Source organism: Schistocerca piceifrons, chromosome 1 (assembly GCF_021461385.2).
Source record: "Schistocerca piceifrons isolate TAMUIC-IGC-003096 chromosome 1, iqSchPice1.1, whole genome shotgun sequence".
Taxonomy (NCBI): Eukaryota; Metazoa; Arthropoda; class Insecta; order Orthoptera; family Acrididae; genus Schistocerca; species Schistocerca piceifrons.
The window spans coordinates 711,541,016-711,613,104 of record NC_060138.1 but is presented as its reverse complement, the minus strand read 5'-3'; the positions used below and the strand labels follow the sequence as shown (position 1 = coordinate 711,613,104).

Genomic DNA, 72,089 nt, shown 5'->3' with positions numbered 1-72,089 from the left:
TACAGAACAGGGAATCAGTGATCATAAGGCCGTTGCAGCATCCCTGAATATGGAAGTTAATAGGAATATAAAAAAAGGGAGGAAGGTTTATCTGTTTAGCAAGAGTAATAGAAGGCAGATTTCAGACTACCTAACAGATCAAAACGAAAATTTCTGTTCCGACACTGACAATGTTGAGTGTTTATGGAAAAAGTTCAAGGCAATCGTAAAATGCGTTTTAGACAGGTACGTGCCGAGTAAAACTGTGAGGGACGGGAAAAACCCACCGTGGTACAACAACAAAGTAAGGAAACTACTGCGAAAGCGAAGAGAGCTCCACTCCAAGTTTAAACGCAGCCAAAACCTCTCAGATAAGCAGAAGCTAAACGATGTCAAAGTTAGCGTAAGGAGGGCTATGCGTGAAGCGTTCAGTGAATTCGAAAGTAAAATTCTATGTACCGACTTGACAGAAAATCCTAGGAAGTTCTGGTCTTACGTTAAATCAGTAAGTGGCTCGAAACAGCATATCCAGACACTACGGGATGATGATGGCATTGAAACAGAGGATGACACGCGTAAAGCTGAAATACTAAACACCTTTTTCCAAAGCTATTTCACAGAGGAAGACCGCACTGCAGTTCCTTCTCTAAATCCTCGCACAAACAAAAAAATGACTGACATCGAAATAAGTGTCCAAGGAATAGAAAAGCAACTGGAATCACTCAATAGAGGAAAGTCCACTGGACCTGACGGGATACCAATTCGATTCTACACAGAGTACGCGAAAGAACTTGCCCCCCCTTCTAACAGCCGTGTACCGCAAGTCTCTAGAGGAACGGAAGGTTCCAAATGATTGGAAAAGAGCACAGATAGTCCCAGTCTTCAAGAAGGGTCGTCGAGCAGATGCGAAAAACTATAGACCTATATCTCTGACGTCGATCTGTTGCAGAATTTTAGAACATGTTTTTTGCTCGAGTATCATGTCGTTTTTGGAAACCCAGAATCTACTATGTAGGAATCAACATGGATTCCGGAAACAGCGATCGTGTGAGACCCAACTCGCTTTATTTGTTCATGAGACCCAGAAAATATTAGATACAGGCTCCCAGGTAGATGCTATTTTTCTTGACTTCCGGAAGGCGTTCGATACAGTTCCGCACTGTCGCCTGATAAACAAAGTAAGAGCCTACGGAATATCAGACCAGCATGTTGTTATCAATGGAGAGACGTCTACAGACGTTAAAGTAACCTCTGGCGTGCGACAGGGGAGTGTTATGGGACCATTGCTTTTCACAATATATATAAATGACCTAGTAGATAGTGTCGGAAGTTCCATGCGGCTTTTCGCGGATGATGCTGTAGTATACAGAGAAGTTGCAGCATTAGAAAATTGTAGCGAAATGCAGGAAGATCTGCAGCGGATACGCACTTGGTGCAGGGAGTGGCAACTGACCCTTAACATAGACAAATGTAATGTATTGCGAATACATAGAAAGAAGGATCCTTTATTGTATGATTGTATGATAGCGGAACAAACACTGGTAGCAGTTACTTCTGTAAAACATCTGGGTGTATGCGTGCGGAACGATTTGAAGTGGAATGATCATATAAAATTAATTGTTGGTAAGGCGGGTACTAGGTTGAGATTCATTGGGAGAGTGCTTAGAAAATGTAGTCCATCAACAAAGGAGGTGGCTTACAAAACACTCGTTCGACCTATACTTGAGTATTGCTCATCAGTGTGGGATCCGTACCAGATCGGTCTGACGGAGGAGTTAGAGAAAATCCAAAGAAGAGCGGCGCGTTTCGTCACAGGTTTATTTGGTAACCGTGATAGCGTTACGGAGATGTTTAATAAACTCAAGTGGCAGACTCTGCAAGAGAGGCGCTCTGCATCGCGGTGTAGCTTGCTCGCCAGGTTTCGAGAGGGTGCGTTTCTGGATGAGGTATCGAATATATTGCTTCCCCATACTTATACCTCCCGAGGAGATCACGAATGTAAAATTAGAGAGATTAGAGCGCGCACGGAGGCTTTCAGACAGTCGTTCTTCCCGCGAACCATACGCTACTGGAACAGGAAAGGGAGGTAATGACAGTGGCACGTAAAGTGCCCTCCGCCACACACCGTTGGGTGGCTTGCGAAGTATAAATGTAGATGTAGGTGTAGATGTAGAATAGCTACTATCAATACTAATAACATCGGCTTCCACGTTAAACTTCAACTGCTCCGTGACACGCTAAGAGCAGCGGACAGCGACATCGCCCTGTTACAAGAACTGAGGACAGCAACTTGGACTGGGTGTTATGGACATGAGACGTACGCCGCCCCTACAGCTATGGAACACACAGGCGCAGCCATCCTCCTACGAGAAGGGATTGCAGTTTCCGATGTCGCATACCTCCCAACGGCGCGAGGGGTGGCCATAACAGTTGAAGGAGTCAAAATCATAAATCTCTACGCCCCATCGGGCATTGATAAACGGAGGGATCGCTCCCAGTTCTACGCAGAAGACATCACGCATTTATTCCTCGGTCGATACGATCATCTCATTGTAGGTGGAGATTTCAACTGTGTTCTCGAGTGCACGGACCAATACCCCCATTCCACCACATGTCCGGAACTTCGCTTCCTCGTCCGCCGCCTTCGTCTCCTCGACACTTGGCGAGTGGTACACGGTGACCGCCCGGGGTATACACACATCACGAGCCACTCCGCCAGCCGACTTGATAGAATATACATCTCTGACGCTCTAAAATCAGTTCTCCTCGACGCGGAACGTTGGCCGTCTGCCTTTTCGGATCATGACATCTACATCTGTACCATGAATCTACGGCGACAACCTATATGGCGCAGTGCAGGACCTTGGAAACTCAATGTCACGCTACTGCGGGACCCTGAATGTCGACAACAGGTCACCGACACGTGGCACACCTGTGTTCAACGCATTATGCGTTACGAGACCACACTGCAGTGGTGGCTGCTGTGCGTCAAACCGGCCATCCGACGCACATTGACACACTATGGCAGAGCCAAAGCCAGGTGGAATCATCACACAACTGATTTTTACTATAGCGCTCTACGTGAACTCATGGATCATCCTCCATCCCCAGATCGTCTAAAAGAAGCTCAACGCATCAAGGCGAAGATTTTAACCTTGACCAGATGCCGTCTAGAGGGAGCCATTGTACGAGCACGCACCCAAGATAGGATTAACGGTGAAGAACCTTCTATGCATCACATTGTTCAAAATGTTCGTCGACGCCGACAGGCTTTAATGACAACTTTAGACCTACCTGATGGACCACGGCTGACTTCGCAAGCTACCATTGCGGATGCATTCACAACGCACTATAGACTTTTCTATCAAGAAGTACCTGCCGGTGCAGAGGCCATTGCTGAGGTTGCCCAGGAGACACTTGGTACTCTAAATGCAGCAGCTGCAACCCTCCTGACTTCTGAACACCGACGACGTCCAAGGCACTGTGGCCAAAGGGTCTCTGAATCGATCTCCCGGGCCGGATGGTTTACCTCTCGAATTTTACAGAACCTTCCAAGATTTGATGTTGCCACGATGGAGGGACATGTACTGGGAACTTTTGTCCGTCGCGGCGAACTCGCCACCAATGTTCATGGAAGGCTTACTTGTACCAGTCCCGAAACCCGCAGGGGGAACACGACTCGACAGTTATCGGCCGATCACGTTACTCAATTCCGACTTCAAGATTTTTACACGCCTTCTAGCAGTGCGACTCAAACATGTCTTACGAGATATTGTTTCCCACGAACAAACATCCTTAGGCGGCGATCGTAATATACAGACAGCCCTCAGTGAATATCGAGATGTGATCGCTGTGGCAACACACTCGCGACTGCCAGGCGCTTTAATCTCCATCGACTTCAAACAAGCGTTTGACCGCGTCAATCATGCATTCCTCAACGCCGTGATGGACCGAATGGCAATTCCCCCGACGTTCACGCAAGTGATTGTGTGGCTCCTTCGTGGAGCAACGTTCAGACTTCTCGTCAACGGCAGACTTGCAGAACCTATACGGATTGAACGCTCAGTACGGTAGGGTTGCCCTTTGTCGACGGTGCTTTATGCACATTGCGATGGAACCACTCATTTGCGGATTACGGCGCCGTTTGACAGGTGTTCCACTCCGGGATCGTATGTTCCGCTGCCGAGCTTACGCGGACGACTTGGCCTTCGTCGTACGTTCAGCGGCCGACGTACAAGCTGCGATGCAGTGGAGTACCCGTTACAGTGCAGGGGCAGGGAGCGCTATGAACGTCGCAAAATCATGCGCCATGAAGATCGGCTGCGGCGTTCCCGCAGACAGCGTAGTCCCGTTTCAACTGGTGGACACCCTTCGTTGTCTCGGATTAGTGTACAAGCGAGACATTCGCCGCACCTCGGCGATCAATTTTCGGGCGCTACTGCAACGCATCCGGGCCAACATACAAAATCACATACTACGCCCGCTGAATATGTGCCAGAGAGTCACCTTCGTCAATACCCATCTGGCAGCCCGGATACCCCATATAGCGCAGATTCTGCCCATCACTGCGACAATGGCGGCCAGATTACAGGTGGCTTTCAGCTATTTTATTTGTTCTGGACACATCTTCAAAGACCAGTATGAAGCTCTCACCTTACCGCAGCGGGAGGTGGCCTCGATCTGGTTAATGTGAGAGCCCGGACTACGGCACTTTACACCAATACTATGCTCCGGTTACGGAAAAGTCAAAATGCTAGTTTTACTGGAATGTTGATCACCGAGCTCGCACCTGTTTCGAGACGCCCACCGACGTCTCTGGCACACATCCCACCTCCGATGTCACAAATCGGCCGTTTCTTTTTGGAGTACAGCTACATATGCACCGAGCTCCCCAGGACCAGGAAGACGACCACCCGCGACATCTATTGCCTTCTCCGAAAGTCTCCACCCCGCAACCCCGTCGAAACACATCACCCCCAGGTTTCATGGCCTACAGTTTGGAAAACGATCCACCAACCATATCACACTACTGACACCACCTCTATGTGGTACCTTCTCGTCAACGGCAAGTATACTACAAGACAGAAACTGCATTGCATCTCACTTGTGGACTCACCCCTCTGCCTCAAGTGCAATGTCGAAGATACAGATTTACATCGTCTTGAGTGTGGGCCAGCAGCAGCTGTCTGGACCCTCGTACAGAAGATTGTGGCTTTCTACCTCCGAGTACCACCACATCACGTTTCTCCTGCCATGATGATATATCCCGATACGACCTATTTTCCATCGGCTAAGTGGCACGCCATCACATGGATCAGTGGCATGGCTGTCAACTACCTCTTCCGGGACGACATCGTCGATCCGGCGGACTTTTGGACACTCCTCCAAGTACATCACCACACCCTTCGCCAACATCGACGCTATCGGGCCACTTTCGCGAACTATTTACAGAGTATTTTCACCAACCCACCTCAAAGCTGGAATCTCAACGACCCGTGCCAGCCAAGACTGGACGATCCCACGTTCCCCTTTAATGGTCAATGATAGAATGCATTTTGTTCTGCTGGCGCGCCAAAGTGGAGCATGGCGCGGAAAGTATTCCTATTTTATTTCACTTCTCTTTTCTCCTCCTCTTCTAAGTTTTTTTTTTCCTTACACATGTTTATCCTTTTCACGCATAGCTCTCTATCTGCAGCCTATTTGTTTTCTTTCTCCGGTGTTCTCCCAAGGAAAAAATAAATAAATAAATGAATAACTTTGGGTTGCTGATGGTGAGACTGTATACTCATATATGTTTAACAAAAACAAAAAAAACAAAAAATAAAAAAAAATAAAAAAGGAAGGCCTTTGCGGAAATATAGCTACCTTTTAAGTTTTACGTTTTCGAAGGATATTGTGTTATTTTATGCAGAACGTTGTCTTTTATTTTCATACAAAAGAGGTTTTTTTTGAGAAAAAAAAGGATAGTAGAGCACTTGCCCGCAAAAGGCAAAGGTCAAAAATAAAAAAAATAAAAAAGACCATAAAAGCGAACGACAGAAGTTCTAGATCAGGCAGACATATGACATTGGTATCAATTAAATTTTTATTTCGCTAGGACGTGCTGTATAGTAACGTAAATCGAGTTTCATCTTGAAGTGAATGACATATTTGTACAGTTACATGTCGGTTAACACAGTTTCCTGGGCAGGATGCCGTCTCACATTGTAAAATAAGTACCCCTGGATGAAATCGATGTTTTCGCTTTCCTTTGGATCTAATTGTGTACTTCGTTGTTCAGTGCACCTCATACAGAGTGTTTCTAAAGGTAGCTGAAACTTTGAAAATTCATACGAACTTTTGCAGACAACATACAGTCGTTGCCTAAGTGCAATTTTGTGGTAAAATAGATCAGGTTTTGATTCACGCAGTACGTTCGTGCTGCCTAGTCTGGTCCCAAGAATTGTAATGTATGTCTTGGTTTGAAGAATTAGAGTCAGCAATTATGTAGTTAGATTTTGTCGCCATCGCATACGCTGACAACAAACGCCGTGCTGCTGCTGCTTTCAGTGTAAACAAGGACGCTAGTCCCAACTTCACATCAGCCACACATAACTATAAGCACATGTACAGAAATCAGTATTGTTCTGTTCCTAAATCACAGTAATACACAGATACTCAATTTGAGGGATCGTTGAATAATATTCCTAGCCTATGACAGTCGAGCTCCGGGGATAGGTAAAATCAGTGTGCAACACAATTCTCTGTCCTGCGCAGGTACTGTCCGAGAACGACGAATCCTCCTCGGACGACTGAGCTGCGAAGACTGGAGCTGTAGCTGTCACTGCAGTGGAACTGGTACACTCTATCAGACAAACTCTCGATGACGCTTTGAGGGAACACACCCGGAAAATATCTCGAAGACATACTCGGAGAAACTTTGCCGCTTGAGTTGAGGGTCGCGACTTACATACTAGAGCGCAGGAATACGACAGTTCCATACTATTTCTTTCGTGTGATGAGCGACGTCGAATATATCAGGTGGTTATAATTAAAGTACAGCTATTCACAGACGTCCAGTGTGAGCTATAATTACTTGGTAGATAAGCTGATGCTGTAATACTCGGTAGATATGCTGATGTGTTAATGCGAAACTGATTTACGCCGGAGGTCAAATTCATTCGAGTTGTTTCCAACAGGTTGCAGTTTGACAAGCTACAATATGAGTGAACAGCGTGGCTATCGAAAAGAGAGGACGTACGTTGTTAGTGAAACTGTTTTATGTGAAGAGCAGCAATTACAGTACTGCTGTGAGAGAGTATCGTCGACTGAAGGTTATGAGGAGAGACCGGATGTCATTAAATGGTTTCAAGAAGATGGTAATGAAATTAGAAAGCACGGGTGAACTTGGTGAGGCACCTGGAAGAGGTAGGCGTCCTACCTCGGTGAGAGTAATTGACGGGGTTGCTGCTGCTGTACCTGAACATGCAGCGCGTGCCCCGGGAGGTGCTAGTGCTCGTGCAGTGTCACGAGAGTTGTCCTTTCCAAGGTCAACAGTACGGAAAGTTTTGGGGTCTCTTTTACACCCGTACGCGTACAAGATCCACGCGGTGCAGCAACTGAAACCTCACGATCCGCAGCAACGGCCCGAATTTGCCTTTCTGTTTCTGGCACGGTTTGAAGTTAGTAAAGTATGGCCGGGCAGTATTTGATGGAATGAAGCGGCAGATTTTACACTACAGTGTGCACTGAATACACAGGACTGCCGAATCTTGGGTACTGTCAAACCGCTTGCTGTGCACGAAGAGTTACTGCTCTCACCGTATGTGGCTGTATATTGTGGATTCACAACCACGTTTATTCTCAATCGGTTCCTCTTTGAAGAGAATACACGCAGAGCGCTTGTCATATGTACTTTGACGTCTGCACGCTATCGAGACCTACTTTGAAAGAATGCAACAGTGTGAAAAATACTGTTTTCATGCATGATGGGGAAACACCTACATTTGCTCCCCCAATGAAAGATCTGCTTCATGCAACGTTCCACGAACGTGTTATCTAGAGACGTTTACCAGATGCATGGCCACAAAAATCACCTAGTCTGAATCTATCTGACTTTTGGCTCTGGGGATATCTAAAAGAATGCGTTCATTAGCTCTCTAACCGATCTGAAGGCCGTTACACAGGAACACGTTGCTTAGATTCCACTGGAACTTCTGCGACAACTGTTGTTCACGTCGTTTTACGGATGCAGCATCTCGTCAACGTCTCCAGCGCTCATACTGAACAAACTCTGTAAGCGGTGGTTAATAGTAAAATCACTGGTTTGACCTTTTTCTGTTTACGTCCCGTTCGTAATCTATTATACGATGAAAAGCCAAAGAAACTAGTACACCTGCCTAACATCGTGTAGGGCCCCCGAAAGCACGCACAAGTGCCGCAACACGACGTGGCATGGACTCGACTAATGTCTGAACTAGTGCTGGAGGGAACTGACACCATGAATCCTGCAGGGCTGCCCATAATTCCGAAAAAAGTGCGACGGAGTGGAGATCTCTTCAGCACAGCACGTTGCAAGGCATCCCAGATATGCTCAATAATGTTCATGTCTGGGGAGTGTGGGGTGTCGCATTGTCCTGCTGGAATTGGCCAAGGTCGTCGGAATGCACAATGGACAGGCATGGATGCAGGTGATCAGACAGGATGCTTACTTAATTGTCATCTGTCACAGCCGTATCTACACGTGTCAGGCGTCCCTTATCACTTCAACTGCATACGCCCACACCATTACAGGGCCTTCAACACCTTGAACAGTCCCCTGCTGACATTCTGGGTCCATGGATTCATGAGGTTCTCTCCATAACCGTATATGCCCATCCGCTCGATAAAATTTGACACGAGACTCGTCCAAACAGGCAACATGTTTCCAGTCATCAACAGTCCAATGTCGGTGTTCACGGATCCAGGCTAGGTGTAAAGCTTTGTGTCGTGCAGTCATCGAGGGTACACGAGTAGGCATTTGGCTCTGAAAGCCCATATCGATGATGTTTCGTTGAATGGTTCGCACGCTGACACTTGTTGGTGGCCCAGTATCAGATGAGTGTTTCTGGAGCCATTCTGTGGCAATTCTGTATGTATAGGGTGGTGCATTATCCTACTGGAAATTGCGGAAGGGTTGCAATTGTGTCACGTTGCTCGATTCTCTTTAGTCGTCGTTGGTCCAGTCCTTGCAGTATCTTTTTCCAGCAGTAGCGATGTCGGAGGTTTGATGTTTTACCGGATTTCTGATATTCACGGTACACTCGTGAAATGGTCGTACGGGAAAATCCCCACTTCATCGCTATCTCAGACGTACTGTGTCCCATCGCCCGTGCGCCGACTATAACACCACGTTCAGACTCACTTAAATCTTGATAGCCGCCATTGTAGGAGTAGTAACCGATCTAACAACTGCGCCAGACTCTTGTCTTATATAGGCGTTGCCGAACGCAGCGCCGTATTCTGGCTATTTACATATCTCGGTGGTTGAATACATATGCCTATACCAGTTTCTTTGGCCCTTCAGTGAATATGGTAGCATTTCTATACGCCTGACCTGCCTTCACAGCGAGTGCTTCACCTGGTAGCCAAAGCTGAAACAGTATTTTTTTCCAGCGTAATTTGGTCCCGCATTAACGCATTAGTATATCTACCAACTGTCACTGTCATATTTTAACTATGTGTTTGAGTGGTTGCACTTTAATTATACCCGCCCTGTGGTTTCAGACAGTTTGTAACCTCATTAGATGGTTGTCACAATGCGTAAGAGAATTAAAGAAACCCCGTAATTGTCTCCCATAAGTTTGCAATTTGGGTCAAAAGTGCTTGCAACCTTTCTTTGTTATGGTGCAAAAGCGTGACCCCTGCGACGGCACCCTCGGTCTCGAGGAGCTTCAAACAGCAAGTTTCAACACATGCGGGGAAAAAAGTCAGATCTCGTAAGTTCGTATGAAGTCCAAATTGGGTTAACGATATAAGCCTGGCACCAAATTTCGCCAAAATTCTCCCCAACGCCCCGGTGGAAGTGTCACACTATAGGAGAGTCCCTCTTACCTACGTTTCACTCCTCCTTTTGACGCCTCTGCGATGAAGGTCAGAATCGTGGCGCCCAGCATTAAAATCCCTCGATTTTCTTATGAATGGCCGATGAAAACATTTCACACACACCGCCGCCCAGAATCGAAACGAAAAGGCCTCAGGGGGCAGCATAAAGGTCGTCAATAAAACCGCCTCTTTCGTTACGTAGTTAATTCCCACCCATTTCGAGGTCGGAGACGACAGTTAGCGGTACGATGAGTGCGTGAACTTACTGGTGCACCTCTGACCATTATGCAATGAATTATTCGTTCTTGACACTCATTGTCAGAGTTGTTGGATGTCGTCCTGAGAGATACCGAAACAAAACCTGGCAACTGATGCGTTAGATCATCAAAACCCCGAGAATGTTCCAAACACTCTTACTTGGGAACAGATACAGCGATTGTTTGCTGGCCAAGTTAGGGTACTGCAAGCACGAAAACAAGCAGTAGAAACTCTAAAGTGTGTGGGCGGGCATTATCTTGCTAAAATATAAGTGCAGCGTGGCTTGCCACGAAGAGCAACAAAACGGGGCATAGAACATCGTCGACATACCGTTTTGCTGTATGGGTGTCTCTTATGACAACCGAAGGGGTCCTGCTATGAAAATGAATGCCAACCCGGACCATCTCTACTAGTTGTGTGGCTGTGTGGCGGAGGGCAGTCAGTTTGCTACCCCACCGCTGTACGGGGCGTCTCCAGACAGGCATCCGGCCTGGAATCTCATTCACTGGAGTACAGTTGTCATCTATGACCTGTTCTGCATTGAACTGAGTCCCCATGATTAACGAACACGTGTCTGGAGACATCCCAGACAACTGTTGCATACCAGCCAGACTATCGCCCGCCATACGATCCGACCACCGGGAGTGACGGTGTGATGTGCCATTTGACGATATTTTGCTTCCCGTTTTGTTGCCCTTCATGGCAGACCATCCTGAGTTCACATTTCAGCAAGATAATGCCCGCCAGCACACCGTGACGTTTCCACCGCTTGTCTTAGTGTTTTACAAACCCTATCTTGGCCAGCAAGGGTGGATCTCTCCCCCAATGGAGAAAGTCTGGAGCGTTAACCGCACTGCCCGTCAATCACCTCGCGATTTTGACTGTCTAACGCTCGACGATATCTTTCAGGAGGACAGATTTTAGCACGACATCCCTTAGGAGGACAAATGGCTCTGAGCACTATGGAACTTAACATCTTTGGTCATCAGTCCCTTAGAACTTAGAACTACTTAAACCTAACTAACGTAAGGACATCACACACATCCATGCCCGAGGCATGATTCGAACCTGCGACCGTAGCAGTCGCGCGGTTCCGGACTGAGCGCCTAGAACCGCTAGACCACCGCGGCCGGCCCCTTAGGAGGACATCCAATAACTCTATGAATCAATGTCAAGCAGAATAATCCTAGCATTAGAGCCAGAGGTGAACCAATATGTTACTGACTTGCTCAATTTGTGGAGCTTTCTTGAATAAATCATCCTACTTTCCTGTAACGCTAGTAATTTGCTTATTAGTACAAGTATAGTACATCTAACAATTTCCGTCCCGTTTGGGTATTTCTTTCATACTGCGTCGTTTTTCTTTTTTTCTGTCTTAGAGTGTACATACCTTAGAAGAAAAGGAGTGGCAGTGCTCACGCTGCTAACACCCTCTTTATCGCAGCCTGTTGATGTGTTTTCCGATGCAGATGGTGCTATATATCTCATCAAGCAGCATCCATCTAATATGAGAATTTCATAGAGCTCTTTGCGAATACAGATATTTAGATTTTCATATGTTCTCCTAATGTCTGAATGCGGATCTTAGAAAATACAGCACACTGTACGGTTGCTTATGAACCATTAGCACGCAGTGCATTTCTTGCCGTAACTAGGTACATCGTTAATACTGGGACAAAAAACTTTCTATGATGTTGCAGGCGGTATTACGGACATTTTGCGGCTCAAACGCGAAACTGCGACGATAAACATGGAGACCGCCGCATAAAGCGACGCCGTTTGCCGCTTGGCGGCGGCCCAGGCGCAGTGCAGGCGCGCGCTGGCCCGTTATGTGACGCCGTTCGTCTGGAAACGCGCGCCGCCGCCGCCGTCGCAGCTGGGACAGCGCGGCCATTGTGAACTCGCATTCGCGAGAGCAGGTAGCATTGCCGAGTGCTCCTGTACCAACTTTAGGGAACTACGTTTCACTCGAATAAAAGCGCCGTTTAAGTACCTTGCATCAGCTGCGAAAGTGATTTGAAATGGGCTGTTAACCTTTTACACCTCTAACGACATACGAGGTCGTGTAACGACCCAGGTGGATGTCCGCATCAGACGTATTTCGTGTTTAAAAGCTGTAAGTTTCGTCTCTGAGCATTGTGTTCCAGCATACGAAGAACCACAGCAGCAGTAATCTGGCAGTATGTAACAGAAACATAAAGTTAGCACTTATACGCTGTTCAAAAGTATCTGGTGCAATGCGTTTGTCAACGCCCAGTATGTTAAACATATTTTGTTACTCGCGGTACCTGTAGCCTTATTGCATTGCTTGCATCTTCACTTTCAGTGTAGGCAACAATTAAAATAATTCATTATCTATTGGATGGTTTATGCATCACAGTGTGAGGTGACCCCTTTTGTTGAAGTGAGTCCCAGTGTCTCAGTGACTTTAGTGAGGTACACAGATGGCTATTGTCATTTGTGGACCTTATATTCAACCAACCACTTGCAGTGCGACATCTTAATGGAGTGCAAGTTGCAAGGGCTGTCTCTCTTATCCAAAAACGACGGACATTCGGTCGTGGTACTGTAACTGGCAAAGCATCTCCATGTGTGATTCACAGTTTGTGGACACGCTACGAGGAGACGGGTCAGCATTACAACCGCATGTGAAGACCGATATCTGGCCATCTCCGCGCTGCGGCGTCATACAGATATCGCCAGAGAACTGCAAGACGATCCGAGGAGGGCTACTGGAACCGCTGCGTTCCATCAAATGTAATTAACAGGTTAAGAAAAAGGACCTGAGGACCCAGACGTCCTGTTCGAGCACCCCGCTTGACACGGCAACATCTTGCAGCACGCCTTCAGTTCTGGTATTCCCGTGCCAACTGGCAACTTCGTCACAGACGATTTCAGATATCCTCTGACACAAGGTGATGACCGTGTTCCTGTGCAGAGACGCGTGATGAGCTGTACCTGCCAAATGTTGTCCACAAAATCAACAAATTTCCATGGGTCTGTGATGTTGTGGTGAGGCTTCAGTCTTGATGCCCATACTGATGCAGTCGTTGTGCATAGCCGCCTTACCACCACGCAGTACAGCGAACGGATCTTACCAAGCCTTGTGGTGGCTGCTAAATACGTGATGGGGGCATCAGCAGGGATGTCCTACGAAGCCTGGACTTCGAAGTAATGGAATGGCCGATGGTGAGTCTCCATCCAAACACTATCGTTCATATATGGGGCCTGCCTGGCAGACGTGTTCCTGGTTGTATCGTTCCATCACAGACTCTCCAAATCTCTGATGGGTTCTCACTGAAAAAAAAAAAAAAAATTCGAGCGACGTGACGCAGTGGTTAGCACACTGGACTCGCATTCGGGATGATGACGGTTCAATCCCGCGTCCGGCCGTCCTGATTTAGGTTTTGAGTGATTTCCCTAAATCACTCCAGGCAAATGCCAGGATGGTTCCTTTGAAAGGGCACGGCCGACTTCCTTCCCTAATCCGATGAGACCGATGACCTCGCTGTTTGCCGGCCGCTGTGACCGAGCGGTTCTAGGCGCTTCAGTCTGGAACCGCGCGACCGCGACGGTCGCAGGTTCGAATCCTGTCTCGGGCATGGATGTGTGTGATGTCCTTAGGTTAGTTAGGTTTAATTAGTCCTAAGTTCTAGGGGACTGATGACCTCACATGTTAAGTCCCATAGTTCTCAGAGCTATTTTTGAACCTCGATGTTTGGTCTCTTCCCCCAAACAATCCAATCCAATCCCATAGAAAAATGGGAAAGGATAAAACAGGAGGAACTCCGTAGACTTACACACAGCATACCACTTAGGTGTCAGGCAATGATGAACGCTCACGGAAGTCATACACGTTACTGAAGCCCTCAAAATCCGATTTATTTATTTAATCGTGTCAGAAGCATCGTACACAAAATCAGAATGATTAACACATACATATCAAGTATATAACAAATACAAAAAGAGTATAAAAGTATACAGATATATAAGCAGGGTCAAGTAGTTTTTTTTATTTTATGAAATCTTGGACCAGAACCTGGCCACGTCCACCGCTTCCGGTGTGGCATTCATCAAATCCTTCATGGTGCAGGTGCTTGGGCACAGCACACACTGCGTGAGGTGGGTGGTGTTTGAGTGTGTCCACAGTCACACAGCGCCGGTTCATTTGAGAGGCCCCATTTGCGCATATTCTCTTTGGATCGTGTGACACCAGAGCGCAGCCTATTAAGAGATTTCCATGTCGTCCATCCTTACGTATGGCCGCGAGGGAGTTCTTCGTTTGGGACTAACCATTCCCCAAGGTGCGCTTTTTCTTCTCGCCACATTGCCAGCCTTACTTGCTGCGGTGTCCCGACGATGTTTTCTGCTGTGTGCAGGAAGCTTTTTCTATATTTTAGTCGACGGCGGGCTGGCTGGTGTTTGTACAGAGGGCGGGCAGGTGAGGTCAACGCCTTTGTCTTTTCCTTCCTGGCCGCTACTTTCCTTCTAATATCTGGTGCGGCCACGCCTGCCAGCCAATACAATTTATCGGTCGGGGTTGGTCTCAGACAGCCTGTGATGATGCGGCAGGATTCATTAAGCGGTATGTCCACTTGCTTGGCGTGGCTAGAGTTGTTCCACACTGGGCACGCGTACTCCGCTGTTGAATAGCACAAAGCAAGACCTGTGGTTCTCACTATTCCAGGCTGTGCCCCCCATGTAGTGCCCGTTAGTTTGCTCACAATGTTGTTTCTCGCGGCTACTTTGTGTTTAGTGTTCATGCAGTGCTTTTTATAGGTGAGTGTTCTATCCGAGGTGACGCCTAAGTATTTTGGTATTTCGCAATGTTCCAGGGGCAATCCTTCCCCGTTAAGTTGTAGTCTTCTTGCAGATTGTCTGTTCTTTAGGTGGAAGCCACAGGTTTGGGTTTTCCCTGGGTTTGATATGGTTCCCCTTATAGTAGGTGGCAAGCTGTTCGAGACCTTCTGACAGATTCTGTTCAACAGTTTCAAAGCTATCTGCTTGAGCGGTAATCTGCATATATGAAGCTTTCGGTGCCTTGGGGGAGGGGCTGGTCATTAGTATATATATTAAAAAGTGTTGGGGCCAGTACGCTTCCTTGGGGGAGGCCATTTTTCTGTATCCTCCACCGGCTTCTCTGTCCCTGAAAATCGACGAAGAATCTTCGATTCTGGAGTAGGTTTCCAATCAGTAGGGTTAGTCTGTAGTCCCTACTCATTGCGTATATTTTCCCCAGGAGCAGTTGGTGGTTGACTGTGTCGTAGGCTGCTGATAGGTCTAGGAAGACAACCCCGGTGATCTTTCTGTTCTCGAACCCATCCTCTATGTGTTGCGTTAATTTTAGCACCTGTAACGTGCAGCATTTGCCCTGTCTGAAGCCTGCTTGTTGTGGGATCAGTGGGAGCTCGATGGCGTCCGTGATTCTGTAGAGTATCATCCTTTCCAAAACCTTGTACATATGGCACAGCAGAGATATCGACTTGTAGTTTTTGGGACTGTCACGTTCTTTGCCTGGTTTTAGGATGACAATGACTCGCGATTTTCTCCAGATTTTTGGAATTTTGCAAGATGTCATGAAGTTGTTCATCATATCGACTAGCCATTTCCTTGTTACAGGTCCAAAATGCTTTATTTGCTCGACGCATATATCATCAAGGCCGGGTGCTCTCCGCATTTTGCACTTAATGATCGCCTTCTCCAGTTCAGCCGAGGTAAATGGCTTGGATAGTTCTTCGGTCTCCTGAGGGGGCTTTTGTTCTATGCCCCTCTTTTTTGTCTTTAGGTTGTCAAAATCCGATGAAAAGCAACCAGGATAACGGGATGAATAACTGTTTACAATTTGTTTTAGATGCCCGTCGGACATTTCAGTTCTTTTACGTAAGGGATCGAGGAGGTAACGTATTGTTGTGCCCTTAATTTTTGAAAGATAAAGGTATAATTTTGTAACATACCCAGTCCTCAATTATTCCTCAATGGTGTATGGCAGGGCAGGGATTGGCAAGCACGAAGACAAGCAGTAGAAGTTCTCGACGTATGCGGACGGCATTATCTCGCTGAAACTTAAGTGCAGGATAGGTTGCCATTAAGGGAAACAAAACAGTGCGTAGAATATAATCGACATACAGCTGCTCTGTGAGGATGCCGCGGTTGACAACCAAAGGGGTCCTGTTATGAAAATGGCACACCAGGCCGTCACTCCTGGCTGTGGAGCCGAATGCAGGGCGACTGTCAGGTTGGCACCCCACTTCTCTCCGGGGCGCCCCCAGGTGCGTCTTCGCTGGTCATTGTGTCTCAGTCCGAAGTGGAACTCATCAGTGAAGACAATTCTGTGCCCGTCAGTGAGATTCCAGCCGAAAGCGACTATCACTGATAAGGTGTGACACACGTCTCTGGTCCATGTCAGTTAATATTTTTTTTATGGTCACTGTTTTTAGCTTGTGTTACATGGCTTCAATTGGACACCACACTCCGCAGAACATTGCTCAGTCCGCACAGGTACACCATCTGCTACGTCCAATGGAACTGGTCTCCCAGCTGCCACAGAGCGTTTTTATAGTATATTTGTTCCTAACAAATTACTCATTATGACAGTAAATATTGTCGGACTATGGCCTCAGTGCGGTGCTCATACATAAGGTGAACTGCGTTGAGCGCCCGATTGCTTTCACATCAAAAGCGCCGTGCGGGGTTAGCCGAGCGGTCAAAGGCGCTGCAAAAATGGGTCAAATGGCTCTGAGCACTATGGGACTTAACATCTGTGGTCATCAGTCCCCTTGAACTTAGAACTACTTAAACCTAACTAACCTATGGACATCACACACATCCATGCCCGAGACAGGATTCGAACCTCCGACCGTAGCGGTCACGCGGTTCCAGACTGAAGCGCCTAGAACCGCACGGCCACACCGGCCGGCTAAGCCGCTGCAGTTGTGCGCTGTGCGGCTGCTCCCGGCGGAGGTTCGAGTCCTCCCTCGGGCATGGGTGTGTGTGTTTGTCCTTAGGATAATTTAGATTACGTAGTGTGTAAGCTGAGGGACTGATGATGCCGGCCGGAGTGGTCGAGCGGTTCTAGATGCTACAGTCTGGAACCGCGCCACCGCTCGGTCGCAGGTTCGAATCCTGCCTCGGGCATGTATGTGTGTGATGTCCTTAGGTTAGTTAGGTTTAAGTAGTTCTAAGTTCTAGGGGACAGATGACCAAAGAAGTTAAGTCCCGTAGTGCTCAGAGCCATTTGAACCATCTGGACTGATGACCCTAGCAGTTAAGTTCCATCAAATTTCACACACATTTCACACACACATCAAAAGCCCACATATCAGCTCAGAGAAACTATAGGCAATTCGAAAAAGTGGTCTTAGACATTATCTTTACTCTAAAAGAGTTTCATGGTTATGTGTATGGGAGACGGTTTCTTCCCAACATCTACTGTTCCTGTTCAGCATCACACCTGGCCTCCCGACTAAAACGGCGAAATAACTTCAACGTTGTGTTTTGTTTTTATCTGAATACACTTCCGACATTTAGTGTCGTTCAACGACGCGGCATGCGAATGCCGATTCACTTTCTCGCCTCGTAGTGGAGACAAGACCCAGAGTTTGACGCTGCACTGGAAACATATTTCCACGCAGACACTGAATCGGACGCTGTCATCGCGTGTTTTGCAGCCGATGGCAAGAGAATTGGTAAAATATTGTTAAGGATCCCGTACTCCCAGATGTCATGCAGTTTCTACAATGTGGTTGGCTGACAGACAAAAAGCTCCTGCTAGATCAAGAAATGCAGGCTTAATGGCACCATCACCACAAACCATCAACGTTAAATGGTGTGCTCCTCCACCACAGCGAAACTAAAATTCCGAGATAATTAACCCAAAAGTCTTGCAACACACATGTTAAACTTACTAATAGTCATACAAATAATAACGGAACCCCCGCCACAATGAGACCATGGAATGGTCCTAATGAAAATTAATCATCACACGAATTAAGACATATATCCCATCGGGAGAAGCGATGATCAATTCCTGTATCGTAGAACGCGATTGGCCGCTGCTACATCCACAATCGCACTCATTCTTGCACCTCCTTGTCCGTCTGAAACCGACTTCCGCGCATGTATTTCTTCCAATCACCAAAGATATGAAAGTCAGATGGTGAAAGACCCGGGCTGTGTGGAGGACGCTGCAGTATTTCCCAATCGAATCGCTGAAGCGATACCTTCGTCCGATTGACAGTGTGGGGTCGGGCGTTATCGTGTAACTCGATGAATCCGTCTGACGTAATTCGGAACAGACCACATCTCTCCAGACAAAGAAATCCAGAGCTGTTCAGACAAGTTCCAGTAAGATCATGATGACTTTCCTCTTCGACTGCAGAGGCTCTTTGCCCGTCGAGTTCCTCAACCAGTGCTGTGAATACACTTTCAAAAAACTTCGACGTGTCGTAAAGTCAAAACGCCAGGGACTGCTGCCGGGCGTAGCATCTTCTTGCACGTTAACGCTCGTCCTCACACAGCCAATCGCGCGAAGTCTACGTGATTTGGTTGGGAAACATGGAAACCTACTCTGTACAGCCCGGATCTTTCTCCGTGACTTTCACATCTTTGGCGACTTGAAGAAAGACATGCGTGGACGTAGGTTTCAGTCGAACGAGGAAGCGCAGGAGTGGGTACGGTTGTGGATCCATCAGGTGCTAACCTCGTTCTACGAAACAGGAATTGACCTTCTCGTCTCCCAGTTGGATAAATATCTTAAATCAGGCGGTGATTACTTTTGAAGGGAACCATTCAGTGGGCCAATTGCGGCGGTTGTTAGATTTTCATTTGTCTGCCCCTTAAACAACAAGGTCATTGACTGACAGCAATCACAAAACAGATGGCTCTCGAGCACATTTTTTGGAAAGGCATTCATAAACATATCAAGCGCATTCTCACGACCTGCCAGTTGTGCCAGCACAATCAAGCAGCCTCACACACAACTATTTCCCTTGGCCTCTAGCGACAACACTTTGGTTCAGACTTCATCTTGACTTTGCTGGTACATTTTCGGTTCATATTGGTTCATACCGGTTGACGCTGTGAGCGAATTTCTTTACATTTTGTTAATGCTCTCCACAACGACTGAAAATACTATCCAAACATTGTCTCTAATTTTCACCATCATGACTGACAATGGACCTAAATTTACATCTGCGAAATGCCGTCACTTTTTCGAAGAAAACAGTATCCATACAGCCCTCTTTCATACAGCATCGCCGGCCGCGGTGGCCGTGCGGTTCTGGCGCTGCAGTCCGGAACCGCGGGACTGCTACGGTCGCAGGTTCGAATCCTGCCTCGGGCATGGGTGTGTGTGATGTCCTTATGTTAGTTAGGTTTAAGTAGTTCTAAGTTCTAGGGGACTTATGACCTAAGCTGTTGAGTCCCATAGTGCTCAGAGCCATTTGAACCATACAGCATCAAATGGGCGAGGAGAAAGATTTGTCAGGACTTTCAAAACCCAAATGTCCAAACGGAAACAGAATCACATTATTGGTGATGCACCTCGTATCGTTCTAGTCCACAGAACTGAGTGAGCCTAGCAGAGGTGCTGCATGGCTAGTCATGGTGATCGTAACTATCGATTCAAAAACTTCACCCCAGAGACTCTTTCCCTGGAGACCTCAGTGTCTTTACTACAGAATCCATAATTTCATGTGGGCAATGATGTGCCGCTGGGGTAAGCAATGATTGGTTCTAGCACGCATCATCTGCCTCCTCAGCAGACCTATGGTCGAGTTCTAGATGATGGACCAGTCACAATCCCGCAAACATCTAAATCAGCTGCACCTTCGCAGTGTTCTGCGTCCCTTGACTGAAGACTTCTCCATTTTTTTTGTTCCATTTCCTCTACAACCGGTGTTTGCGCGCTATCTCAAACAGCTGCCGGTCAGCCCCGACACCTGCTTCCGGGACAGAACGTTGTCCATCGCCAATACCCCCGTTTCCATGGTTGTTGACGGCAAGGACTCCAGGTTAGCCGGCCGCTGTGGTCAAGTGGTTCTAGGCGCTTCAGTCCGGAACCGCGCTGCTGCTACGGTCGCAGATTCGAATCCTGCCTCGGACGTGGATGTGTGTGATGTCCTTAGGTTAGTTAGGTTTAAGTAGTTCTAAGTCGAGGGGACTGATGACCTCAGATGTTGAGTCCCATAGGGCTTAGAGCCATTTGAACCATTTTAACTCCAGGTTGCCGCTCTGTCCTTCTTGATATTGACATCGAGATGATCGACCATCTCTCTTCGGGGAGGGGGAAGAGAAGCTATGTCGTAGGGGCACAGCACGGCAACCAAAACACAAATAGTTCCGGAAGACTGCAGCAACAAGGGCATGTTGTCAAGCGCGACTGGTAACGTCGCCGCTGTGAACAGAGGCTCTTGCTTCGCCGGCACGTGGCAGCCACAATGCCCATAGGACGCGCAGCCTAATTGTTTTCGCCTTATCACCTTTTTGCAAACAGATACTACATAGACTTCAGCCGCTACCGCATTTAAAAAATGGAAATTTGTGGTAAGGTCTTATGGGATCAAACTGCTGAGGTCATCGGTCCCAAAGCTTACGAACTACTTCATCTAACTTAAACTAACTTACGCTAAGGACAACACACACACATCCATGCCCGAGGGAGACCTCGAACCTCCGACGGAGGAAGCCGTGCGGACCGTGAAAAGACGCCCCTAGATCGCGCGGCTACCCCGCGCGGCCGAATTTAAAACACCGCACCGTCAGCGTCCAGCCGTCGAAGCCAACCTGGACACCGCCACCTCACGGAGCTGACCTTGAGCTGCCAGTCGTCATTCGTGAAGCAGTGCTGCCACTTTGGCCTCACGGAGCTATGGCACCTATGCTTTGGTATCCACCAGTCTGTTATTGTGTTAGTGCCATTGGACATCCATTCATAAAGAATGGTCCTTTTCCGGACATAGATATCTGTCCGTGTGATATTCAGTGAACTTCTTCAATTACAGCTAGTCTAAAAGTTTCACAGACTACTTAGAAGTATACAATACAAAAATGAACAGTGCTAGTCTAAACGTTTCACAGACTACTTACAAGGGAACCTCCCCATCGCACCCCCCTCGGATTTGGTTATAAGTTGGCACAGTGGATAGGCCTTGAAAAACTGAACACAGATCAATCGAGAAAACAGGAAGAAGTTGTGTGGAACTATGAAAAAATAAGCAAAATATACAAACTGAGTAGTCCATGCGCAACATAGGCAACATCAAGGACAACGTGAGCTATGGAGTGCTGTGGTCCCGTGGTTAGCGTGAGCAGCTGCAGAACGAGAGGTTTTTGGTTCAACTCTTCCCTAGAGTGAAAATTTTAGTTTTTTATTTTCAGACCTGTCCGTCCGTCCGTCCGATGCGAGGTAACTGCACCGTAGAATGGGGACGCTACACCTAAACAAACATCGAAACACACGACGTCAGTCGACTGCAGCGCTCGGAAGAGAGAGTATTCCTGCTAACGAGGCTCCCTGGCTGACTGGCTGGCAGTTTAGACGAGAGTGCATTAAATACGTGAGATGTATTCCGTGGGTAATCCAGCAAATATAGCTCACGACTTCAATGACAAGGTTCCCATTGGAGAGTCACATCTTTTCGTCTACTAATCGCACGGTTTTGAGGTGCGGTCGCAAAAAAAAAAAAAACAGACACTAAACTTATTACAGTGAACCGAGACGTCTATGAACGAACGGACAGATCATAGCTTTGCGAAAATAAACTTTTCACTCGAGGGAAGATTTGAACCATGAACCTCTCGCTAACCACGGGACCACGGTGCTCCTTGGCTTACATTGTCATTTATGTTGCCTATGTTGCGCATGGACTACTCAGTTTGTATATTTTGCTTATTTTTTCATAGTTCCACACAACTTCTTCCTGTTTTCTCGATTGATCTGTGTTCAGTTTTTCAACGCCTATCCACTGTGCCAACTTATAACTAAATCTGAGGGGGGTGGTTTGGGGAGGTTCCCTTGTTAGAAGTATACAATACAAAAATGAACAGTGCTCGTATCGTAATACAAAAGTGGCGAATATGTCAGGGGCAGAGTAAGGAATTAAAATAAGGGACCTAGCTTTTCGACTTATCTGATAGCTTCAGAGACATTTAAATCAAAACATTTTGAGTATTCGTGTTATTTTACTTATTAATATTAGTACCCGTGTCATGTAATATAACGCACCGTGTCAAGTAAAGCAACATAACACATGATGCTATGTCAAATAACATGACACATGCCATCATGTCTTCTACATTGGCACTTGTAATGTCGTACAGTATGACGCAACGTGTCATCGAAGCTTATGGTGCACGCATCCTCACATTGGGTACTTCCGATTATAGACAAGCCACACACATCCGCGCCACACTCGGATATTTCCTATTTTAGAAACATCCCACGTTCTAGAAGCACATAAATTTGTGTTTATTTGTTCTTACACACCTCACCATAACAGGCGGTAGGTCTAAGAGAATTCACATCGCAGGCAGGGCAGGTAAGGTTAATTCGTAAAAAAGCACAAGTGCGTCAAGATGTATTGATCTCAATGGTTTTCAAGCTGCCAGATAAGTCCCAACTGCCCAGGACACATTCGCCTTTTTGTACTATGATAGGAGCATTTTTCATTCTGGTTCCCAACATTTACTCTAACATAATTATGAGACTGGACCGACATAGTTTGGCATCCAATGTAGATTTTTGTTGACTCTGGCGACGACTGATCCAGTATAGGTTTTTTTATTGTCATTCGAACCATGTTGCTCATATCGTGGCAAGGGCCAAGGGCAAAACTTTCACAAAACAACGGGACAACCGTGAATTACACGTATTTGTCTACGTTCTTACAAAATTTTGAACCGATTCATACAAGTTTGAATCACAGAGGTGGTGCACGTAAAAAACTCACAAAAAACGTATTATTCGTACGTAAAATCCGAAAGATGATGGATTTTTGAAAACGAGGTTTCAGTTTTATCGTAAGAATGCATTATTTATTTATTTTACTTTAAACCGTATCCACGCCTTCACTTCACGTAAGAACGGATTTTACATGCTACATTTAGCTCTTCTTTTTTAACCATCATAGCTGGAGAATGAATAAAGATTATTCGACAAAAAAAAATCGTTTTTACTTTTCCCATTTATCTGCCTTCGTGCAAACTTCACACCGACTCGTACTAGTTTACAATATACAAGTGGCGTGCTTCACAAATCTCCCAGAATAGCGTGAAGTAAGATTATTTCTAACGGTTAAACTTTATCTTAGAGCAAGGTCCCATACCCTGGTGGATCAAATTTGAACTATCAGTCTCGCTCCAGTCCGGAGTCGTTTAGTGGATGATTGTTTTTGCATGTAAATCTGAACGGTGGACATGCAAAAGGTGCCGCTGGCTGAGCACTAATTTCAGCTCAATTAAAATCTTTTGCAAAAGGATTAAATCAATTCGCGCAATTTGCCTGGGCCCCAGCTCCGGTTCGTCATTCAAACGTTACTTAATACACTGTGACACAGCTTCAGTAATACAGACGTTAGAATGGCTGTACAAATGGCCGCTTGTTCTGGCTGAACCAAAAACATTTTACTCCGCTTTCTTGGCACAAATAGGAACCAAGCACCAAGACAACCCTTCCCCCAACCCCCCCCCCTCCCCCCTCTTGCAACTGTGGGTCTGCGCACGGCTTTTTCATTCATACAGTATTTGTTAGTGCGCTTCTGCACTGTAACGATACAGTTTATTGTGGAAATAAGCGTTGTAGTTTTTCCAGGTGACTGCATTATTTCCAACTGACAACAGATTGTGAAGCTTTATTTTATGTTATTTACAAATAATATTTCCTTGATCCTTACATGTCCGCCTCCGCAGCCGAGTGGTCAATGCGACAGGCCCTTATCCCTCATGTGTGTGTGTAGGGGGGGGTGGGGGGTGGGGGGTGGGGGCTGGATTCGAATCCTGGTACGGCTAGGGATTCTTCCTTAGTCCCAGCACTGGACCGAGGTGCACTCAGCCTGGTGATGCCAACTGAGGAGTTACGTGAGTGAGTGATGGCGGCTTTAAGGTTGCAATATCGACAACGTTCGGGAGTATGGTGTGCTGACCCCATAACGCATAGGGTCATGAGTGTGTGAGGGTGACACGGCGGTCTTAAAGGCCTGATCTCGGGATTTTGTGTTTCGTTTGGGCCTTATACAGGGTGATTCAATAGTAATTGTACACACATCTTGGGTGCAATGTATGCGACAAAGTAAGAGTAAAATGTTGTCTGAAGTTGCTGTATTTCAGAATTATGATTCATACCTCACTCGTGGTACGCATTATATTACGGGCCTGTACAGGCTTTTGGCATGTCGTGTTTGCCTGCATATCGACTGATGTTGCTTGGTACACCGCGCTGCACTGCTCGGTTGATTCTGGCACGAAATGCCTTTGTCTACTTGACTGTTCGGTACAGTGGCGTACTCTAAAAGTGAACACGCGGATATGCACCTCCTTTATGGTGCAGCAGAAGGCAATGCACGAGCAGCAAGGCGACGGTACATGGAAATGTTTCTAAACAAAAGGTTTAGGAAACCATCAGACTTCCACAGCGGTGGCTTGGCGTTTAAAGGAATATGAAGCTCATGGTGCGCCGTGGTTAGGTCGAACTCAATTGGGTGGAGTGAGTGCTGAGAACATTGGGAAACGGTAGGTGAAAATGCTACTAAAGGCCATGTAAGTGCCACTGTAGGGTTTTCCTCAATGAATTGTCGTAGGTCTGCTTCGGAGCCAGAAATTCCACCCTTTCATCTCCAGAGGGTACAAAGTCTGACACCTGTAAAATACCCTGGACGTCAGAATCTTTGTCATTGGTTATTCGAACGCAAGCTGCTGCTCCACTGTTCGGTCGTCAGGTACTGTTTACCGATGTGAGCCTCTTTACCCTTGTTGATATTGTAAAGACTCAGGAAATGCAACTTGTGGGCGTGAGATAATCCTCGCGTAACTACAATACAAGAACATTAACATCGTTTTGCAGTGAACATTTAGTGTGGTGCAGTGGACAATCATGCACTCGGACCGCTTTTCATTCCTCAGCGTCTGACTGGCCGTATGTGTCGACAGTTTTTTCTACAAGAATTGGATGGTCTGCTTCATGATGTCTTACTCGTTGCACGAACCAACTTATTTATGCACAACGGAGCCCCTGCACATTTCAGTCGGGAATCAGGAGAGCGTCTCAGTGTTACTACACTACTGGCCATAAAAATTGCTGCACCACGAAGATGACGTGCTACAGACGCGAAATTAACCCGACAGGAAGAAGATGCTGTGATATGCAAATCATCAACTTTTCAGAGCATTCACACAACGTTGGCACCGGTGGCGACACCTACAACGTGCTGACATGAGGAAAGTTGCCAACCGATTTCTCATGCACAACTAGCAGCTGACCGGCGTTGCATGGCGAAACGTTGTTGTGACGCGTCGTCTAAGGAGGAGAAATGAGTACCATCACGTTTCCGACTTTAATAAAGGTCGGATTGTAGCCTATTGCGATTGCGGTTTATCGTATCGCGACATTGCTGCTCGCGTTGGTCGAGATCCAATGACTGTTAGCAGAATATGGAATGGGTGGGTTCAGGAGGGTAATACGGATGGCCGTGCTGGATCCCAACGGCCCCGTACCACTAGCAATCGGGATGACAGGCATCTTATCCGGATGGCTGTAACAGATCGTGCAGCCACGTCTCGATTCTTGAGTCAACAGATGGGGACGTTTGCAAGACAACAACCATCTGCACGAACAGTTCGACGACGTTTGGAGCAGCATGTACTATCAGCTAGGAGACCATGGTTGCGGTTATCCTTGACGCTGAATCACAGACAGCAGCGCCTGCGATGGTGTGCTCAACGACGAACCTGGCTGCACGAATGGCAAAACGTCATTTTTTCGGATGAATCCAAGTTCTGTTTACAGCGCCTTGATCGTCGCATCCGTGTTTGGCGACATCGCGGTGAACGCACATTAGAAGCGTGTATTCGTCATCGAAATACTGGCGTATCACCCGGCGTGATGGTATGGGATGCCACTGGTTACACGTCTCGGTCACCTCTTGTTCGCATTGATGGCACTTTGAAGAGTGGATGTAACATTTCAGCTGGATAATGCACGACCGAATGTTGCAGGTCCTGTACGGGCCTTTCTGGATACAGAAAATGTTCGACTGCTGCCCTGGCCAGCACATTCTCCAGGTCTCTCATCAACTGAAAACGTCTGGTCAATTGTGGCCGAGCAACTGGCTCGTCACAATACGCCAGTCACTACTCTTGATGAACTGTGGTAATGTGTTGAAGCTGCATGGGCAGCTGTACCTGTACACGCCATCCAAGCTCTGTTTGACTCAATGCCCAGGCGTATCAAGGCCGTTATTATTGCCAGAGGTGGTTGTTCTGGGTACTGATTTCTCAGGATCTATGCACCGAAATTGCGTGAAAATGTAATCACATGTCAGTTCTACTATAATACACTCCTGGAAATGGAAAAAAGAACACATTGACACCGGTGTGTCAGACCCACCATACTTGCTCCGGACACTGCGAGAGGGCTGTACAAGCAATGATCACACGCACGGCACAGCGGACACACCAGGAACCGCGGTGTTGGCCGTCGAATGGCGCTAGCTGCGCAGCATTTGTGCACCGCCGCCGTCAGTGTCAGCCAGTTTGCCGTGGCATACGGAGCTCCATCGCAGTCTTTAACACTGGTAGCATGCCGCGACAGCGTGGACGTGAACCGTGTGTGCAGCTGACGGACTTTGAGCGAGGGCGTGTAGTGGGCATGCAGGAGGCCGGGTGGACGTACCGCCGAATTGCTCAACACGTGGGGCGTGAGGTCTCCACAGTACATCGATGTTGTCGCCAGTGGTCGGCGGGAGGTGCACGTGCCCGTCGACCTGGGACCGGACCGCAGCGACGCACGGATGCACGCCAAGACCGTAGGATCCTACGCAGTGCCGTAGGGGACCGCACCGCCACTTCCCAGAAAATTAGGGACACTGTTGCTCCTGGGGTATCGGCGAGGACCATTCGCAACCGTCTCCATGAAGCTGGGCTACGGTCCCGCACACCGTTAGGCCGTCTTCTGCTCACGCCCCAACATCGTGCAGCCCGCCTCCAGTGGTGTCGCGACAGGCGTGAATGGAGGGACGAATGGAGACGTGTCGTCTTCAGCGATGAGAGTCGCTTCTGCCTTGGTGCCAATGATGGTCGTATGCGTGTTTGGCGCCGTGCAGGTGAGCGCCACAATCAGGACTGCATACGACCGAGGCACACAGGGCCAACACCCGGCAGCATGGTGTGGGGAGCGATCTCCTACACTGGCCGTACACCACTGATGATCGTCGAGGGGACACTGAATAGTGCACGGTACATCCAAACCGTCATCGAACCCATCGTTCTACCATTCCTAGACCGGCAAGGGAACTTGCTGTTCCAACAGGACAATGCACGTCCGCATGTATCCCGTGCCACCCAACGTGCTCTAGAAGGTGTAAGTCAACTACCCTGGCCAGCAAGATCTCCGGATCTGTCCCCCATTGAGCATGTTTGGGACTGGATGAAGCGTCGTCTCACGCGGTCTGCACGTCCAGCACGATCGCTGGTCCAACTGAGGCGCCAGGTGTAAATGGCATGGCAAGCCGTTCCACAGGACTACATCCAGCATCTCTACGATCGTCTCCATGGGAGAATAGCAGCCTGCATTGCTGCGAAAGGTGGATACACACTGTACTAGTGCCGACATTGTGCATGCTCTGTTGCCTGTGTCTATGTGCCTGTGGTTCTGTCAGTGTGATCACGTGATGTATCTGACCCCAGGAATGTGTCAATAAAGTTTCCCCTTCCTGGGACAATGAATTCACGGTGTTCTTATTTCAATTTCCAGGAGTGTATATTTGTCCAATGAATACCCGTTTATCATCTGCATCTCTTCTTGGTGTAGCAATTTTAATGGCCAGTAGTGTAATTCCGATAAGTGAATAGGTCGAACAGGACGTGTTGCTTGGCTTGCCATATCTCACAATTCCCCGGATTTCTACGTCTGGGGCCACCTCAGGAAGCTCGTGTATGGTGTTTCAATTGAGGATGTAGCACAACTACAGCAGCGAAATGATAATGGCTGAGCTACTGTGCATAATGAGACGAACGGAGGCGATAAGACGTCGAGCACGGTACAGTCTTCGTCTACATGGACATCATTTTACATGTTCTGGTGTAAATGTACACTGCGTAGTTGTGCTGAATTTCGAATCTTTTCGTGTCGTTGTCTTCTAAGCGGAATTAGTTTTAAGTTGTTAGTGTTTCGCTTGTGATCCCTGTTGTATTGTATAACTCTGGAATAAAGCAATTCCAGACAAAATTTTATTCAACATCTTGCGCTTACTTTAATGCGTACATTGCACCCACAATGCGTGTACAGTTACCTTTTAATCATTCTATATACCTGGGAGAGAGTTCTTGGTTACTGAGCCCAAGTCCGGACACTTCATAATTGTTCTCGTGTAAACTGTACAACAAAAATGACCGTTTAACTACCGTGTTCCTCGCTACCCCGTTTGCCACCATAGCGAGAGTGCGTTCCACGCTGGTAAGCGCTCCTGCAGCAGCGCCGGTTAACCGGCTTTACAGTGTACCAAGGAGAGTGATGGCCGACGGCGGCAAACAGCCGTAGCGTGTCAGTGTGAGGGCGGTGGGCTCACTGTTGATCCGCGGCCGCGGCCGCGCCCGCCTTTACGAGACTTCCGGCCCGTCGCGCCGGGACTGTTATGCAAAGACCGTAAATTCGGCCCGCGTTACATCTTTACGGCGACGCGACCAGCCCGGGCGCGCGTTATGATGTCGGGGCAGTCGTAACCGGTGCTAACCAGCGGCCCAACAGCCGGCCACGAGCAAAGCCGTCTCCTGGTCGCTTCACTTTGTACTAGCCGAGGTGACCACCTGAAGAATTGTTACACTCGTACCGGATCCACGGCAACAGATCTGCGACTCATTGATATTGATATCTGATGTAAATAGTGAAATGTACGAGAGGCGTCCAATAAGTAATGCAACACTTTTATTATCGGCAAATTTCGGATGAAAAAATATGGAATTTTTTGTGGGACATCTTGGGACATTCACTCTTCGGTCCCTATATAATTACATGAAGCACCTATAGATGGCGGCGCTATACGTAGCCTTCAAAATGGCGCCGGTAATGGACGTGCGTTCCAAGCAGAGAGGTGTTGATGAGTTTCTTCTCACGGGAAACTAGAGCATCACGGATGGTCAAAGGGGATTTCAGAATGTCTACGGAGACACGGCAGTGAACAAAAGAACGACGAATCGTTGGGCTAGGCGGGTGCTATCACCGCAACAAGAACGTGCAAACCTGTCCGATCTCCCGCGCACTGGCCGGCCGCACACAGTTGTGACTCCAACAGTGTTGGAACGTGCGGATACTCTCATTAGATACGATAATGCAGTATCCGTGTTGTTCCGAATTACGATGCCGTCTACCTTTGGATATTCATGCACGTCCGAAGGACTACTGCATCGTCATTCAGAATAACACAGGCACTGCAATATCATATTTATTCGCCGACAGCGGGCGAGCGACTTTCAAGCCAAATGTCTCCCCTCTACAGGAATATACGTAATGGACGTACGAGTACAGGTAGTAGACCCATGGCTGACGACGTATGGAAGTTTAAGTCTGGCTGTGAGTTGTGAGCGGAGAGCCAAAGGGTAGGGCGAACACTTGCGATAAGAGGGAAATCCGGGTTCGACTCCCAGTCCAACACAAATTTTTACTGTCGTGAATCCATTATACAGCTGCTGTTTGTCCACATTCGCAACTTCGAATACATTTCATGTACTCGCCTTCGAAGTTATCGAAGGATCACAATCAGATACCTCGCTGCACAATCTGTATGTAGTAGGTAGTGCTGACACACTCGTCCATAAGGTGTGCGCCGGCTGGTTTCCTCGTCGCCTAACAGAAGACAACAAACAGCAACGAATCTGTGCATAATTGCTTGCGCGTTACGAGGATGATGGTGACAAAGTTACTGAGGTTACTGATGCAGCAAGACGTTGGTTCCTAGGTCGACCAGTAGGTGGTACAATGCAGGCATAGAGGCTCTCCCAGTACAGTGGTGTCAGGTCGTCGCACTGAAAGGAGATTATGTTGAAAAATAAAGTTTTGTAGCCAAAAGAAATTGAAATAGTATGCTGTATTGAAATCCTGAATACAAGCCACCTGCTTTCAGAAATAAGAACCAAGTATCATTATTTATTGAACGCCTCTCGTAGTTTAGAACTGCAATATTCAACATACAGCATCTCTTTCTGAAAAAAGTAATGTAAATCAACTTATCGATATGTAACTAGAATGGAACCGCTATACGAGCTCACAGAACTGTAAAAACTGTTATCTCTGTATCGTAGTATATAAGAAAAAGATTTCCGTGTTTCACGCTCTTGTCTTCTTTTTTGTCTTCTGTGTCTGGTTGGTTCTGGTGTCCTCTCTAATGGTCGCTTATAGATCACGGTCTGTAAATAATTATTTCAGTTACATGTAGTGTCATAATAATTTTTGTTAAATACATATGCAAATAGCTTGGTAGTATGTGATTTTTGTTAGTAGCAAAAATACCTTCTCTGACCCGTAAGTCTCATTTACGTAATAATTAAATGTTGCCTGGCCATTTTGTGTAAGTCCATTGTTGCAGTGACCCCCATTGGTGTTGAAAATGATAAACTATTTTAATAATCATTTAACTGCAAAAAGTATTGAAGACAATAATCTAAATAAATGCAGAACGGCGTCTTGTAATATTTCTCATTTCTTTTTGTAGGCCAGAGGTACAGTTTTATTAAAAACAATTATTTCAATTGTACACGCTGCCATTGCACATAGGCAGCTATACTGGAGCATCAAGCCTCACAGAGGAAAATAAATAATTAATTGAGTATTATATTTAATTTGCTTATCGCGCAACATTAAAGAAAGATATTTTTTATTAATCGTAAGTAAGACGGATGTATTTGCGTTGGAATACGTATGATGGTTCTGGCGATAGCGCCGTGAGAAAATTTAGCTGTGGCTTTTAACGAACATAAGAGAGATTTTTTTAATAAAATATTTCATTGCAAATTTAACAGGATATTTTATTTCATTCACTTTTTCAAAAGGTACGCGATAAACAGAGCAACCTCTTATGATTTGTCTACAATACAAGTCTTATATTTGACTTCAAGTACAGAAAGTACCAGAAGTAGACACAATTTCGAGAAAAAAGACACTATCTGACATAGAAAGTGAATCACATAAAATCCGAATGTCAACGTAACTTCGTATACATACACAACATTGGCGGATGTGTAAATGATTAGAGTTAGACTTCTCTATGAATGGCCAACAGGATGAATTAGAGTTGTTCGTGATGTGTTGTTACCAAGCCTGTTGTATATAAGCAACGTGAACAGCGTCAGATATTCAATGATTACTGTGAAAGGCTTGGAGATGCTATAATACTAATGTGTGTCAGTCTAACGATATTCCGTAATAACTGAACCTTCAGTCCAGGTACGGGAAAGGCACGTATAATACTCTAACGTGCCGTGAAACACGCTAATGTTACCCTCTGAGGGGATTTCGAAGTTCGTCCGCGCATGTGTCTAATGAACAAGGGTATCGGACTATAATTTCGAATTTGGTGAAATAACAGAAAAACCAAACGGGCTTTAATCTTGGGAGTTAATGAAAGTGATAAAATCATAAATGAATAAAAAAAATGAACGGACTCCAGCCCAATTAGTCACATTAATTTGGAAATACATATTTAAGAAAATTTAATATTAGTTATTGAAGTTAATTTTGTTGAGATTTCACTTTGAATAGCAAACAGGATACAAATTGACACAGTGCACTCTGTACAGTGTGTAGCAGCAGTTACCAATAAAGCACACACCAGTAAATTATGGGGAGTAACTTTGCACCAAGCTCATACTAATGACAGCATCACTCAAGAGCATTATTTAATCGAATACTGAAATATCACTGTATGCACTGCAGAACTAAATTTGGACATGAGGGACTTCTATCTTGACTGACATGAAAAACACAAATAAAGATGAACAACATCATAAATACACTGTTTAATCTCCTCTACATACAGCAGTTTTCCTTAGTAACAGTAATAGTTCAATTTTTTTCTAATAGGTGAAGTATATGATGGGGACCAATATACTAGTATAGTTTCTCTAGTCAAAGCTCTTTGATTATTACAATAGTAAAGACTAACTCTAAAAGCTAATGATTCACTTCACTTGGAGTAGTTCATAAATTACTTTGCAAGACAATATAACACTGGGTTTAATTAACTTCAAAAAAGGAACCTTTCATGATGGGTACCAAAAATACACCTTCTTTAAAATTGTGCACAATTTTTCTTCTAATAATGCTATCGTAAATCTGTTCATTAAAGATTTATATGTACTTGAACATTAATTATCTGTGACGTAGATATTCTTTGCAATAATATTTAGACAATCTTGCACTGTACTCCGACAAAACTATATTTCATAATAAACTAATAATAATTTAGCAAAAGCCTGCCCAGCTTCACTTTCTGGGTTTTAGCTTTGACTTTTACTACTTCTTTTACTTTAGACAAAAAATAACTTTTGAACACATCAGGCAATGAAGCGCCGAAACTAGTAGCCACATAATAAATAAGATGAATGTAGGCGTTTCATTTTCTTACAATAGTGAACAGCCGTGGTCCCGAAGACCTCTTGTCGAAAATATGGACATGCAAAAACTTTAGTCGGCATGGTTATAGTGAAATACAGATCACATGTGCGTTGCCCCATCGACCAACTGTGCATCAGGTGAGTGATGATAACACCGAGGTGACACCAAAGCCTACGGCCTTCTTGGATTACGCAGGGAACTTTTCAAACAGGATTTGTCATATTTTGCGGAAATAAGATGAGAAGGATATTTTTCGACCACCATCTAAGATGAGGGTCCTTTTAGGTTCCGCAAAGCATGATCTTGGATTGCGTAAGACGGATGCCTACCGCATGCCTTGCATCTGAGGCACACCTTATATTGGTCGGACTGTCAGGACTCCGGAGGACCGGTGTACTGAGAAGAAGCTTACAACAGCCGAGCAAATCCACCATTTAAGAACTTTCTCTAGGCACCGGCAACCTGTGGAGTTTCTGACATGCACACAAAGCTATTGGGATAGCCTGTTGATATTAAATTAGCAAGTAACCTTATAAATAGAGACCGTGGTTTTTATTTAAATTCTGCTTCGAATCCTGCTCTCCCCCTTGTCAAAAAAACCGAATAACAGACTTTATGCTACCTCACACGCTGATTATTAACTTCACTATTGATAAATTCTTACGTCTGTCACCTTTGGTTTTTGATGGCGCAAGTGTTTACTGTGTGTGTTTATGTATGTGTGAGTGTGTGTGTGTGTGTGTGTGTGTGTGTGTGTGTGTGTGTGTATTATCTTTCAGGAGTTCCCAATTCACTTATTTGCTGCAGTTTGCCTTGAAAATGGCAGGGTGTTTTCCTGTCGACACGTCGGCGGTTGTCGACGACGTCACCCAACTGAAGTCCCGTAATTTATGTGAACAGGAGTAAAGATGATCATTTGCTACTCAACCATGATATTATTCCACTTGGCCGATAACGGAAACACTCGGTGACGTAAGAGTAAACAACTACAGCGCTCACCAAGGAAAAGGCATGTCTCTATTAATACCTATCGCAATTACGCGCTGAGTCACTATTTTCCGAGCAAAGCGCCCTCGCTCGCATCAGCAATATAATGTGGTTGACTAATAAGAGTTAACAGTGTTATCAATGCAAACAATAATTAACACGCAGACTAGCAGGAAGCAAAAACTTTCCAGTTGTTTCGCGAAATAGTTGTGGCTTTTGTGGTGTCACCGCCAGGCACCACACTTGCTAGGTGGTAGCGTTTAAATCGGCCGCGGTCCGTTAGTATACGTCGGACCCGCGTGTCACCACTATCAGTGATTGCAGACCGAGCGCCGCCACACGGCAGGTCTAGAGAGACTTACTAGCACTCGCCCCAGTTGTACAGCCGACTTTTCTAGCGAAGGTTCACTGACAAAATACGCTCTCATTTGCCGAGACGATGGTTAGCATAGCCTTCAGCCATGTCATTTGCTACGACCTAGCAAGGCGCCATTACCAGTTACTATTGATGCTGTAAAACATGTACCGTCAAGAGCGATGTTCACCAATTATGGATTAAAGTTAAGTATTCCAGCAGCTACGTACGTTTTTTGTTAGTCTCATTTCCTTGACCTGTTCCAGACCTCACGCCAGCCTGCGTGAGCTAAAACGCGTGCCTTTCGGCTTCCTCTCATAGTGGGTTGGCTGTCTTGCCAATCCACAACAGCTTTCTATAATTAAATGAGAGATGGCGTGGGGTGGACATGACTGTAACTCTAAAATTTAGTGTATAGCAGTCATTTTTCGTTCTAAATGCAATAAACTCTGGATCAATCTACTCAGGATAGATTTGGTTTTCCGTCACCCCGTTTTTTTAAGAATTCTTGCTGTGTTCCATTTGTTACGAAATCTTCAATCCACTCTCGAAGTTGATCATTTCCTCCTTTCGATCATCTCTTATTCATCTGATAACAATGAAGAACTCTATCTGACATCTTGCGGAGGTCAATGGAAGTGGCATCAATACGGATACTGTTAGCTGGTGCTGCCATGGTTTCGCGTACGATCAGAACGAGCTGGTTTTGACGAGATGACTTCTTGCAAGATCCATGTTGATAACTACAGAAGATATTTTCAGTCTTCAGCGTTATGTGGTGTCAGGTCGTGGTCTCATTTTCTTATAATTCAGAAAAGACCGTACTTTTTCCACATACCGTCCACTCACCTGCCTACACGCACCAGCCACCTACAATTCATCCTCAGTACATAACCACGGTTAAGGTGAAATCTCCAGTTTCGGTATTGCTTCTGACGTACTCACACGACAGACGTGTGTCATACGTATACTCTGATTGTTTTAACATAACAGCGTCTTCTACACCATGGCACTCTAACGGCGATTATGTTTCCTCCTTTTAAAACAGTTCTCCAAAAGTGGATGTAGCAAGGATTTCTGAGGAGCTGGTGGTTTCCTCACGAGTGTTACAATTAATTCTACCATTTTCTTCCCAATTATTTTTTCTTTAAAACTGGTACGGAGCTGAGTGGAGGTCTGAATCAGAGGCTCAGACGGTTCTGCGACCATGTAGTCTGCAGATTCCTCGACTTGCGCCATACAGTGGTTTTCTTTCGGGTTCCGCTAAATTGGTCACGAGTCCACTACACGCAGGAGGCGCCTATACGGGTAACAGCGGCTGTGTGGCATGGACTGGACGATTCTGTTTTAGGTTAGAGGATTTCGGGGATACACAAAACAGATTCAGGGTGCAGGTCGAACATAGGAAGAAAGAAAATACAGGAACCATCGGTACTACCGTTGTAAATTGTCGTAACTGTCTTGGAAAAATACCGGAGCTCCAAGCGCTAATAGAAAGCACTGATGTTCAAATCGTTGTAGGCACTGAAAGGTGGCTAAAGCCGAAATTTTTGCCAAGGACCTAATGGCACTCAGAATGGATAGGCCAAACACAGTTGGCGTCTTTATTGCTGTTAGAAGTAGTTTATCTTGTTTGTGATACTGGAGTAGTCAGTTCCTTTGAGTTAGTATGGGTAGAGATCATTCTTGGCAATCAGAATAAAATAATAACTGTATCCTTTTACCGACCTCCCAACTCAGATGATACAATTTCTGAAAAGTTCAAAGAAAACATCAGTCCAATTTCAAATACATACCCGACTCATATAATTATGGTTGGTGGTGACGTCAATTTACCCTCGATATGTTGACGAAAATGCATGTTTAAATCTGTGGGTACGCATAAAACATCATCCTAAATTGTCCTGAATACATTCTCTTGTTTCAAGCAGTTAGTTCATGAGCCCGCTCAAATACTAAACAGTTGTGAAAACACACTTGATCTCTTGGCAAAAAACATTCCTGAGCTAGTAACTAGCATCAAAACGGATACAGGGCTTAGTGAACGCAGGGTTGTCGTAGCGAGAATGAATATCGTCCCTGTCGTGTGACAGGATTCGTGATTTCCTGTCAGAGGGGTCAGAGTTCGTAATAACTAATGGGAAGACATCGAGTAAAACAGAAGTGCTTCCTGCCGTTTGCCAAGGTAGAGTTATAGACCTTCTGTTGTTACTTATCTATATAAACGACTCAGGTGACAATCTAACCAGCCATCTTAGGTTGTTTGCAGATGATGCTGTCGTTTATCGGGTAGTAAAGTCATCAAAAGACCAAAACAAATTGCAAAACGATTTAGAAAATATATCTGTATGGTGCAAAAATTGGCAGTTGTCCCTAAATAATGAAAAGTATGACGTCATCCACATGACGGCTAAAAGGAATCTGTTAATGTTACACGATAAATCAATCAAATCTAAAAGCTGTAAATTTAGCTAATTACGTAGGAGTTCCGATTTCGAACAACTGAAATTGGAAAGAGCACATAGAAAATGTTGAGGCGAAGACGGACCAAGATTGCGATTTATTGGCAGAACACTTCGAAGAAGTAACAGGTTTACTAAGACCTTGCCTACACTACGCTTTTCCGTCCTGTTTTGGACTACTGCTGCGTGGCGTTTGATCCTTATCAGATAGGATTAACTGAGTACATCGAGAAAGATAAAAAAAAGCAGCACGTTTTGTATTATCGAGAAATAGGAGAGAGAGTGTCATTGACATGATACGGGATTTGGAGTGGAGATATTTACAACAAAGGCGTTTTTCGTTGCGGCCGAATCTTCTCACGAAATTTCAATCACCAGCTTTCTCCTTCCAGCGAGAAAATATTTTTTTGGCTTCGATCGACATAGAGAGAAACGATCATAATAATAAGATGAGGGAAATAAGCACCCGCACAGAATGATTTAGCTGTTCGTTTTTTCCGTTTGCTGTTCGCGACTGGAATAATAGAAAATTATTGTGAAGATGGCTCGATGAAGCCACAGCCAGGCACTTAAGTATGATTTTCAGAGTATCCATGCAGATGTAGAAGTAGATGAAAACTTTCTCCCGTTTCCATCTTCTTTATGAATCATGAGAAATAACTAACCGAGAAAAAAATTGAAATGTTTGAGCTCAGGCGTGCCATATAATGAAGAAAGGTGTGGCACAGTATTTCATCAAGTTGAAAGAAGGGAAAGATGGAAAATAATGTGAATACATTTGAGCACCCTAAACATGACAGAAATGTTTTCATATGCTATTACGTGTCTGCGACCATGTTCAAACATTTTGACTTCTAGCTGAAGGGCCAGCGAAATGCGGCAGTGGTTCAGCCAATCGGATCTCATTCGGGACACAGAGTTCATATCGGTGTCCCAAGATCTCGTGTTAGGATTGCCGTTGTTTGTGTAAATTGACGAATAATCTAATGTAAAACGTTTCATTCGCTAAACATAAAATTATAACGTACAGTGACACCAAGTAAATAAACATAATGTCGCTACAATCTGCAACAGCTCGAAGAAGAATGTATGTATTTATTGCCCGAGAATGCTTTAAAGTTGTTGTTGTGACAGTAAATGATTTTCACAATAGAAGTTGTGAAGCTTCTCTTGCGTAATAATAATAAAGGTTTTGCACCATCTTCCCGACGAATAATGCTAAAAGTGCGCAGAGTTCCGGTATCATCAGACGCTGCGGAATCGTTTCCGGAGAAAAACGGGTACAAATTACAATGTCCAAGTAACTTACGCTGAGCATAGTAATACCATCGACATAGCATAGTGCAATAAGATCCCGATGGGTGGTGGGATCCCGTTGAAATTGCAGCTGCTGTGAGGTCATAAACATGAAGTTACTGTATTCCGCTTCATCTTTCGCTCAGAATCGTTAGATATACATGTTTCAACAAGCTGACCTCTGTCGCTTCTTTAACCATCGAGTCCTACAGGGTCTGCGACGTTAATAACTTGTCGCTGTAAACTGTTTTCTCAAGCATCTAAATACCACTGACATAACCGTCCGTCCAAAATATTCCGAGACTGAATTTATTCCTGACGTGCAAGTGACGTCAGCGCAGTAACTGCGATGGTGACTTGTAACGACAAGTGTAAACAACAGATGTCCGTTCGGCCAGTCAGTCGTGAGCAGGCAGTAATGAGCAGTGGTCGTGCGACGTAGTGTGGCAGAACTGTTGCGTCACAAACCGCAGTGGAGCGACATCACTAAATCAAGTGTTCAAGATATTCTGCAGAATTTTTTTTAAAAATGACGAAAGAGTGTGCAAAGTTTGAACCACACTGCGGACTGCAGCGTCTTGATTTAAATAAAAAGGAGACATTTCTTTCCCGAAAAAAATAATCACGGTTGACGAGATGTGGTGTTATCAGTACAAACGTACCACAAAACGACAAAGTGCAATAATTCGTATGAATGGTGAACGCTTGGAAGCCATAACCGACATACAAGCCAGTGTGATGCGTGACTTGAACAACTTCCCACAGATCGATTTTTCTGACAGTTTCAGAGGTTTGTACGAACGTTCTGCGCGTATTAGTCAAGAGGGCGAGACAGTGTAGAAAACCTGAAGCATTAAAACCAGCATCAATACTTTTCTCTGTTTTTTATTAGTCCAGCCTGTAAGCTTTTTCTACTAACGAGGTATTCCGTATTACGTTCCGGTCTTCTATTTCATGGTTCTTGATCAGTAAAGAAGCTACTGAAATACGGTGAGCTGAAGTTACCAAGTGAACATTTGACGGTATCACATAATCAAGCTTCGTTTATATCGACATATCTGCTTATATTGTAACACCAAGAGTATTTCCCTTTTATCTGTTGCCTAGAACAGGAAGTCGCCTAACAACAGCTTCTTTCTGGTCCATAGAAAAGAATTCTTTCGTTTCCAGAGAGTTTTTCTCTGCTCAACACAAAAAACCAAACTTAGTAATAACGTCTACTTCATTTGAATTTATGTCAAATAATAAATTGAGACGCAGTGATATAACAAGAAAATGATAATAAAACAACTTTCTTATGTATTACAGCAACAATAAAATGTTAATTTTACTAATATATTGTTACATTTATTATACACTCAGGCGCATTGAAAACAGCGCCCCAACAGGGGAGCATCGGATCGAAATGACATTTATTAGACATAATGATACAGATGAGAGACTCATTTGATTCCAAAATCTAGACATGTAAATAAATACAGTGAGTAGAAGTAGACAAATATAGTGCAAAAAAATGGCTCTGAGCACTATGGGACTTAACTTCTGAGGTCATCAGTCCCCTAGAACTCGGAACTACTTAAACCTAACTAACCTAAGGACATCACACACATCCATGCCCGAGGCAGGATTCGAACCTGCTGCCTTAGCGGTCGCGCGGTTCCAGACTGTAGCGGCTAGAACCGCTCGGTCACTCCGGCCGGCCAAATAGAGTGCACCGCAATAACGCGTTGTACCAACATTTACTCCAATATGTACCACAACACGGTCCGGCATCGAGCTGATCAGACGTCTGATTTTGCGCCAAGGCAGATTGGCCCACGAACCTTCAACAGCCACCTCCAAATCATGTAGAGAATGACATGGCGGCATCTCACGTTTCAGACGGTCGCATACATGCTCTATAGGGGACGAGTGCGGGGAGAAAACCGGCGTTGAAGAATCGGTACATGACGTAGGAAGCCTTGAGCAACTGGAGCTGTATGCGGACGAGCATTGTCTTCCTGGACAAATGGCCGTGGTCGACCATATAGGAAAAGTCACACATGGGGCTGAAGAATGTCATCAACATAACGCTGGCCCGTTACGGTGCCTCGTACCAGAATTAGAGGGGACCGGCTATTGAAGACTGTGGCCCCCTAAACCATTACACTAGCGGTGCAGGACGTGGCACGCGACAGCATGAGTGGAACTGTATCTTTGACCAAGTTGCCTCCACACCCCTGTGTGGTTATTGTACAGCCCAAAAACGAATCCGAATTGAACATTAGGCACCATGTTTTGCCAGTGTGTGGCAGTTCAAATCGTACTAGCTGGGTCCACTGTAGACAGAGTAGCCGATGTCTCAACGTTAATGGCAGTACACGAGAAGGGTGTCTGGACTGCAAATCTGCATCTACAACATTTCTGGGAAGGGTTGCGAAACAACAGGTATCCGCAAATCTGCTTGTATCGTTGGTCCCCGATCGCTTACAGGACAATCCTCCGATCCTCTCGCCTGGTAGTCTTCCTGGTCGATCCAAACCCGGTCGTCGTATATAGGTGCCATGTTGTGCCCACTGCTCCAAACATTGTCTCGCAGTACATTTCGAGAAATCGACTTGGCGAGCCAGACGACGTGTCGACCAGCTTGCGGTTTCAAACTGCCTTAACTGTGAGAAATGTCTAAAACGTCCAACCGGCACTCTGCGCCTCGAGTCAGGATGTGACCATCAATTGTATGACTAATAAGCGTCGTTTAAGTAGGGTCCATGCCCGGTTACAGTGCCACTGCAGGGTCTGTGGGCATGGACATTGGTACCAAGCTTGCATCACTTACTTATTTCCAAAGCATCGCATTTGTGCCTTTCTTCCCTCTGGGTGCGAAATTTTCAGTGTTACTTAGTGTAAATCTCCGTCCTAGACTGGTTTCCGAAACAACAGTGTTGCACGCGTATTGCGCGTTTTGATCATCTCTAATAAACGGAAGTAGTGCTGTGCTCCAAGTAAACAAGTCGTAGAGTTCATTAGTTTCAGTGCTACGGGTGTAACTTGCAGTTACGGCTAGTCTACTCAGTAAGTCGCTGTTGCGGTGCTCCATGCTTGTAAACAAACACCCGCCGAGCGAATGCAATCAATCCTATGTTCCGAGTGTTTCCCTGTGGCTCCATTTGCAGGTTGCACGAGACGCTGGGAGGCGGCTAACGCAGGCGCGCTCTTGGTTTTGTAGGGTTCCTCTGCGGCGGCGGCGGCGGCGGCGGCAGCAACATGGTGTGGGTGCCGGGCCTTTACCCGTTCAACCGCTACTTCTACAGCCACGCCGCCCGCAACAGGGGTAGACTCGTCGGCGATATCGCGCTGAGCTCCTCCTCGTCCAGAGAAGAGTTCCCGTGTCGGTACCGGGTGCGTCAACTCACTTCACTTCCATCTGCTGTCTCTCAACGCTTCTGCTTGTAGCTACGTCGCGCACTACTATGCTTTTGCCTTTGCACTTGCCGTATATTTATAGCGTCACCTTCACGTGCGCAAACAAGTATTAAACTGGTTAATGTGAAACTATCTCTGATCCTCTTAGAACTTTTTCTAACTCGCATCGGGGATGGGACAGCAAGCAGTAATATAAGATGAAGAAGCAGTCTTGCTTACGGGTTTGTAATTATTATTTATTTACCAATGATTCTGGCGTCTTCAGGTTGACCGATATTAGATGGTTTTAGGCATAAAGTATGCCAAACATAAAAATTTTCCAGCAAATAATTTTCTATTCGCTGGACTACGTTGTTGCATGTCCCAACAAGGACGCCACGCTATATTTCCAAATATTTGACGACGGCAATTATTTGCTCGGAAGTTTTTTATGCTCGGTATCTTAAGTGCCTGACACCGTCTAATATCAGGCAGTCTGAAGATGCGTGAATCAGGCGAAACTCTTCTGTGGTAAACAAATAATAATTACTTCTCTGGAAGCAAGACTGTTTGTTTCTTCATCTGATCATCTTAGTTGAATGGACGTGTCCTCGGATCCTGCTCCATATTGACGGATCATCTGAGGGCCCTAATTTAAATTTAAGCTGCAGTTTTGGTACCTGGAACGAAAATTACGCTGCTCTTAGCTTGAGAAGTGTACGACAATTAAGCCGTATGTTCGTGGAAATGCTGAGAACTGTACTTCAGCTTGATTAGCTGACTTGCTGAAACGCGTAGCAGCAATACATTAAGCTTTCAGTATATTCCGTAAGTCGACATGTGCGCATCACTATTTTCACCATCACTCTTTACGCACAGACGACACACCTGTTTGTTATATCACTGTAATCTTTTCACTTAACAGCGAACAAACTAAGATCAATTTCGCTTTCAACTTCGGTTTGTGCAATACACGCCACAACTTTTGCACACAATGAGCTGTTCTACGTTGCTAAAGCAACGTTCATTTCTGAAGCGTCTTCTTATTTTATTTACTGTCATTTAGTGCAATGCGATTTCTAAAATTGATCTTGTGTACATAAGCATAATAATTAAGTGTCATATAAAGTATTTAATGATGGCAAATTAGGACACAAATTTTCTTCGATGTATCATTTTAACATACTTACAGTTCGATAATGCTAGGTTCGCAGTTGTTACTCGCACTCTTCGATATACAGGGTGTCTCCTAAGGGCCATCAGGCACATTTTTCTGGTATTTCAGCAGATTATCGCAATTTTGTTTTTGCAATTAGCAGCTGCCCAGACAACTGCTCCTCATCACGTCTTTCATGCGTGACGCCCGGCGTGGACGGAACGCGTCAGTTTGTTTCTCGCTACAACCAAAATGATTTTTAGAGCGAAAAATTTAAATGCCCATTCGAAGTGCGGTCCCACACTATTTTAATCCGATGTTCTTTTTGCCGTTGTGTATTAAGAGGACAGTGAAGTACGAAGAGTAACAAGTGCTTAGCAGTGACAGCACTGCCCTGACTGACACCGCCAAACATTTGGACTGCTGTTTATTGGCTCTGAGCACTATGGGACTTAACATCTATGGTCATCAGTCCCCTAGAACCTAGAACTACTTAAACCTAACTAACCTAAGGACAGCACACAACACCCAGTCATCACGAGGCAGAGAAAATCCCTGACCCCGCCGGGAATCGAACGCGGGAACCCGGGCGCGGGAAGCGAGGACGCTACCGCAAGACCACGAGCTGCGGACTGCTGTTTATTCTTCGTGTTTTACTGTCCCTGTGAAAACAAACTGGTAAAACGAGTATCGGTCCAGACTAATCTGCGAGCGCTCTATCGAATAGTCATCGTAAATTTCCGATTTAAAAATGTTTGTTTGTAATGGGAAACAAACGGACCCTTTCTGTTATCACTAATCGGCTTATGACAGACGTGACGAGCAGTAATTGTTTGGGCTGACTCCAACTACGCAATGCAAAAACTAAATTGCTAATATCTGCCGAAACACGAGAGAAAGTACTCCTTGGGAAAGATATCCGGTACAGGTATCACTCGCCAGTATGAACGACTTCATTACTTAAAGAATTTTCGGATTGCTCAGGCTGACGACTGATCCGTTCTCCTGAAGAAACTGGAATCGTACTTCTCTCAAAATCTACAAGAATTCGCATCTCATAGCTCTATACCCGTTGGAAGAGAACAACGAGTAGTCTGTACCTACCAATGACTCGGTATCGCAGTCACAAAATGGAGTCTCACTGATGTTTATTTTGCGATGATGAGACGGGAAACCCACGTAGCCAAATATCAATCTACACATCATGAAGATGATTCGGTCTGGTGCCTTAATTGAAGGAAATAAGGCATTACTGGAACTTCCGTAATTAGTATATGTGTGTTTGGCATAAAAAAGGGCATGAAAAGAACGGGAACGCGTACACCATATGTCCCGTGCGTAATGTGTCTCTGCCTGTCGTTAAAAACTCTTTTTCTCGTTATCGGATTCACTGTAGTCCACAAAATTAATGGGCATGTTTGCTTGTGGCTAATGCGTAGATATTCACAGACGAAAAAAGGTGAAGACTTTGAAACAGATAGAAGTTAGTTAAAGCTATGCGATAAAGTAAGGAGGGTAGCGTATATTATTTTGCTGATGCCTCTTTTAATAGTCTACATTTGTCTTGTTTGTAATGAGTGATGCATGCTTCCAAAAGAAAGGACATGGCAAGACTCATTTCATGCGCAATTAACACTTGCAACAGAAATTTTGTGTTTTTACAGAACACACATATACTTGCAACGGAAGTTGCAGTAATCTCTGTTTCCCTTGAATTAAATTCATTTTTGAATCACACAGCTATTTTCAAAATGACGGACTTCACTATGTAAATTTTATACCTGTAGAGTATTGAATACGTGACTACAGTACTGGTTAAAATATTTCTGCTTTTCGATTTGTTTTGAAAAATTAGATTTAGCGATATTTATACAAAGAAAAATTTATACAAATTTATGTAAATTTCATAGGTCCTTACGATTTCTCCGTAAGAATAGTTTAGAGCCTGTGGATGTGCGCTCAGTTGAGGCTTTGAAGGCTTTTAGCTTCATTTTTATTCTGTTTTGGGAAAAGTACGTAATTTATTATTGCGAACACAGTCCCGACGTCATACTGCTAACAGAAGTGAACTTGTGTCTGATCACTAGCGAGCTGATGTTTTCGCTACCAAAGCCGTATCACCCCACAGATGGCGGGCGACGATAGCCTTGACGGCGTCTCCAACCGCCTGGAAGAGCTATTGACAATAGCTGTGACGTCAGTCAATTAAACCGTGTCTAGCTCCATTGTCTGACGATGCCGCTGTCGCAGCAATTCCCATTCACCGTAATTGAGGTCTGCGGGAGATAGCACGAGCTGCTTAGGTAGCTCTAAACAAGCCTCGCACTGTCTCTGGCCCCGTTCAAGGTGGTTTTATCATCGAATTCTCCGACTACACTGCGCTATCGACTCTATAGCGCGGCTATAGGTTCTCGTAGCGGTCGCACTGACCAATATCATTATATTAATATTTAACTGACAAAAAACCATAAACGGTTAACAAACAAATGCAACTAATGAAACTCGTTGGTTGAGCGTCCGAATAGTAACTATCCAAGTTTACAGCACTGATTTGCGTTTGGTACTTGAACGTTTTAGAGCAATAAAGACGAGTTTTTCCTGTATCGGAATATCGTGTAACGGATTATAAATTTTTTTTGGAAAGAAAAGGTCAAATATTTTTGAAGTGATTTGTCTGAAATCAAGAGAGAGCAGAGAATTATCAATTTATGTTGTTAGTTGATGTTTACTTTATTTTTTCAGAGTGAAAGAAAGAATTTGACAAATTCTACACCAGTAACTTTTAATACGAAAAATAACTGCGTGTTGAAGAGATGAAATTTTGGACAATTCAGTTACGTAAATAGCTCCAATTGTTCACGAAATATCTCGGTCTTCTCTAAAAATCACTAATGAAGTTTTTCTTAACTACTCAAATCACTTTCAAGCAATTACATCTTTTCTTACAAAAAGATTTGATACCCTATTTATCCATTTCCGACACTACATTTCGCTACGAAAATTTGGACAAAATTACATTGCGCAACTTCTATAATCCGCTCAAACACTTAACCTAAAATGCCAAACGGGTTCGGATTTCGAATTTTTTTAGAGTGTAGAAAAATTTCCGCCACTAGTCACAATAAATGGTTATTTTTATTGTAACTGGTAGCAAAAATTTTTCTACACTCCAAAAACATTCGAAATCCGAACCCGTTTGGCATTTTAGGTTAGGTGTTTGAGCGGATTATAGAAGTTGCGTAATGTAATTTTGTCCAAATTTTCGTAGCGAAATGTAGTATCGAAAATGGATAAATTATTTTTTATAAATTATTTTTTATTGTGACTGGTAGTGAAAATTTTTCTACACCCTATAAAGGAACAGTCACGGAGTTCAGCAGCATCCACTATGGATAAATTTCATTCGGATATTTTTTTCAGCTCACACACATTCTACATTTATCACTTGTCAGTAGAAGAGACAGGTGTAACAGCATCGACAGGATTACAAGGAGAGTTCCGCAGGCATGGGGTCGACTTTTGGAAACTATATATACGTTGTTGTACGTTAGGGTCCCAGGCATCACGCCCTGGAGCCATTCACCCTGGCTAGTAATAGACGAATTTCGCGTGACGGTCTAGAGCGTTAAAAACAGGAGCATTAAGTAGACTAACGGCACAGCGTACTGCTTAGGGAAAGTTCTTGATATAGAGAAGGTTCTGGGCTCGAATCCTGTTGGGTGCTTTGAAAATTTTCGTTTTCAGATGTTTATCCCAAGAGACCCAAATGGTTTATTTTTGCGTTTGTGTCACCTTGTACGAAGGACGGCTGTTTGATAGTTGCCCCGACGTATCTCCAGCACTAATGGTTTACCTTCTCAAAGGTTTAATCATCAATTATTCCGAACCAACTATAACTTTGTCAGTTTCTCATATGGTTGAAAAGAATAAGATATCTGTGAAAGAAGACTTCGTCTACTGACAGCACACAAAAAGAGTTCACAGAAGGTCCATCTGCTGTGTAAATACCCTTCTTTGGAAACAAAAATGCCAACCTATCCCAAACTTCGCACCGTTATCTCTGTAATGTGGCGAGGAGAGACAAATCATTGCTGCATACGACTGCCAGAACTATTCTAAGGACTGAAATCACAAATTTCACTTCTGGCCATTAAAATTGCTACATCACGAAGATGACGTGCTACAGACGCGAAATTTAACCGACAGGAAGAAGATGCTGTGGTATGCAAATGATTATTTTTTCAAAACATTCACACAACGTTGGCGCCGGTGGCGACACCAACAACGTGCCCACATGATAAAAGTTTCCAACCGATTTTTCATACACAAACAGCAGTTGACCGGCGTTGCCTGGTGAAATGTTGTTGTGATGCCTCGTGTAAGGAGGAGAAATGCGTACCATCACGTTTCCGGCTTTGATAGAGGTCGGATTGTAGCCTATAACGATTGCGGTTTATCGTTTCGCGACATTGCTGTTTGCGTTGGTCGAAATCCAATGACTGTTAGCAGAATATGGAAGCGGTGGGTTCAGGAGGGTAATACGGATGGCCGTGCTGGATCCCAACGGCCCCGTATCACTAGATATCGGGATGACAGGCATCTTATCCGGATGGCTGTAACAGATCGTGCAGCCACGTCTCGATTCTTGAGTCAACAGATGGGGACGTTTGCAAGACAACAACCATCTGCACGAACAGTTCGACGACGTTTGGAGCAGCATCTACTATCAGCTAGGAGACCATGGTTGCGGTTATCCTTGACGCTGAATCACAGACAGCAGCGCCTGCGATGGTGTGCTCAACGACGAACCTGGCTGCACGAATGGCAAAACGTTGTTTTTTCGGATGAATCCAGGTTATGTTTACAGCATCATGATGGTCGCATCTGTGTTTGGCGCCCTCGAGGCGAAGGCACATTAGAAGCGTGTATTCGTCATCGCCATACTGGCATATCACCCGGCGTAATGGTATGGGGTGCCATTGGTTACACGTCTCGGTCACGTCTTGTTCGCATAGACGGCACTTTGAACAGTGAACGTTACATTTCAGATGTGCTACGACCCGTGGCTCTACCCTTCATTCGATCCCTGCGAAATCCTACGTTTCAGCAGGATAATGCACGACCGCATGTTGCAGGTCCTGTACGGGCCTTTCTGGATACAGAAAATGTTCGACTGCTGCCCCGGCCAGCACATTCTCCAGATCTCTCACTAATTGAAAACGTCTGGTCAATGGTGGCCGAGCAACTGGCTCGTCACAATACGCCAGTCACTACTCTTGATGAACTGTGCTATCGTGTTGAAGCTGCATGGGCAGCTGTAGCTGTACGCGCCATCCAAGCTCTGTTTGACTCAATGCCCAGGCGTATCAAGGCCGTTATTACGGCCAGAGGTGGTTGTTCTGGGTACTGATTTCTCAGGATCTAAGCACCCAAATTGAGTGAAAATGTAATCACATGTCAGTTCTAGCATAATATATTTGTCCAATGAATACCCGTTTATCAGCTGCATTTCTTCTTGGTGTAGCAATTTTAATGGCCAGTAGTGTATGTAAATTGGAGGTAAAAGGGGGGGGGGGAGAGAAAGGGAAAGGAAGGAACTAATGATATCAGCCGCATCGGGACTTTATGCGGAATCAGCGGAGTAGTGTGAAAATGAGTTTCGAAACGGGAGTCGAACTCGGGATCTCCCGCTTACTAGGCAATTACATTAATAACTAGGCAACCTGGACGCAGTGCTTATGGCAAATGCGCTGACTACCTCGGCACGCTCACCGGCCTATTCACACTCTCAATCAGCGCCACCAATCCTCAGTCCCCATCCTTGTCCTCCATGCTCTCTAATTTTAGATTCCCACTGCCGGGCAAACGTAAATGTGTATTCGCACTGAAGGTGGTAGATTAATTGCCTATCGAGGCCAACGACTTGTATGAATGCGTGGTGTCGGTTGCTTCGGACGTGTCCGTAAGAACAAACGCCACACATTCAAATAAATGAAATCACAAAAACGATAGTTCTCAATCGAGTACAGACCTCAAAAAAAAAATTTGCATCATCTCTAGATGTCGAGCAGGTGTTTTGCTATTGTGACCACTTCTGTAGCAATCGGAAGGTCAGCCCTGAGGTTGTTTGTAAACATACACACAGTTAACGGATAGAGTACCGCACTCGAATGGACAGTAGTATCTCAGCTAAAAGTAAAGCCCCGGGAGGGACGCATTACAGACGTCTGTGGAACAACAGAGTGAACATATATCACGCCAAGAAGGACAATGCCGATCAACGATAGGGTCCGCATTGTCATGTCACGCGAAAAAGGCTTGTCAACCAGAGAAGTTGCTCGACGTGCGCGCAGGAGTCAAAGTGACGTGGTGTGGGCATGGAATGGGTTCCAGTTGACAGGCAGAACTTAGCACTTACACCTCACAAACCGTCCCTGTATGACAGGTTCATAGGTTTGTCGATATCTGCGACTTTTGCGTGAAATGAACAGTGAACTGATTTCGACGTTCGAAGAGGCTACAAAACGTCATGTATCACATCAGATTGTTGGGAGACGATTGCGTGATGCGAATCTCCATCCCGAGGACCATGTCGAGCCTCACGTCGTACACCACAATACCATGGACAAGAAATCCTGCAGGATAGGCGACGGGTCTGTATGTACCTGATGACAACATGTTTGGAGGCAAGCAGCTAATATCGAATGCACTCCGTCTTCATGCCACAAGTGGCCCATCGGGACCATCCGACCGCCGTGTCATCCTCAGATGAGGATGCGGATAGGAGGGGCGTGTGGTCAGCACACCGCTCTCCCCGTCGTTATGATGGTTTTCTTTGACCGGAGCCGCTACTATTCGGTCGAGTAGCTCCTCAATTCGCATCACGAGGCTGAGTGCACCCCGAAAAATGGCAACAGCGCATGGCGGTCTGGATGGTCACCCATCCAAGTGCCGGCCACGCCCGACAGCGCTTAACTTCGGTGTTCTCACGGGAACCGGTGTACCCACTGCGGCAAGGCCGTTGCCAGCTAATATCGAATGCCTCCAACATAATGTTCCGCAAGTGCAAGGAGGTGGTGGTGGTGTGAAGTTCTGCGGTGGAATTACATGGGGCCATCACACCCCACCCGTGGTTCTCGACGACTGTCTCACTGCTCTGTGGCACAAGGACTAGGTTCTGAAAGCAATTGTGAGACCGTATTGTAAAAATTTTGTTGACAGTTTCATCTTGATGGGTGATAACTCCAGTGTTCATCGTGCTTTCCTCATAAACACGTTTTTAAGCATGCTAGGATCACCATAATAGCGTGGCCTACCTGTTCTTTGGGCATTCGCCCAATCGTAAATGTTTCGGAGTGATTAAAACGAGTTGTTTTTGGATGTGGACGATGACCGCGTACTCTGCCACTTACGCTGAATCGCCATTGAAGTGTGGGACAATTTGGAAATGGACTGGCTTGATGACGGTCTCCCAAGACTGATTCAAGCTTGCATCCGAGAAAGGGGCTATGGCCACAAATTAACGATGCTCAGTAGTTTTAAATATATAATATTTTTAATTAATAATTAAGTCCTACATATTGCAAAAAAGGCAGTATACTAAATATTTTGGAAGAAACAGAAATTTTCATGTACATCCTAACATTAATTTAAACGAACAGACCAATCTAAAAATTAAAAAAATTCATCGAAAGTTTCTCTAATATACTTCAATGAAAACACATTTTCCTTGCTCTGCTAATAAAGACAATACACATTAGAAGTAGCAATATGTATATATACATAAGATATATATATATATATATATATATATATATATATATATATACACTCCTGGAAATTGAAATAAGAACACCGTGAATTCATTGTCCCAGGAAGGGAAAACTTTATTGACACATTCCTGGGGTCAGATACATCACATGATCACACTGACAGAACCACAGGCACATAGACACAGGCAACAGAGCATGCACAATGTCGGCACTAGTACAGTGTATATCCACCTTTCGCAGCAATGCAGGCTGCTATTCTCCCATGGAGACGATCGTAGAGATGCTGGATGTAGTCCTGTGGAACGGCTTGCCATGCCATTTCCACTTGGCGCCTCAGTTGGACCAGCGTTCGTGCTGGACGTGCAGACCGCGTGAGACGACGCTTCATCCAGTCCCAAACATGCTCAATGGGGGACAGATCCGGAGATCTTGCTGGCCAGGGTAGTTGACTTACACCTTCTAGAGCACGTTGGGTGGCACGGGATACATGCGGACGTGCATTGTCCTGTTGGAACAGCAAGTTCCCTTGCCTGTCTAGGAATGGTAGAACGATGGGTTCGATGACGGTTTGGATGTACCGTGCACTATTCAGTGTCCCCTCGACGATCACCAGTGGTGTACGGCCAGTGTAGGAGATCGCTCCCCACACCATGATGCCGGGTATTGGCCCTGTGTGCCTCGGTCGTATGCAGTCCTGATTGTGGCGCTCACCTGCACGGCGCCAAACACGCATACGACCATCATTGGCACCAAGGCAGAAGCGACTCTCATCGCTGAAGACGACACGTCTCCATTCGTCCCTCCATTCACGCCTGTCGCGACACCACTGGAGGCGGGCTGCACGATGTTGGGGCGTGAGCGGAAGACGGCCTAACGGTGTGCGGGACCGTAGCCCAGCTTCATGGAGACGGTTGCGAATGGTCCTCGCCGATACCCCAGGAGCAACAGTGTCCCTAATTTGCTGGGAAGTGGCGGTGCGGTCCCCTACGGCACTGCGTAGGATCCTACGGTCTTGGCGTGCATCCGTGCGTCGCTGCGGTCCGGTCCCAGGTCGACGGGCACGTGCACCTTCCGCCGACCACTGGCGACAACATCGATGTACTGTGGAGACCTCACGCCCCACGTGTTGAGCAATTCGGCGGTACGTCCACCCGGCCTCCCGCATGCCCACTATACGCCCTCGCTCAAAGTCCGTCAACTGCACATACGGTTCACGTCCACGCTGTCGCGGCATGCTGCCAGTGTTAAAGACTGCGATGGAGCTCCGTATGCCACGGCAAACTGGCTGACGCTGACGGCGGCGGTGCACAAATGCTGCGCAGCTAGCGCCATTCGACGGCCAACACCGCGGTTCCTGGTGTGTCCGCTGTGCCGTGCGTGTGATCATTGCTTGTACAGCCCTCTCGCAGTGTCCGGAGCAAGTATGGTGGGTCTGACACACCGGTGTCGATGTGTTCTTTTTTCCATTTCCAGGAGTGTATATATATATATATTTTTCAAACATTACCTCTCACCACGGACAACGCAATGGCCGATATCCTTCACTTAACGACCGAGAGCAGCGGCGTTTGCGTGGAGCTGTCAGAGCTACTATTCAAGCAACACTGCGTCAAATAACCGCAGACATCAATGTGGGACGTACGACGAGTGTATCCACTAGGAAAGGCCGGCGAAATTTGGCGTTAACGGGCTTGGAGGCAGCACACGATCGACGCGAGTGGCTTTGCTAATAGCACGACATTCCTGCAGCGCCTCTCCTGGACTCTTGACCGTATCGGTGGAACCCTAGACGACTGGAAAACTGTGGACACGTCAGATGAGTCTCGATTTCAGTTGTTAAGAACTGATGGTAGAGTCTGAATGTGGCGCAGACCCTACGAAGCAATGGACGCTCGTTGTCAATAAGGCACCGTGCAAGCTCGTGGTGGCTCCAAAGTGGTGTGGGCCGTGTTTACATGGAATAGATTGGAACCTCTGGTACAACTGACCTAACCATTGACTGGAAATGGTTATGTTCAACTACTTGGAGACCATTTTTATGGCTGACAATGGGCCATATCACTGGACTACAGTTGTTTGTTGAAGACCATTCTGGACGATTCGAGATAGCGATTTGGCCTCCCAGAGCGCCCGACGTGGGACATAATCGAGACGTCAGTTCGTGCACAAAATCCTGCATTGGCAATACTTTCGCAATTATGGACGGCTGTAGAAAAATCATGGTTCGATATTTCTGCGGGGGACTCCCAACGACTTGCTGAGTCCATGCTACACCAATTTGCTGCTCTACGCCGTCAAAAGGAGATCCGACACGATATTTGGAAGTATCCTATGATTTTTAAAACATCAGATGTGAAAAAAGTTTAACTTGACACGGCCATAAGCAGCTACAATCTCGAAACGAGTAACATGTAATGATTTTTGAAATGTAGTTGTTAGATTGGCTGGTAGTGATTCCATAACGGTGTGGGCTGTGTTTGCATGGAACTGACTGGCTCCCCTGGTCAGTTAGTGCACAAAATCCTGCACCAGCAATACTTCCGTAATTATGGCATGGTTCAATACTCCTGAAGGTGCTTTCAACGACTTGTTGAGTCCATGTCACGTCTAGCTGCTCCACTTCGGCATGCAAGAGGAGGATCAACATGACATTAGGAGATATCCCATGAATTTTGTCAACTCATTGTATATACACTGACGGAAAAATCACAAAACAAAGGAATAAATGTGGAGTAATGAAATTTCGAGAATACATTTCTGTAGGTAACACATGTAAGTGATTAACATTGAAACATCGCAGGTTAATATAATCTCGAGATAAGCCACTGCAAACGTGAAATGCTGATATACTAATAACCGGTGGAACCGTCAGAATCTTGAATGCAAGTACGCAAACGTCCATGCATTGTGTTTTACAGGTACTGGATGTCAGTTTGTGGTGTTGAGTTCCATGCCTGTTATACTCGGTCGGTTAATAGAGGGCTGGTTAATGCTGTTGGTGGATGATGCTGGAGTTTTCATCCGATGAAGTCCCATATGAGCTCGACTGCAGACAGATATGGTGCTCGAACAGGCCAAGGCAATATGTCGTCACTCTGTAGAGCACGTTACCTTACAACGGCGGCATGTTGGCGAGCGTTATCCTGTTAGAAAACACCCCTCCCGTCCTCTGGAATGCTGTTTATGAATGGCAACAAACAGCTCGAATCATCGGAATGAAGTACAGAGTGCTCCTGCTGTCATGCGATAACTCCAGGTGTGGAACTAGTATCTAGCACGCAGACAGATTGGTTACAGGTCCTCAGTTGGTCTCCTCGTAACCAACAGTCGTCCATCACTGGCGCCGAGGCAACTTTCATCAGACAATATGAGAGACCTCCACAGTGCCCTCCAATGAGCTCTCGCTTGACAACACTGAAATGGTAAAGGTTTGGGGTCAGTGTATTGCACGCTACAAGGCGTCTGGCTCTGAACTGTCCTTAAAATAACAGACTTGTAACAGTTCGTTGTGTCACTGTTGTGTCAACTGCTGCTCAAATCGCTGCTGCAGATGCGACAAAGCCATACGTCGAACATGACGGCCTTTCCTCTCGGTGGAGCCATGTGGCCTCCTGGAACAGATGCTCTTGCGACTGCACGTTCTCGTGACCATCTCTGCCAGCAGTCATGTACAGTGGCTGGATTCCTGCCAAATCTTGCTGAGATATGACAGAAGGAAATCTGGCTACTCGTAGCGCTATTACACAACCTCGTTGACACTCAGCGAGGTGTTCATAACAGCGTCTTTGTCGTCTTAAAGGCGTTCTTGACTGACATTAACTCACCAAGTCCAATCTCAAAGGTAACTACGGCTCATGACTGTTAGAGCGTATATTTAAATCATCCTCATAGTTACGCTACTAGTGCCTCTCTGATGCGACTGGCGCGAAATTTGAATAGTCATCATCCTTCTGATGCAGAAACGTGCCCACCAACTTTCTGTTTATGTCGCATAATTCCTTCTCGGTGAAGTGATTTTTCCCGTCAGTTTATAAATCACATAACTGTGTTATTACATGAACATTACGAAATACTGTCATTGGGATAAGCTAGACAACATCATTTACAAGGCAAGTCGATTTGTATTGAACTGAAAGATCATGTGCACATAAAATAATATAACATACAGTGTAAGTAATGTATTATAATAAATGTCTGTCTTTTGTATAATGTAGATACTGCTAATGATGTACAGTAGCCGAAACTAGTGCAATTAAATGAAATACTGCCACAAGCAGCTTTTGTCGTACAGTTAATTAATAAGATGACATATTTGCAATTCATACAAGCTGTAGGGCACCAGAGGTACAAGACATTTTTATTGATGAGGAATGCTGTACAAACTACATGGGACACAGGCGATTTTATCGTCACACAAAACCTTTTTTTTATTTAATTATCTGGCCACGTTGAAAATGAATATACATGCATGCCTCAGAGACAGTTTTTGTTTTCTGTGCCATGAATTTCGAAATAAAGGGGCGAAGCAAGACTTTTGTAGACGTGTGTATCTTTCAGGTTTGAGTGGGCGCAATGGAAAATGAATTTCCATTAAGCTGAAACTAAAACTTTTAAATGCCTTAAGGTAGCCTTAAGAAGAATTCCACAGTAGAACACAATTACAAAAGAATAAAGATAATTAGATAAAACTAATTTCGTACAAGGTTCTGTCCAACTGCGTATTGGAGAAAAGGTGAAACAGATGACTGCTCAAAATGCCTGTCTTTTATAATATGGCTTTGGAATTTACAGGAAATAGTGTTTTAAGGACAAGGGTATAGTAGCCCCCTGAGAAAGGTGGCGTAAGGCAGTTGCATTGAAAGGAGAGTATGTTGAAAAACAGGATTATGTAGGTAAAAGAGTGGGACATAACATTGTGTATCGGAATCCTGAATAAAACGAATCTGCTTTCAGAAAAAAAAAATGTGTTGCGTTACTTACTGAGTGGCCCTCATATATAAATTATCTTTAGCAAATTCTCGGGAACAAAAAGATTTACACCCAGATAAATTAGAGGTTAATAAACAGCGTACGATATGAAGTCAGGAGATAAATGATTCTTTGAATATACAAACTGAATAAGCATGAACAGACAGTTGTTGGGAAACACTTCCACTTGAGATAAAATCAAACATTCAGTTTGTACAGCATGTACTTAGGAAACTGTGAAGGCAAACCAAGGTCCACAAGACAAAGAAATGATAACAGATGACGTTCTGCAACTCATAAAACGCAAAAATGAGGAAATATGAGTAATTTTTATCCCATTGATAAGATTGTTAAGAGGCAACGGAAATAACATTGAAACAGATATATATATAATGTACACAGGAAGATAAAAGAAGCACCATGTCTATGTAGCAAGAAATAAATATCTTAGATGAAAACGACACGTTCTTGGCAGAAGAAAAAAAAGTAATGTGGCAGTCGAAAGCATTACTCCATATTACTCCATGAGCATCGGAAGTTCTTTAATGATATCTCAACCACTTTTGTTAGGACAGCAAAATATGAAAACTAAATTGGTATGATTAAATACTTCTGTAACAAATGTTTGCAATTTAGACTTACTCTGTTCACCAATTACAGTGTCTTATTCCATTTCACACTGTCGAGCTCTTTAACCTCTTTCCCGTTCTCTGTCTTATCTGATCATTGTCCAGTAATTCTCAAAATTCTCCTTCCGTCCGTCTGAATACTATATTAGTCGGCAGTTAACAAGTGTGAGTTATCAGGCCGAGTTTTTGTTAGTTTTGAGCGCTGAAGCGAAATTAGGCTGAAAGTACGTGTACTGCATGCTGTCATTCAGCTCGCTAGCGGCGGTGTCCAGGGGCCCACTGCACTAGGAGCAGTTACTCATCGACGTTAGGGACTGAAATGTTTGGATAAAGCTAGCAGCAGAAACTACAGGAATGTTACACTCTCCAGGATACAGTAACGTGACCACTGCGTTTGATCGACGTCAGCGTGCAATTACCACTCACAGATAGAGGGTGGCAACACTAGCAGTAGAGGGTGTATAAAGCGTGTCGCTGGGGAATGGAAGACAGTGCGGCCGTTGTAATGCGAAAGCGGAGAGATTTATCTGACGTCCGAGAGGCCATGATCATTGCACTTAGGACTAAGGATAGAACCATTTCCGACACGGGTAAGTTTCTAAAACGTTCGCTTATCTCTGTGGTTAAAATATGCAGTGCATGGCAAAGTGGCGCTGTCCAAACCTGGCGCCGAGACAACTCTGATGCACCACGATTCATAGATGAGAGGGGTGAATGACGGCTGCGGAGATGTGTGCGGGCGAATAGCAGTGCAACTGAAACTTCCTGGCAGATTAAAAGTGTGTGCCGGAGCGAGACTCGAACTTGGGACCTTTCCCTCTCGCGGGCCAGTGCTTCTGAGAACGGGTCGTGAGTCGTGCTTGGGTAGCTGAATTGGTAGAACATTTGCCCGCGACAGGTAAAGGTCCCGTGTTCGAGTCTCGGTCCGGCACAGAGTTTTAATCTTCCAGGAAGTTTAAAAAACAGCACACACTCCGCTGCAGAGTGAGAATTTCATTATGGAAGCAGTGCAACTGTTGAGCAACTGACCATCTAGATGAACCAGGGAGTTATCAACATTGTTGCGTATGGGCCTCCACAGAAGGGGCTTGTTTCATGCACCCATGCTGACTGCCGTTCATGGCCGACGAAGGGTGGAACTTACACGTCAGTACCGCAACTGGATGTCCATTGAGTCGCGACATTTGACCTTTTCAGATGGCTCGCTTTTATGCCCCATAGGACTGATGGCCGTTGGGGTGTACGGCGTGAAACGTGTGAAAGCAAACACCCTGCATACCGTATGCTCTGTGGAATGTTTTAGTTGCATTCCCTAGGTGATGTCGTCATTCTGGAAGGCACAGTAGATTAAATGGGGACCATGTCCAACCCAGTATGCAGCTTGTTTTACCTCGCCACGTGGTCATGTACCAGCAGGACAATACAATGCGTCACAAAGCCCGCAGAGTGCGCGTATGATTCGAAGAGAACCACGATGAATCTACACAGGGAATGGAAGCAATGTTTGTACGCTTGTTTGGCTGTTTTTTTGGCCGTTAACCAATGATGGAAGCTTCTCTTTTTACGTGTAATTTCACTCCTCCACATTACGTTCGATACGATGACAAACCTACGGTTTTTTTTTCAAAGTTCATATGGAATTTTGACCTTCACTTCCATATTTTGTGGCCTATCTACAGTCATTAAGAATGTATGAAGACGAGAATCTGATAATGGATCTTTCATGTCTAAACTGGTTATGTCTATATGCAGGGTGACAATTATTTAACTATATGAAAAATAGCGTAAATTAGTTACGAATTACGGCCTGCACAAACTTTACTCAACATTTAAACGCCACTACATATATTCGGATTTAGGTTATGACATGTTCGAGATACCAGCCACCATTAGTGATGATGTGGCGCAGACGAATAGCGAAATTCTGCATGGCCCCCTGAAGTGTCGGAACATTGATGTTGTCGATGACATCCTGAATTGCTGTTTTCAGCTCTGCAGTGGTTTTGGTGTAACTGCTGTACACCTTGCCATTAATATAGCCCCACAAAAAGGAATCGCATGTGTTCAGATCCGGAGAATATGGTGGTCAATCGAAGCCCTTGCCAGTGACGTCTGGGTACCACAGAGCCACAAAGCGGTCCCCAAAGTATTCCTCCGATACATCAAACACTCTCATGCTTCGATGGAGGCGAGCTCTGACTTGAATGAACCACATCTAGTCGAAGTCAGAGTAACTTTGGATAATGGGGACGAAATCATCTTCCAAAATCTTCTCGTACCGTTTGGTAGTAACCGTGCCATCAAGGAATATCGTACCGATCATTCCGCGACTGGACATTGCACACCACACAGTCACACGTTGAGGGCACTGAGACTTCTCGATCGCGAAATGCGGATTCTCAGTCACCGCGCCAAATTTTGCTTATTGATGAACTCATCCAAATGAAAATTGACTTCGTCGCTATATCATGTATGCATGCGCATACTAATTCCCACCATGCCCCGCGGTCAACCATGCAGTTTGAAATCCCTAATGCAAACCGTTCGGAAGTTATGATGATTTTATTTTATGTAGTTCAATAATTGGCACCCTATAAATAAAGTAAACGGCAGCTGTGGAAGATTTATTCGCTGAAACACACAACTCCAAGGTGCAAGCAAGCCGCTTGGAACTGCGTCGGTGATTTTATGCCTCGTAGTTGAACAAGGCGTCTGCCGACGTGATACATCGTCGTCGGCGTGGCTGCACGTGACGCGCTGTCCGTGCGACACTTAGTCTGGAGTGCTCTCGCTGGCAGTCCGATTCTGTGTTCGGTCAGAAGGCATGAGAATGTTTCATCATTGGCGGCTGCCTCGGGCCTTGAAAATAATTCTATTGACTCAACGGTCTTTTCGTAAATTCAAGAACGACTGCGAACACTCGATGTATTCCGAACTGGTTGCTTCAAATGAAAACTGTTTTGTTCGTCGTAACCAAAATAAATGTTGGTTCTGGTGTGTAACGTCTCAGACACTTTCGATGAGCTTCATAAATATGCTTGAAATTATCCGTCCTTTCTCATATCCATATTCTTATTTTTATTTATTTTATCAGATTACTTCGAGTGGTTCAGGTTATCGTATTCCGTCTTTTTGAAGTTGTTCGTAGTGAAACTTCCCCTTTGTATGTAAAGAATGGCAGTGCTGGAAAAACTCTTATGTTATTTGATTTTCAAACAGCTGAGCAAAACCAAACGTACTCAGACAGTTCTCTCTTTACTTGTTCTGATCTTTACTAAACTGACACACAATATTTTTTAGCGCAACGCAATCTGACTTTCAATAATCCCTACAAAAGAATGGCCCTGACTACAGCGAGCGCCAATACTGCCAGCTAAATAAAAGATTTTAACTACTGGAGGCACTAACTACTGATAAGCATACTTAGCAAATGATAGATTTTGATAGAGAACAAACAATGTATTTACGTCAATAGTGTTCAAAAGTCATAATATTCATATCAGTTCATGACATCCAGTCTTACAAATTCCCTTTTTCTGACAGACACACGTCCAGGTCGTCCACTCATAGTAATCTCTCAAAACTCTGGCATCTCTCTCCCCACATCCACCATTGCTGGCGGTTCACCTCCCATTGCCCAACGCAGTGTTGCCAACTCTAAAAAACCCGAGTCGCTAAATTCAATATCAAAAGTCGCTAAAACTGATTTTACTAGGTATGTACTGAAAATCTCGTGCTGTGAATGGTGCAATTAGCCAGTGGGGGGGAGGGGGGAGGTAATAAAATATTAATAAAAATTGTCTCATACGTAATTGCTATATTGTCTTAATTAAATGACGCATCACTTGCAACAACATACATATAAAATACGCTAACGTTTAATTAAACATGTTATCATAATCGACGCAACACATTAACTGTTGTTTCAATCACAGTAGTCAAATATCCTAGAAATATACTACTATATTTGTAACAAAAGAAAGCAAGAACTCAAATTAGGTTACAAAATATATACATACCGGTATGTGAGCTATTCATCGTCGTCACTCAGAAGATCGAATAACTCTTCTGTTTCATGCTCTGACAGAACTGTAATTGATGTAGAGGGTTGAACGTCGCTCAAAAGATGATGTTGCAGTTCGACTGGTTTTGTCGCAAAAGAGTAACTTTTGTTCGTTCCAATAAGCTCCAATACGTCTGACGGTATGTCAAAAGATGCACAATCTTTATTTCGTTTCTTCAGCTGGTCTCTAAATATGATCAAAGCATTAGTCTTTTATCCATTGTGGATGTGGAACACTGCGACTGTGGTGTGAAAAGGTTTTCAGAAATTACTGCAACCAGTCGCCTTTTATGTAGATGTATTTTATTTAACCATGACCGGTTTCGAGCTGCCTAGCAACTCATCATCAGATGGTATATACATTTAGTGCTTTTTTGTACCCATTGTGTGGGTGGTTGAGTATCTGTGGCTAGACAGAAACGAGAACAAATAATCGCTACATGTGGTACAGTAACACGAAATATTTACTGTTACTGTACCACATGTAGCGATTATTTGTTCTCGTTTCTGTCTAGCCACAGATACTCAACCACCCACACAATGGGTACAAAAAAGCACTAAATGTATATACCATCTGATGATGAGTTGCTAGGCAGCTCGAAACCGGTCATGGTTAAATAAAATACATCTACATAAAAGGCGACTGGTTGCAGTAATTTCTGAAAACCAAAGCATTAGTCGTCTTTAACGATAATCTGTTACGCTGTTTAGTTTTTACAATGTTCATAGAACTGAATATTCTTTCCACTTCTGCATTTGAATGCGGTAGGCATAGAACAGTCATTGCTAGCTGTGAAATCAAAGAAAAAGGATTCTCCCCTGCAGCATTTTTATACTGCAAAACCTCACTCCAAAATCGAACAGTGTTAGTAGTGTTATTCCACCAAATGAAGTTGATATTATGCCATTCTTGCAGCATACCGCCTATGAAATCGCCACTAAAACCGAATTCTTTGTCTACATCCGCTACAGCATTATTTTTATTCACTTTTAGTGTTACTTCAACATTCAGCATTGACTTTTTTTTCTGGATCGTGACGTTACTTGGCAGTCTTTGTTGAATTTCTTTTAAGGGTTTCAGACTGAACTGAATGCATCTCTTCTTCAAATAAACTTTATTTTCTTCAGACAAACTTGACTCAGACAATTTCTGTTCAAACGTAAAGCCAAGGTTCGGATTTGCGTAAATACATTCGCTTGGAACTGGTGTTGTCAACAAATCAACAGCTGGAAAAACTATGTTTTGTCCGAGTGACTGCATGAGAAGTACAAGTGTATCTAGTAATTTAGTGGGGTCATTGTCTTCTCCTTCAAAAGCTTTTATTGCTATTTGTATGTCTTTTAAAGCATGTTTAAGGTAAAACATGTAAAGATGATTTGAGTCGTCACAATACATCTTGTACAAAAGATCGGCAGTGTAACAATTGTCTTGAACCATGGCAAGTTCTTCCCACTGCTCCAGAATTCTTCGTATTGCTGGTTCAATTGAAAGCGAACGTGTTGAACAGACCTTCAAAATTTTCAATGGCTGTTTTCCACAATTTATTGTCTCATAAACCTTTTTATTTTCTCTTGTCTTTTGGGTGAAATGGAGAACCAATTCTAGGTTTCCCGTAAAAGAAACACTCTGTTTCTCGGTATGGTATTCACTGAGGCGTGCGAAACTGCAAGCTGAAGAGAGTGACAAATGCAACGGATCAGTACCAAATCCTTCAAACCATATTCTCTCTTGAGTTGTTCGAAAATGCCCATTGTTTATTCCAACCATTGCAGAAGCGTTATCTGTGCCAATGGCTACCATATTAGCGATTGGAAGTTTGAGATCCTTCAAAGAATTCGCAAGAACAGCAGCCAGATTTCTTGCATCTGCAGTTTCTACTACAGCGAGTTTGAGAAATGCTGATCTAATGGTTTGGTTGTTTACACTATAGTACCGTATAACGATACCTAGCATTTTAGATATTGATATATCTGTGGATTCATCTATTAGCACAATGTATTTTTGTTTACCTATATCTTCAACCAATGATTGTGTAAAATATGGAGCCAAAACTTCAGTTATAATGTTAGTGCACTTTGTACGATGTAATTGCATCTTTTTAGCGCCCACATCACCGGAAAACACCTTCTTGCACAGTATTCCTAAATGATGTACAGCTAAAATAGAACAATGTTCAGCAATAAATAAAGAAAGGGCCCTGCCACTCTGCTTGCTATTCTAACTGTAGTTTTCGGAACAATTTTCACAGGTAAGGTGGTTTGTATTTTTTTTTAAATCAATTTTTTGTTTATGCTTAATAGTTTTCGAATGCTTTCTAATATCACACAATTTAGCATAAAACTCTGTTGCACACACTTGAAATCTTGCCTTGGATAAGTCTCCAACGACTGGTTTCAGTCACCCATTGAATTCAGGTTCTGCTTCCCACGCATCCCAATATTTTTGAGCGTACTGCTTTTTCTTCTGCGGTAGATCCATTATGTAAGCCACCACAACATAAGTTTCACCAGTTTATAATCAATGAAAATACATTAAAACTCAGGCGAACTAGAGGTCATGAAACAATCTACTCACTCGGTAACTCGATATCAGTCCTATTGTTCATTGTTTAAAACGTAATAGTATCTGAGATACCCCCGCCGAATTGTTCTTGCGTTACCACTGTGCATGTGGTAATAATTTGACTGCGAGTTAACATTTCGAAAAATTAGAGGTTGCTGGACAGAAATGTATTTTATTATACTTAATATTACGTATGTTTTTTGTCAATTCGAAAAATAAAGGGAGTTCAAAAGTTGAAGAATTACAGATCGATACGCTATCGACGATGACAGGCTAGTGGGTAATGAATAATGAATTGTTCTATAGTCAAGGTTTTCTTACTCTGTAGGCAATTCCCACATTCAGGTTTACTAAATGCTAAACAATGCTACATGATCTGCTAAGAACTTAATTTAACGTAGTAAATTTAGAACCAAGTCAGTGTAGTACCCATTCTATAGTTAAAATCTTAGTTTTGTTAATGAAAATAGTTTTTATTTGTATTCCAAAAGTCGTCAGTACTCCAAAAGTCGCCAGATAAGTCGCTAAGTAATTTTTGTTGCTAAAAATTTTGTTTTTGTCGCTAAGACGAAGGCAAAAGTCGCCATTTCTAGCGACAAAGTCGCTTAATTGGCAACACTGGCGCAACGCTACACGCTATTAACATCCAACTGCCCAACACTAGACAAGCGAATATTCCAACAATGAGTCCAACCGGCCACCGACTGCATACAGCGCAGTCATCAATTTTCATACAGAGCACTATGTGGCGTTACCAATATAAAGACCTAAACAGCCTACTTACAATAGCTTTACTAATATGTATTCCAGAACAGAAAGACATCTTAATCGCATGTAGAAAACCTTTTTCAATCAGTTGATCTATTTCGATCGAAGTAGGAGGTCAAAATACCTCGATTCTCATAAGTGTTAATTAATTAAGACGCCGATAACTTTCGTAATACCTTCCCTAAACAAAAGTTCAGTTCCATTTTCGCAATATGTTAACCAAACGGAATAGTTTGATGTACATCACGAGAATCTCTTTGATTTTGATTTTGAAATTTTTCTACAGATTTTTTTTGTGATATTAACTCTTCCACCCTCTTTCAACACCATTCAACAAACACACAACAAACATGGAAGGGTAGAGCTTAACTTCGCATCAGGTCCTTCTAACTGCTCCGGATCTGGAAAAGTGTCAGACTCGCAGTCTGGTTTCAAGATCTCGATCAGGTATCTCAGCCACTGTGTCACACATATGGACTAAGACAATAAAATAGCATTGTACGCAAAAAGCACAAGTTCGTTTGCGTAATGAGGAAGCTATTGCCGGGTGAACTGTGTGACGCAGCGGTCACAAATACGCCCAGCAGCGTGTCGCTGCGGAAGCGGGCGCCGCATTCCCTGGACGCGCGGTGGCTGGCTGTGTGAGGCGCAGGAGAATGAGCCGAATGGGCGGCGAGTCGCATGCAAACCAGTCTCCAGGCCAGGCGCCGCGGTGACAGGGCCCCGGGGAACGGCGGGGGAGGCGGCGCGGAGCCGCGCTGTTCTAGGCGGGCGTTTGTTTGCGTCAGAGCTGAACACCTGCGGGTGGAGAAATCACACGGCAGGGAGGATCGAGGGCTGTCTCTTATTGTACGGTTGTGGAATATCGGTCATGCACACACCGCCCTGGGAGTGATGACTGGTGGTTTGATACACTGACCTTCGTTCATACAGAATACCCCTCCCACGTGACAATTCCTACTGCACCGACTGATATAGATTTACGACTTCGACTTCAATCGATCTTTCTGACATTGACGTCATTGTTAATGTAATCGTGAACAGATCATCTTAAGTCTGTATAAAATCCTTCATGGCAGTTTCGTATTGCAAATAGCTGCTGCTACGTCCCTCACATACAGACCAGAAGGAATAAGACACACTTTGTAGTAGAGACATCATGCCATCTTCATTATCTTCTTCTATTCGTCCTCTTCCTCCTGTCGTCACGTGTAGGTTGTTTACAACTTCTAAGAATCAGTAACCCACCACCCTCTGTTCTTTAAAGACTCTAATTCCCAAATATAAAAGACCTTCAAACGTCAATTTACTTTACAGATGAGTTAAATGTGATAAATACACTGTTGTGTAAAAAGTTGAGGACATGAATAACTTTCGCATGATGTGTCACTGCCAAGTAAAAATGGTTCAAATGGCTCTGAGCACTATGGGACTTAACTTCTGAGGTCATCAGCCCGCTAGAACTTAGAACTACTTAATCCTAACTGACCTAAGGACATCACACAAACCCATGCACAAGGCAGGATTCGAACCTGCGACCGCAGCGGTCGTGCGGTTCCAGACTGTAGCGCCTAGAACCGCTCGGCCACTCCAGCCGGCACTGCCAAGTAAAACAGTTCGATGAAACTTGGACCATACATAGAAAGAACTGCCTCACTACAGCACAGAAGGTAACAGAAAGAAATACTCGGTGAGACGGACAGAAATGACATTTTATTCCAAGACTATAATTACACTGAAGTCAAGGCAATTGATGATCGTCCCCTGGATATTACAAAAAGCGGGACTTCTTAATAGGGTGTATGATCACCGTGGACGACAATTCATTCTCTGCAACGTGCTTCCACGCTGGCCACAAGGTTACTAAGTCGGTCTTGTCGTGGGGCTGACAACTGTAGGATGGTCGTTGGTGCACGTGGACGTGGACGGCTGCTATATGTCTCCTCAACGCATCACACATCTGCTCGATGGGATTTACTTCGGGAGGGGGGAGCGGAGGGGGTAAGGGCAGGCCAGTTCACTCGCCGAATATCCTCTCGTTCCCAGAGCTCCTCTACCTTCTCTTGTCGATGTGGGCACGTATTCTCATCCATAAAAATGAAGTCAGGATGAGTACACTCCTGAAAAGAAACACTTGCAGAAGGAGTACAGTGTCAGAATAACGCTGACCAGTGGCTGCACCACTCCTCGTTGGTCCTCGTCTGTGCTCTTGGCACGGCCGCAAACTGTGCCGCCGACGTGCGGGAGTCAACGGAACTCAACCTACTGGACTTCGGGCAATGACACCAACCTCATGAATTCGTCATGACACTATAGACCACGAAATTGCTTGGCTTTCAGGCTGTCAAAAATGTGGTTGCAACCGCAACCGTTCTTTTACGTGGGTTCCTTCTTACCTTTTGTACAGTGTAGCGCTTATCTTCCGTTGTAGTTGACGGTGGTCGGCCACCTTCTCTCCTTCGGGGAGCAGTGTCTGTGGTTCGAAACGCTCCCCATGCACTTCAAGAAATACTGTGAAAAATACGGAACTCCTGGGCTACACGCGTCACACTTCGTCCTTCCTCCAGTTTCTCGATCATCCTTCCCCATGTGAGTCATCTAGATGTTTACTCCGGGCCATGCTGTAATGAAGAACACCACCACAGTGCGTGGTAATTGCTTCCTGATTGACACACGCTGTGTTACCCCGTTCTTTCACCGCCACATGTTGCGGTGCCGGCCACATTTCGTGCTGTAGTTACACTCACCTCACGCCAAGTGACGTCCGACTTCCTGTGTACCGCTCAGAGATGTCTGCTGACATTCTCGCCACCTTTCTTTTGTTTCCGCCGAGTTGTTAATATATTATGTTACCTTACTTTGCTCGTCCTTAAGTTTTGCAGCGTATTTTGTGTAAACAATGCAAAATATTTATGGCCGAAGACACAAAATCTTAATTATATTGGTTGCATTATTTCGGATTATCCACTAGGTGAGTATAGTCAGGGTACTTACCTGTCCGTTTAAACAAAAGTTAGTTTTTCAAGCATTTCAGGTTTCATGAAGTCATATCTCCTCATCTATGTGTCATACGATGATATAATTTTGTAGCTAAATTCACTGGAAAACGTGGATACTGTCTGCAAAATATGTTGCAAATATTGTTAGTAATAAAGAAATAGTAAAATGGGAAATGTCATGTCTATCGCCGAAGTTTTGCCGCATGAACAGCGAAAATGTAGTAAGTGATAAACTTTTTTCCTTCCATTATTTTGCAGAGTATGTCGCAGAGAAAAAGTTTCAAAAAGGTTTGAAGTTGTGTGTAAGGCCTGTTGGAGGTCGCTAAGGGCTCTCATTCTGAAACGCTGGAGAAATGTATTCTGGTTAGTTTCATCGTCTGAAGACATATACATAGTTTGTAACTTTAATACTTGACTTACCGTGTTAAACTTTAAACGTAAGGCTGTACCTCTTAATGAGTAGACTATGAGAATATTTTAAATTTTTAAATTCGGTCATTAATTATATGAAATATCGGAAACCAAAATTTTGTTGCTTCTGGATGCCTGCGACTGGGACTAAGTGCTCGAGAGACGGTATTAGCCGTTTAGTATGTACACTTCAGCGCTAGTGGCCTTTTCCTTAGTCGCCCTTATGGCGTCCGACGACCTGGCTGCTGCACAGTAGTCTCAAAATGATACACGGAGTGATTCGGCCGCCCCTACCGACGTCGTTTTATGCAACTCGCAATATTTTATCTCATCTTCAAAAATCACGGGTGACATTTTATATTCATTCGCTCGCTACGCACAAATTATTAGTCCTACAGAAAAAATGAAGAGGACTTTTCTGTAGGAAAATTAATGTAGTTAAATTTTCAAGTTATTCAAGAAAACCGTACAAAATTAACCTTCAAACACACTCCATCTCTCACAATCAGCTCCCACCAGTCAGTATTTCTTGTATGCTGTTCATAGCGCTTCCTCCTACTATTACACAAAAATTTGCGACTGCACGAATTATTTCCCACATTCGACCCTTTTTGGTCTTACTGACTGGCTTTATTACGCTATCGGCTTAGTCTAGCACTGGAATATTGTAAAATTGACGTTTTGAGAATTTTAACGGCACAAAATAAACAATTACATTGTTGTATATGTCAGGCCTTCTGCCTCGAAACCACTGTTCTTGTAGCGGTTCAGTTTGGATCGAACTGTGAACGTAATTACTTCTATAGTAACGTTTACAACAGTTATTTTTCTTTCATGGTCCTCATGTACACGCTTAAATTAAGAATATACTGGTTGTGTAGTAGCCCTGTCAATAGAGACCAAAGAAGATCAAATATCGGAAATAATTCGTTTAGTCGGAAATTTTTGTACGCTGGTAGGAAGGAATGTCACGAACGAGATCTAGAAATCCTGACTGGTGAGGGGTAAGTGTGGAAACAGAGGTGCGTCTGAAGGTCACTTTTGTACGTTTCTGTTGAATAACTAGAAAACCGTGGTCTCCAGAGGAAACGTATCCCAGAACAAAATTTAACTATATTAAATTTCCTACAAAAAGATCCGATTCCTTTATTCCAGTGGAATAATACTTAGAATGTATCGAGTGAGACGAGGTTAGAAATAACACAGTAAGTTGCATAAAACGAAATATGTAGGGGCAGTTGAAGTATCCTGTATACATACCAATCATTAGGATCTTCAAGGGTATTATCTGCCAATAAAAGTTCGTGATCAAAGCAGGAGAAGGAAGAAAGGTGGGAAAGGAACCGATAGGTTGATTTTGTGCCCCAGTATATGATATTTCCGTGAGCTTTATTTTTATTACTTTTAGTAGTAGTAATACCATTACTACTGAAATCCGCATATAACCTGACTATTGCTCCGCAGTTTAGTTATTGCGATTACTATTTACTAACAGTCGGCCGCTGTGGAAGAAAGGTCCTAGGCGCTTCAAAAAATGGCTCAAACGGCTCTGAGCACTATGTGACTTAAATCACTGACGTGCTAAAATGGAATATGAATGAAGTGTGGAAACATTACTACTGCATGAAGTATCGACATACAGAAATGAAGAATGAAACCAAACAGAAAAACATGTCCATTAAATAACAGCGAAAAGAACAAGTACTACGGTCTAATTGCACTCTTCATTTTAGCAACACCACTGCACACAGAAAAATTCACCAAGTTCAGTGAATAATTTTTAGTAACACAAATGGAAAAATCCAAGCTTAGAGTAGATTACAACGACATTTCACTTTTTGTAGAAAGCGGCGGGCGCAGATGGATGAAACATCAAAGAGGATTTGTATATCTGTCTGTTAAACAAGTTGTCTGCAGGTGTCGAATATTTTTAGTGCCACATATACGAGAAACTAAGCTTCACTCACGGAAATTACACTCAAGAACTATTGAATTCGAGATAGATGTTTTGTTGTAGTGACAGAGTTCCTGTAGCCGCGCCAAATGGGACGAATCGTCGTCATGGGCGACAAAGTAGCAGATCATTCGTCATCTCAATGTTCGATAATAATCCGTGTAAAGTTGCCATCCAAAAGCACCAACCACCTCCCCCGTGTACCTCTGTTCACAGTGCTTAATCCCGCACGAGATTATTATCGATCAGAGGCACCGGTACTGGACGCTAACAGCAACAGCCTGTACTGATGAACAGAAAGCAATATGGCTTGTTGCATGCTGATTGCTACCAAGGCACGGCTCTGGCAGACAGTGAAATTATTCTCGTATGTGGGATGTTCACATGGGATGAGATGGGACAACTGTTACCTCTAACGTTATCTCTCACTGACGAACGATGTGATAACCTACTGTCCAATCCAGTGCATCAGTTTGACGATCTGTAACTTCAGTAGTACAATTCATCAGTTAGCCGTTGCAAAATTGTGTAAGGGTCTTTTGAAGAACGCTCCACAGATATAATGGTACTAATGGTACATGTGTTGATTCTGATTTGAGCTGTATCCTGCTGACGACTACTGGGACACTGGGACAGTATATGCGCGCCCAACACCTGAGCTCTAATCAGACTGCGTCATCAGGGCGATATGTAAGTGCCTCTAATTTCATCGCTCCAGTTCTAATCAAACCTTATCATCAGGGTAAAATTGAGTCCTCAAAAATATAATTTTACAATGGGACGTGAGATAGTTATTGAAGAAGAATATATCGGTCGAGTCATGCACACTTACTGTGTGTCAGAAGGGCATACGGAGGTCAGCACAGGTCAAGAGACTGGTTGAACATATAGGAGAGTCGAGCGAAATAACAATAGCCAGCGTAAAATAATAGTCACAATTAGACAAAATATTAACCATACTCCACAGGATTAAATATGCAGGTTCGGGTGACAGCAAACTACTGATATTGCTACTAGCTGTGGCGCATGCAGTGTACAGTAGTGGTAGCGTCGCTACAGGACACCAGTTCAAACCCAACTTCCAGCAGTTGTTTGTTACTTAGTATTTATAATTTCTGGCGTTCTACGGATCGGAACGTGGAATGTCAGCTCCCTTAATCGGACAGGGAGGTTAGAAAACTTAAAAAGGGAAATTGGATTAAAGCTAGATACAGTGGGAATTAGTGAAGTACGGTGGCAGGAGCAACAAGACTTCTGATCAGGCGAATACAGGGTTACAGGTACAAAGTCAAACAACGGTAATGCAGGAGTAGGTTTAATAATGAATAAAAAATACGAGAGTGGATGAGCTACTACGAACAGCATAGTGAATGCATTATTGTAGCCAAGATAGACACGTAGCCCAAGCCTACCACAGTAGTACAAGTTTATATGCCAAGTAGCTCCGCAGATGAAGAAGAGATTGTTTCAAACTGTAAGAAATTTCCAGGGGCAGATGTGAAATCTGACCACAATCTATTGGTTATGAACTGTACATTAATACTAAAGAAACTGTAAAAAGGAGTTGGGACCTAGGATAAACTGAAAGAACCAGAGGTTGTAGAGAGTTTCAGAGAGCATTAGGGAACGGCTGACAAGAACGGTGGAAAGAAATACAGTAGAAGAAAAATGGGTAGCTTTGAGAGATGAAATAGTGAAGGCACCAGAGGATCAAGTAGGTAAAAAGATGAGGGCTAATAGACATCCTTGGGTAACAAAGGAAATATTGAATTTAGTTGATGAAAGGAGAAAATATAAAAACGCGGTAAATGCAGCAGGCAAAAATGAATACAAACGCCTCAAAAATAAGATCGACAGGAAGTACAAAATGGCTAAGCAGGGATGGCTAGAGGGCAAATGTAAGGATGTAGAGGCATATCTCACTAGGGGTAAGATAGATACTGCCTACAGAAAATTAAAGAGACTTTTGGAGAAAAGAGAACCACTTGTATGAATATCAATAGCTCAGATGAAAACCCAATTCTAAGCAAAGAAGGGAAAGCAGAAAGGTGGAAGGAGTATATAGAGGGTCTATACAAGGACGATGTACTTGAGGACAATATTATAGAAATGGAAGAGGATGAAGATGAAGTTGAAATGGAATATATGATACTGCGTGAAGAGTTTGAAAGAGCACTGAAAGACCAAAGTCGAAACAAGGCCCCGGGGCACTGAAAGACCAAAGTCGAAACAAGGCCCCGGGAGTAGACAACATTCCATTAGAATTACTGATAGCCTTGGTAGAGCCAGCACTGACAAAACTCTACCATCTGGTGAGCAAGATGTATAAGACAGGCGAAATACCCTCATACTTCAAGAAGAATATAATAATTCCAATCCTAAATAAAGCAAGTGTCGACAGGTGTGAAAGTTACCGAACTATCAGTTTAATAAGTCATAGCTGCAAAGTACTGACATGAATTCTCTACAGGCGAATGGAGAAAGTAGTAAAAGCCGAACTAGGAGAAGATCAGTTTGAATTCCGTAGAAATGTTGTAACAAGTGAGGCAATACTAACCCTACGACTTATCTTAAAAGACAGAGTAAGGAAAGGCAAACCTACGTTTCTAGCATTTGTAGACTTGGAGAAAGCTTTTGAGAATGTTGACTGGAATACTCTCTTTAAAATGTTGAAGATGACAGGAGTAAAATACAAGGAGCGAAAGGCTATTTGCAATTTGTACAGAAACCAGATGGCAGTTATAAGAGTAGAGGGGCATGAAAGGGAAGCAGTGGTTGAGAAGGGAATGAGACAAGATTGTGGCGTAGATCTGATTCTATTGAATCTGTATATTGTAAAGGAAACAAGAGAAAAATTTGGAGTACGAATTAAAGTCCATGGAGAAGAAATAAAAACGTTGAGGTCTGCCGATGACATTGTAGTTTTATCAGACACATCAAAGGCCCTGGAAGAGCAGTTGAAAGAAATGGACAGTGCCTTGAAAGGAGGATATAAAATGAACATCAACAAATGCAAAACGAGGATAATGGAATGTAGTCGAAGGAAGTCAGGTGATGATGAGGGAATTAGATTAGAAAATGAGACACTTAAAGTAGTAGATAAGTTTTGCTATTTGGGGAGCAATATAACTGATGATGGTCGAAGCAGAGAGGATACAACACGTAGACTGACTACGGCAAGGAAAGCGTTTCTAAAGAAGAGAAATTTGT

General features: G+C 44.5%; 1 pseudogene; it reads right to left on the bottom strand.

Annotated features, from left to right (window-relative positions):
* Positions 1–49,660: 49,660 nt before the first annotated feature.
* On the bottom strand, positions 49,661–49,778 carry LOC124727805 (annotated as a pseudogene).
* Positions 49,779–72,089: the final 22,311 nt, after the last annotated feature.